This window comes from Helianthus annuus, chromosome 7 (assembly GCF_002127325.2).
Source record: "Helianthus annuus cultivar XRQ/B chromosome 7, HanXRQr2.0-SUNRISE, whole genome shotgun sequence".
Lineage (NCBI taxonomy): Eukaryota > Viridiplantae > Streptophyta > Magnoliopsida > Asterales > Asteraceae > Helianthus > Helianthus annuus.
Window position 1 is genome coordinate 13,016,548 of NC_035439.2, and position 72,089 is coordinate 13,088,636.

At 37.3% G+C, this 72,089-nt stretch overlaps 2 protein-coding genes and 1 long non-coding RNA gene across 16 annotated transcripts; 2 read left to right on the forward strand and 1 right to left on the reverse strand.

The window, feature by feature from the left end:
* The first annotated feature begins 31,955 nt into the window (after positions 1 to 31,955).
* On the forward strand, positions 31,956 to 33,930 carry LOC110866467 (protein FAR1-RELATED SEQUENCE 5-like). Its single transcript, XM_022115615.1, has 4 exons — positions 31,956 to 31,968; positions 32,462 to 33,197; positions 33,353 to 33,614; positions 33,805 to 33,930. The coding sequence occupies exons 1-4, from the start codon at positions 31,956 to 31,958 to the stop codon at positions 33,928 to 33,930; spliced, it is 1,137 nt and encodes a 378-aa protein (XP_021971307.1).
* Positions 33,931 to 35,765: 1,835 nt separating this feature from the next.
* LOC110867779 lies at positions 35,766 to 38,794 on the forward strand. Its single transcript, XM_022116781.2, has one exon. It carries the CDS (start codon positions 36,286 to 36,288, stop codon positions 38,689 to 38,691), a length of 2,406 nt encoding a protein of 801 aa, XP_021972473.1. The 5' UTR covers positions 35,766 to 36,285; the 3' UTR covers positions 38,692 to 38,794.
* A 728-nt stretch (positions 38,795 to 39,522) lies between these two features.
* Positions 39,523 to 42,440, reverse strand: LOC110867778. 14 transcript variants are annotated; one of them, XR_004862244.1, is made up of 8 exons: positions 42,079 to 42,422; positions 41,867 to 41,983; positions 41,660 to 41,758; positions 41,248 to 41,487; positions 40,806 to 40,903; positions 40,555 to 40,643; positions 40,394 to 40,418; positions 39,523 to 40,258 (listed from the first exon to the last, which is right to left on the reverse strand). It is a non-coding gene; the product is annotated as an uncharacterized LOC110867778 (long non-coding RNA). The 14 variants fall into 14 exon arrangements; XR_004862241.1 differs by having other exon boundaries at positions 40,806 to 41,487; positions 42,079 to 42,433; XR_004862250.1 differs by lacking the exon at positions 40,394 to 40,418 and having other exon boundaries at positions 39,523 to 40,393.
* Between the last annotated feature and the right edge of the window lie 29,649 nt (positions 42,441 to 72,089).

Here is a 72,089-nt window from a genome sequence, read left to right on the forward strand (position 1 = left end):
GGTTTCGGTTCATCCTGTTTTAGTTACGACTCGCAACCACAGCATTTACGGCTCGCAACCACAGTAGATTTGACTCGCAACCCCAGCTGTTACGACTCGCAACGACACTGATTTACGGACATTTGAACTGTTGACTTTTGGACTTAAAACAAAAATCAATTAATTAATTAACTGATTAATTAAACATGTCCTCAAACAACAGTGAATTGACTGCCCTTAATCAACAACAAGAATTGGATTCAAAGCTTGGTACTACAACACGCATTCCTAGGTTAACTGATGCTAATGATTTTCCCGAGTGGAAGTGGCGCTTTGAACAGATTCTGAAGGTTAAGGATTATAAGCTGTGGCGAAGCATTTTGAGAGGTCCTAGGGAAATCATGATGGAAAGCTCAACTGAACCAGGTCTTAAGGTGAAGAAACCTGGGGATCAGTACACTGAAGATGATTTGCTCATTGTTGAAGAAGATGATCGAGCTCTTTCCTACTTAACCATGGGTTTGGGTCCTGATATTGCTATTGGTTTTCGCACCTGCAAATCTGCCAAAGAATTGTGGGATTCTCTGATCGAAGTATATGAAGGAAACGAAGATATGAAAGAGAGCCGAAGAAATCTGCCGCAACAAAACTTCAATAATTTCAATCATATTTATGGTGAAACGATAGACAATCAGATTCAGAGATTTGTGAAGCTAATCACTCAAATGCAAATGGAAGAAATTCATACAACAAATGCATCCACAAACCGACAACTTCTTAATGCACTACCAAAGAGTTGGGATCATCATGTTGCTATGATCAAGAAGACTAAAGATCTCGCTAGATGCACTCTGTCAGAGATGATCCTCTCACATTAAGGCATGCGAACTGGATGATAAGCAAAGAGAAACAAATTACAAGAACAGTATGCTAGCTGCTGGTTTCTCCATTGCTCCCGCTTCCTCTAACAACAGCAACACAGCATTATTGTCTCAAGGTGGTTTTCAGATGTTTCGCAATACTTCATCCGCTACTCCAACTTCAGCAAAGGTGCACTCATCTGGATCCTCTAATCAAGTCGTCTCTCCAGCTTCTCCTGCTTCAATTCCAAATTCTGGAAATATCTCTACTGCTGCTTCTGCTTCCGCTTCAAACAACAAAATGATAGCCTTCTTTGCTAAACAATCAAAGGAAAACTTGGATATCGCAGCTTCAGTGATCAACTGTTTGAATGCTTTTATTGCAGGAAAACTTGATCCACCAAAGTGGAGTCCTGATGATCTGACACAGATTCATCCAGATGATGTTGAAGAAATGGACATCACCTGGCAGATGGCAATGGCAGCTTTCAGAGCCCAAAAGTTTGTGAAAAAAACAGGTAAAAACAGGTGGGGAAATGCATGGAATGGAGCTGCTAAAGTGCCCTTTAATCTTTGTTGCTTCAACTGTCATGAGGAAGGACACTATGCTCGAAACTGCCCGAAGCCACTTATAAACAGAGATCAAACTCCTGCAACTCCTGCCCAACCTGCAACTCCTAATCGAGAAAGAGCTCTTGTGACCACTACAAGTATAGCAGATGCTGCTGCTTCTGGAAGTCCACAGCCGCAAGGATTAGCACAAGCACTGGTGGTTCAGCCCAACCTCAATTTTGATTGGACTTCAGAAATTGAGCGTCTGAACATATCAGCTCCAGAGAATCAAACTGCTACATCCAACATTGCATTCATGACTTCAAGCGAACATAGCCCAAAGCCAGAGGAAGAGACTGCAACTGATGACTTTGCGTTCATGACTCAAATTCTTTCAGCTCCTGTTAAAGGTCTCACCAAAGAAGAGGTAATTTCCGTTTTCTGTACTCCTGAGTGTAGGGAAAGGGTTGAGGCTTATAGAATACACAACGCTGAGCTCATTCAAGATTATAATGACATAAAAAATAAGAACTTTACTTTGTCAAAAAATGAGAAACTGTATAAAGAAAAAATTGAGGCTCAGCGAAAGGACATCATCAAACTAAAGGATGATGTGAGTGTAAAAACAGCCCATTTCCTAGAAGCTCAAGAAAAGGTGTGCATTTTAACAAAGGAACTGGAAGATATTAGAAACAGATATCAAATTAATGAACTTAATATCAAGAAGTTTGATTCTTCCAGTAAATTGGTTAAAAATCTTTGTGATCAACAAATCGCTTTTAAAGAAAAGAAAGGGCGTGGCTTGGGTTACACTCAGACTCCTCCTCCGTACAATGATAATTATACTTATCTACCAATGACCGAGGAGGAGATGATAAATGAGAGTAAAATGACGTATGGTTCGAAAAACCACAAATCGTCTGTTCATGACAGACATGTTGAGCCACAAAAGTCTACTCCATTGAATTTTGTTCACAAAGGCACAATTGATCCTAATGTTTCATCTTCGTGTGCAGATGATAGCTCTGAAGTAAAGTGTGATGATGTTCATGGGAGTGAACCGGTTATTATTTCAAATGTTTCTGAACCATATTTTGAACATTATTCTAAACCAACTGAGTCTGACATTGCTTTTACTAGTTCTTTGTTTGCGTCGTTTTCAGCTTATGTTTCGTCTTGTGAGCCTGTTGTTTTAGGCAAAACTGATAATGTTTGTGTTGATGATTTGAAAAATAAGTGTGGTGATGATTGTTTTTCAGCTAATGTTTGTGATCCTAACATCTCTAATGTTTCAGCTTGTGAAAATCTTACAGGTGAGGTCCCTCAGGATGCATTCAGTGAAACCACTGAAACGACTTCTCAAAAAAATCAAGAGTATCCTGATTCTTCTTCTGAATCTGTCTCAGTGGGTGTCCCTAATGTTGAATCTAGTGGGACCCCATTGGAAACTGAATTAAACAATGAACCTGAAACTGTGTTACATGATCAATGCTCTGAGGAAATGCACATTGATGAAACTTCTTCATGTTCAGAAAAAGAACCTGATTCAGTTTCACATGACAAATGCATTGAGGAAGAGCATATTGTTGAGACTTCTTCTTGTTCGGGAAGTGAACCTGAATCAGTTTCATATGATAAATGCCTTGATAAAACGCATTTGGATGACATTTGTACATGTTCAAATTCTGAATCAAGATTAAGTGAAAATGAAAAGGATGCTGATCTAAGAGAGAAATCTTTAAAAGAAAATTTATCTAAATAAAAACCACAAGTCAAATCATCTAAATCCTCAGAGCAATCACAAGTCAAACATGTTCAGAAAATTAAAACATCAAATCACATGAAATCAAGCAAACAGAGTCAAAATGTCAAGAATATTCAAAATATGAAACGTCAAACATGTTTTAACTGTGGCATTGCTGGTCACATTGCCAGAAATTGTGGTAAACTCCCAAGGACATCGAACAAGAAAACATCAGGGCGAAATCAGAAGGTCACGTATAACCGATATCACTGTTCGGAGTCCATGATGTCTGCAAGGACTAAGACAATGAAGAACAACAATCATAGGACTAGACCTTCTGATCAGGATTGGAATGCAGCCAAACGCTATAATCAATATCAGAATAGACAAACAAATTTTCAGCGTAATCGAAGTAATTCTTTTGGTAATGCTTTTGAAAGTTTCAATTCTAACTGGTCAAGACAGTTTTGGAAACCTAAAGCTAATGGTATGCAATCCAATTCAATAAAATCATGTCATCAAAATGTCGCCAAAAGGGATGTTTCAAAATTTCTGAATAAAGATAATTTAGTGTGGCAGAGAGTGACGTACATTGATGCACAAGGAAAACCCAGATCCACTATGGGCTGGGTTCCTAAATCTAACTAATCCCGCTAATCGTGCAGGAACAGCTGTGGAGGACTACCGTGCGCCTCTGGTACATGGATAGTGGCTGTTCCAGGCACATGACAGGAGACTTATCCCAACTGGTAAATGTCAAAGAGTTTAATGGTGGATATGTCTCATTTGCGGGAGGAGAGTCAGGCAGAATCATGTTAAAAGGAACTGTTCAAAACGGCGTCTTAAGCTTTGAGAATGTTAATTATGTTCCAGAACTGAAACACAATCTGTTAAGTATTTCGCAGATCTGTGATCAAGGGAATTCAGTTCATTTCACGAAGAAGGGGTGTCATGTTCTTAAGCCTGGGATTGTTATTCCAGAAGACTGGTTCTTGATGACAGCTGAGAGAAAGGGAAATGCTTACGTTATTGATATGAACAAGAAACCGTGTGAAGAGATCACTTGTCTATTTTCAAAGATTTCGGAGCATGATGGTCTGCTGTGGCATCGTCGACTTGGGCATGTGAATATGAAAAACCTGAATCGTCTAGCTAAAGGTCAACTGGTACGTGATCTTCCAATCAAGGACTTCATGTTGGTGGAGAAATGTGTTTCTTGTGCGAAAGGGAAAGCTCATCGAAAACCTCATAAGACTAAACCAGCACCTTCGACAAAAGCTGTACTCGAACTACTTCACATGGATCTTTTTGGTCCAGTGAATGTGCTGAGCATTGGGAAGAAAGCTTACTGTCTGGTAATCGTCGATGATTACTCTCGCTACACTTGGGTGTATTTTCTCAGCCACAAAAATGAAACTGCTGTCTTGGTAAAACAATTCATTACTTTGGCTGAAAATCAAGCGAGTACTAAGGTGAAGGTTATTCGATCAGACAATGGGACAGAATTCAAGAACGTTACTTTGGATACTTTCTGTATTGATAAGGGAATCGATCGTCAGTTCAGTGCGCCTCGAACTCCACAACAAAATGGAGTGGCTGAAAGAAGGAATCGTACTCTCATTGAAGCTGCGCGTACTATGCTGGCTGATACTATGCTGGCTGATTCAAAGCTTCCTAGCTTCTTTTGGGCCGAGGCTGTTAGCACGGCTTGTTATATCCAGAATCATGCTTTAATAAACAAACGTCACATGAAAACCCCTTATGAGATTCTGGAAGGACGTAAACCTTCGGTTTCACACTTTCGTATCTTTGGTTGTCCATGTGTATTATTACTAATGGACTCCAACGGAAAGTTTGAAGTCAAAGGTGACGAATGTTACTTTGTTGGATATGCTAAAGGCTCTGCTTATAGGGTATACAACAAAGTAACTAAAAAGGTCGTCGAGTCGTGCAACATTGAATGGCTTGAAGAGAATGCTACGGACGCTAGAGTTGGTCCAGATTGATTATACGATTATTCTGCTCTGTTTAAATCATTTAACATTTTGTCGAGTGATGTTTCAGTTGCAGGTGTGTCTATTCCCAAACAACCATTGTCGTTTGAAGATACAGAAGACGAAGCACTGATGCAAGACAACGTGAGGCATCATACCATTGATCCACCGGGAATGGTGTTTACGCAACATCCTACACCAACTCCGACGGTCAATCGATCCCCTGAGGGTGCATCAACTAGTGACTCTGCATTGTTTCCTGAACCAATTCCTGAGGATTGTGTTGTCACTTCTCCTGTAGTTCACACTACTACAGCACCTAATGAGGGGGAGTCTAGCAACACCACCACTGAAGAGGAGATTGTACCTGATTTGGCCATACCTACGAGCGTTCAACGCAATCACCCAATCGAGAATGTGATTGGTCCTGTAAATGCAGGAATTTTGACCAGGAGTCAATCAGGAACCATTAACACTTGCTTATATTCTTGTTATCTTTCTCAAATCGAACCTAAAACTATTGATATAGCTTTGCAGGAACCTGGCTGGGTAGATGCTATGCACGAAGAGCTGAACCAGTTTGAAAAACTTGGAGTATGGAAGCTCGTCAAGTTGCCAACAGGAAAACGTAAGCTTGGAACTAGATGGGTATTTCGAAACAAGCAGGATTCTGCAGGAGTCATCGTTCGAAACAAAGCAAGGCTGGTGGTTCAGGGATTTAGACAAATTGAAGGACTGGATTATGATGAAGTGTATGCTCCAGTTGCACGACTTGAAGCTATCCGGATCTTTTTGGCTTACGCGTCATACATGGGATTCACTGTTTATCAGATGGATGTCAAGACCGCGTTTCTCTATGGAGATGTGAAGGAGGAAATTTTTGTCGAGCAGCCACCAGGGTTTGTGCATCCAGACCATCCTGAGTACGCTTACAAGCTAGACAAGGCGCTGTACGGGTTACACCAGGCTCCTCGAGCTTGGTATGCCACACTAACAGAGCATCTGTTGGCTCATGGGTATACGCGTGGCACCATAGACCAGACTCTGTTTATCAAGAAGGTAGGACGTGATCAAATCTTGGTTCAAATCTATGTTGATGATATCATTTTCGGATCTACAAGTGAGGATCTTTGCAAGGAATTCGAGAGAGTTATGAAGAAGAAGTTTGAAATGAGTGCTCTGGGGGAAATGACACTGTTTTTGGGTCTACAAGTCAAGCAGAGTTCACAAGGAATTCTTATTCATCAAGGGAAGTATGTGGATGATGTGCTGGCAAAATTCAAATTCACGGACGCAAAGCCTGCTGAAACACCTATGGCAGAGAGACCACTATTGACTGAAGATGAAGAAGGAGAGTCTGTCAATCAACGTCAATATAGGTCCATGATCGGGTCATTGATGTATCTCACAGCTAGCCGTCCGGACATTATGTTTGCTGTTTGCAACTGTGCACGCTATCAGGCTAATCCTAAAACTTCTCACCTTACTGCTGTTAAAAGGATCTTTCGGTATCTTAAAGGCCGACCTCGGTTTGGCCTGTGGTATCCGAGGGATTCCAATTTTGACTTGTTTGCTTTCTCTGACAGCAATTTTGGAGGTACTGACAGTGACAGGAAATCTACATCTGCGGGATGCCAATTTTTGGGTGATCGGCTCATTTCTTGGCAATGCAAGAAACAACAAACAGTGGCGATATCTACAGCTGAAGCCGAGTATGTTGCTGCTTCTGCTTCTTGCTCTCAAGTGGTGTGGATGCAACATCAATTGCAGGATTATGGTTTGACTTATCTTAACACTACTATTTACTGCGATAATGATGCTGCAATACAAATTGTTCGAAATCCTGTTTTTCACTCCAAAACCAAGCACATTGATATTAAAGTTCATTTTATTCGAGACTGTTTTGACAGAGGTCTTATTACTCTTGAACAAATCGACACAGATGCAAATGCTGCCGATTTGTTCACCAAGCCTGTCAGCAGCTCGAAATTCAGAGTGCTTGTGGATTTTCTAAAAATGATCCGTTTTACCGATTGAGCATGTTTTTGTTTTTCGTAGGTAAATTTGTTCATAAAGTTTTCTATTCTTAGGTAGTTTTTTTTATTTATGCTCAAATTTAGGGGGAGAAAAATTCGAAAAATACAAAAACATTAAAAATTGAAAAATACAAAAAGAAGTGTGGCTGGACTGGGAAATGAAATGAATTTTCACATTATGGTTGAGGGCTGACTCATGTAAGACCAGTATCGAAATAGTTTGACTCTAGTATGATGTGTTGGTAGGCTCTATCCTTAAGATTGGAAACATTAGCTGTTTCTGTTCAGAACTAAACTAGTACATGACCTCAGAAAAGAAAATCACTTGGAATTAGCTCATGTCTATTTGAATGTCTGTATGTTGTCCCGATACACACAATTTTGATCTGATTCTGAAATCTTATCTGAAAAAGTCGTGTACCTCCTCTGCTGCATCCAGATACATGCTGACCTGGAGGTGCTAGGCAACGACAGCTTCTGCTGCATCCAGATACATGCTGACCTAGCTGTACGTTGTCGCGCTATAGATCTAATACACCCGAAAGAGGCCCTCTAGTGCCCAAAAGAAACCCCAATAAACCTATATCAAATTGAGGAAAACTCATTTGATCTGTATATTATACCATCTATGCAAAAGATCTATTCTGTTCTCTTCTCAACCTACTCCCAGTTAAGATTTCAGAAATCTGGATTGGACTTGTGAAATATGTGGTAGGGAAGATACTTGCATGATAGAGTGTGCTGTTTATATTTCCGGGATTTGATTAGTATTTGTTTGGGTGTTCATGGTTAAAATATCAAAACATGATAAAATGAGGTACAGGCAGTTATATGGAAAAGGTCTAGGGAGATGAGTTTAAGAGGACAAATATACTGGCAGTTGTCTAGATCATCCTGTAGTAGATCAGTGTTGATAAGTGAAGTCAAGCCCGAAACCTTGTGATTTGATCCCTGAGTATCTATGCAAATTTCCTGATTTATTTTTTGTAAATAATATTTTATTATTTAATTTTGTTTTTTAGGTTTTTATTTTGCAAACATTGCTCAAAAGGTTTAATGGATAGTTTTTATTAAATCAGATTTTGAAATGGGTTTAAAAATTTACTGATAAATCTGTTTGAGCCCAAGTCCATAAGGTCCAAGCCCATAAGACATGGGCCCATGATAACTGTTGAGTATAAAAGGGAGGTTACGAGTCATAACCCTTGTGCACTCGCAATCAAATCTCTCTTTTTCTCTCAAGATTCCGGTGATCATCAACTGTTCCGACTTGTTTCCGGTTGCGACTCGCAATCTACCTCGTTAATCATCAAGGTATTGTGACGTCATCATTCAAGTTTTGCAGGAAATTATGAATGTTTGTTGAATATTCCGATGAAGTTTTGAAGATTCCGATGAGGATTTGAAGATTCTGATGATGTTTCCGATGAAGTTTTGAAGATGTTGACTCGCAATCAAGAACTCTTAGGACTCGAAACCAGTGGTTACGAGTCGCAACATCAAGATTGCGACTCATGGTTGCGACTCAATGTTTGTCAGTTGCGACTCATGATTGCGACTCGAAATCTGTTGGTTGCGACTCATGGTTGCGACTCGCAGACAACTGGTTTCGACTCGAGACCTTTTAGTTGCGACTCATGGTCTCGAGTGAACAGTAACAGTGTTTGTTTTGGTTTTTATTTTTATCACTGTTATATCCGAAGTTGGAAACTTATTTGATTTGTGTTGTGTGCAGAAAATGGATTTAAAGTTTATATCTTCTCATAATCAAGTTGGATATTTAGCACCTCCACCAGTGAAGCACAAGCAGCTGTATACGTCGTTGATGAAAGGCCTAAATACATGCCGGATTGTTCATGCTCTTCGTGAGAATCCAGTTGTTTATGAAAGCCTTATTCGAGACTTTTGGAAGACTGCTAAAGTTGAAATCGTTGAAGGAAAGGGAGCTATAGTTGCTGAGATTCAAGAGACGAAAGTTATAGTGACCGAGCAGATGATTAGAGATGTGTTAAGGTTTAATGATCAGGAAACAGATCCTATAGAACTTCCTGCTGGAACAGTGGAAGCAATTCTACCTCGTTTAAGTTATGAAGGAAAGTTTCCTCCCCTGGTAAAGAAGTTTGTGCATCCTTACTGGCGTCTATTACTGCACATGTTCCTTTTGTGCATGACAGAAAATAGAGGGGGAATTGATCAGTTGAATATCACCCAGTCTGCTGCTTTGATGTGTGTGATTACAAATGAGCCGTTTAATTATTCAAAATATATCTTGGAAGCAATGAAGAGAAATGCAATTGGGCTTCGAAAGGATAAGTTTCTTATGTATCCAAGGTTTGTGCAGATGATTTTGAATGAGTGTTATCCGGAATTGAAGAGATCTGGTAATACGTTGGAATTAAAGCCTATGGGTCCTTCATGTTTTGGTGCTCTTACTACGAAGAAAGGAACTGAGAAAAAGTTTGAAGGTTTGATTGAATTGGAGAAATTTGGTCAGTTCGCTGAGACGGAAGATGTTGGTGAGAATCCAGTAATGGCACGATCTGTTCCAGAGCGTAGTGTATCTGCACGTGCTATTGTTGCTGAAGAACATGATATTCCAAGGAGAGTTGAAGGTGAGCCTGAGCCAGAGCGTATTACAATTAACTCTGACGATGAAGGTGTTGAGATAATGTGTAACTCTGATGATGACATAGAACTTCCTCCTGAAGTTAATGCTGATGCTGTTCCTACGGTTGAGCCAGTGATTACTGCTGAAAGTTTGGCTATGCTAATAAAGTCAGTAACTGACAAGATGGGAAATCCTCCTTCCGATCTGTCAGTATCAACTGAAGAGCCTGTTGAAAGCCCAAGGGATTCTGATTCCATTCCATTGAAAAGGAAAAGGAGGGATCCTAGACCTGGAATGTTTGTTGAACAAGGAAAAGATCAATCCGTAAACGTTGCTAATGATGACGAAGGTTTGTATGACTTCGATTTTGAAAAGAATGTTAGCGATACTACCACCACTGCAGAGAATATCTTTGAGTTTGACGTTGGTACTCAAGGAGATGATATAGCTACAATGGATGTTGAAGTTCAAAATGAAACTGGGCCCAATGTTGAAGTTCACAATGAAGCTGGGCCCTATGGATTTGTTGATGCTGGACCTTCTGGAATTGTTCATGAAGAACCTGGCAGTTCTAGTGGTAAAAGACCTGAAGAACCACTAAGAATGCCATTTGATAGTGATTCAAGTGACGAAGATGAATTTATCAGCATGAGAGATATGAAGAAACGAATGGTTGTGCTTGAGCAAGATTCGATTCATAAAGATGCAAAGATTATTCAACTTGAAGACATTATTGTAAAGAAAGATCAACAGATTGAGCAACTTCAAGGAGATGTTAGCTTGTTGTTCAACATTGTTTATGATTTACGAGGAAAGTTGGAAAAGAAGTTTGGGCAAGAATTTTCTGATCCAACTGATGTTGAAAACAGAAGAAAAGCTATTGCTAAAGATGATGCTGAAAGAAGTGCTGCAATGGAAAAATATTTCACAAGAGTTACAGATCCAGTTGCAGATAGAGAGAAGGCAGAGAGGATGAAAAAGAAAAGAGAGTTAGTGATCTTGAAGAACAAGAATGTGAATCCAGATGATGAAGATGCTCATGCAACCCATCATTTAATGGATGTTGGTGAAACTCTCTATGATAAAGTTGGAAATCGTTCTGGTGTAGTTAGCTGGGGATATGACCATGATCGTAAGAGATGGTGGATAAAAAGAAAAGTTGGACCTGTCGAGTGGTACAAACGTTCAGGACAGTTTCAGTCTTTCACTAAGGTGGATTTGACAGACTTGTCTAATGCACCTTATGTGGATGATAAGCCTGGTGGTCCTGGATATGCATTCTTTGAGAGGTTGAAGAGGGAGGTTGCTAGAGGTTTTCCCTCAATGCGTACGGCAGATTCCATTGTTAAACCGGCTAAAGGGATTAGAGATCCTTACACAAACAAACGTATGAAGATTGTGCATTGGCCAGCTACAGATAAAGAGAAGACAATTCCGTTAGTGAGAAAGATTCCCAAAGGAGCACTGAAAACATTACACTTTTGGGCATATGATGAACGTCTTGGGCAAGCGGTGATAGTTTGTGATGGAAATGCAAGTTATTGTTTGGTAGATCAGGTTGACTTGTTGAATCTTGCAGTTGAAGATCTGGAAGTATTGGCAAGCAATCAAATCAGAGTTACAGAGAAATATGAAGAAATTGCTAAGGGTTGGACGTCTGCTGTAGCGTCTGTTCTGCATATTCATAAGAAGGGATTTGGTGGCTATAAAGACAGTACAAGTGGTGGTGATCAAGGAAATTGAAGTCAGAAGAACCTTCATGCATAAACCTAGGGGGAGATTGTTGGAACCCGAAGGTTTATTCATGTAGGTTAGCATAGTTTAAGGGTTAATTATGTACTTGTTTATTTCTTATGTTTTGGGTTGATAAATGTGGTTTGGGCTAGTCCTATATGTGTCGCATGGGCTTAGGTTAGTGGCCCAGTTGGTTTTGTATTTAAGCACACCATTACCTCATTGTTTGAGGTTGTTGATTTGGTGAACAGTGGGTGGCGACATCAAGGAAAGGAACCGAGTTCCTTTCGATTTCTTGTATCAGTCATAACAAGTCTTTGAATGCAAGATATCGGTTTGTGTTTTGATTATTGTTTTCATCTTGATTATTAGCTTATATTCTTGAATCGACTTGTGATTGATTTCCGCGCTTTCACAAGTTAAGGTTTGATATCATTGAGAGATCCTCACGGGTTTTACACCGACAATCTAGATTAATACTAAATGCCCATTGGACCTATATTAAAGCCAATCACATTTGTTTACACTAAGGATGAATGGCCAACAATTATTATCACACAAAATGAATCTGAATGAACCTCAAAATGTGCGATTGGAACTGACAAATCAAATGATGATTGTATCTTGACAATTAATGAACTGACATCATTTTAAAACATATGCTTTCATATACAAAATCTGACCTATACTATAATTTCCTTTCGTTGATTGGACCAAACTATATAGTGGGCTGACACATATTGTATCAAAAATTATAATAGGATCGCTATAATTTCACCTACACTCCACTAATCCATGCAACATGGTGCCGACAACTTGCAAAAACAAAGTCAAAACACTTTCACTAAAATGTGATATAATAGGGCCGAAATGTAATGAACTTTAATGGGCGGTGCAATTATGAGCTGGGATTGGGCCATCCATTTACACAAATCACAAATCAATGAAACATCACTTGACCTGATTATTTATTTTTTAAACTATCACATGCACATGCACATGTTGGGCTGACAATTAAAATGGATCAGTAATGTTGGGCGGCAACAAGATCAAAACAATTAATTCATCTGATTATTTTGTAGGCTTTGATTGGGCCTTTTAAAACCACTATATCGATAAACGATTTTTGCAACTTATGATCTGATATATAAGCGAACTTCAATGATCTAAAAGCGGATCCACAATTGTCACTAAGAGCGGACCTCAATTGTCTCAAAAAGCGAACCCACTATTATCACAATGAGCGGACCAAGAATGATGAAACCGCTTGAGCGAACCTGACTAATTTTTATAAGCGAACCAGAAATTTGACCAAATAAGCGAACCACAGAGTACTTATTTGGAGCGGACCTATGTGATGTCAGCAAAAAAACGAACCAATTTTCAATCGAAAGCTCAATTTGAATCAATTTTAAGCCGATTTTAGTTCTGAAATCTTCCAGGTTTTGTTAATACATGATTACGCATACACGGTGTGAGTTTAAAGCAATTCTGACCGTAAAAAGTTCTGTTTTTTCAAAAAAGAAAGGTGCAGAAGCAGAAAAAGTGATGAAAACGAGCTGTATATGCGAGATCTCCTCCTCCTTGGCTCTGATACCAATTGTAGGATCGTGTCGCGACCTAAACGAGTCGTTCGGAAGAGCTCAAATCCGTTTCAGAGGCGGAAACAAAGAAACGGACGTGTACACAACTTGAATCACACTTTAAACCTCTTGTATATTGATTTTACAGCGTTTACAGTTACAAGGAACACCGGCAATACCTCGGTATCAAATCTGGAATCGTTACAAATGAAATGCATAAACAACCTATTTATACTAATGCCGGTTCGCTCGAAATGACAGAACCAAAAAGCGAACCACATGAAAATGATTACAAGCGAACCTATACACTTCCAAATAAGCGAACCTCTCCATTTGTTGCATGAACAAGCGAACCTTCATTGCAGAATAAGCGAACCTATATAATTCTTTTGTCTTAAAAGTGAACCTTCTCATTTGACCATCAAGCCAATCTTTCTATTGGACCATCAATTGAATGGATTTAATTGGACCTTCACATGATATGCATGCCCCAACAAACGGCTATCATACTATTCTAATTTCATGACATCTTAATTTGACCAAAGCTCATTTGTCTTATGTGAGATGATGTAGTGATGAAGTCATCATATGATGTTATCATCAAAGATGATGACATCATGTTTGATCCAAAACCGCAACGAACCCGAGACTCGATATTAAGACGAAGACGACAGATGACTGCACCAACATTGATTCTGGATATGTGTTAGAAAGCCAGGTTATGATTCCTGAGGACTCTAATTGAAGATAGCCAAGTTTCGATCCTGGAAATCAATCTTGAAATCGCTGATGCTGATGAACTTAAGGAATCAAGAGATCTGATCAAGAAAATTAGATTGTTTTAAAGACAGGCAAAGATCCTGAAGATGTTACTGAAGAACAAAAGAATGCCAGTAAATCGAGAGGGGGAGTCTGAAGATTGAGAGAAGAAAAAGCCCAGAAACTGATCTAGACTGAAGATGTGAAGACACAGTTTTGCAGTCAGGGTGTATTGGCGACTCCATCAACATCTGAGGGGGAGTCTGTTAGTGCACTACATCTGTTGATTACGTCTAGGTTATCAAGGATCAGGTCTTACATTGTATTGTATAGCTTAGGGCACGAAATACGAGAAAACAGGAGTCTGTATGTGTTTCATGTACTAGGTCCGCTCATAGGGACATAGGGTTTTAGGTTCGCTTATTTGACATGTTGGTCCGCTTATGTGGACTAGTGTGGTCCGCTCTTATGGTCATGTGACACATAAGCGGACCCAACTGTCTATATATAGGGGATGTTAGAGCGGATCTGTAGTGTAGATTCTGAATTCCACGCCGAAGCTCTGCCGGTGTGAAGATTGAACTGTAAATCGTTTCAAATCAATAAAACAAGTAGTTAGGGAGAAGACTAAGCTACTTCTACTTGTGTTTCTTATTATTCCGCATCTGAAACGCAAGAGATAACCTCTGAACGACTCGTTCGGGTCCGCAAACGATCCTACAAAGTATCTAGATGCTGAGAAATCCTTGCTGCCATTTCAGCGTTCCAAGTGGCGTCGCGGCGAGAAGGCATCTTGAAAGTATAGCTATAGTGAAAACCAAATAAGTTAGATCCATCAAATTGTTATGAGTTTGTAACATCATCGTATAGTGAAAATTTTAGACTAGTAAAATCTCGTTCATAGGTCTCGTTCTTGTACTTAGAAAATACAGTGTTGTGGATTTTGTTTTGAAACAAGAATTGTTTGAAAAGTAAACTTTTGTAATATTTTTGGATGAGAGAATACAAATCAAGTTTATGGTTTGTCTTATAAATTCCTTTACTGTTTAAAAATTTATTGTTTTTAAGATAAAATGTTTTAAATATAATTTTTAAAATAAAGAAACTTTGTGTTTGAAATTTTGAAAATTCTCATCCAAATGGTAAAAATTTGAAATTTCGAAAGACAAAGGTAGTGTTTCGAAGATGAAATAGGATCTCATAGTGTCGTGAAATGAAATGAAATTCGTTTCAGTTGTCTCGAATCAAACATATCACCGAAGGCAATATGATGAAATAGTATTGTGAAAGGAAATTTGTTTCAATTGTCGTGAATAGCAAACATATTACCGAAGGTAATATGAATGAGTAGTGTCACAAAGGTCGTTTAGAAATCGTTCGGCATGGTCAAGATGAATAGGTTTTTATAATGTTTCCCGAAGACGTGCTTTAGCCTATAAGTGGACACTCACCCTAAGAGTTCCCAGGTAAGAGTGACTGGTCCGAATATGCGGATTTGTACGAACACTCTAGCCTTAGACAGAAAACTCGGGGTACATGCATCCACCCTTCCAGATTGCATGTGTTCACATTATTAAAACCCAAGATTTCGATGAAAAATGTTTGAGAAAAACATTTGAGAAATCTTTTGATACAAATCGTTTGAGATAAACATGTTGTGAAATATTTTAACGAAAAATGTTTAAGAAAACATTTTGAGAAATATTTTAATGAAAATGTTTTGAGAAAACACTTTGAGGAATACCTTAAGGCATAAAGCCTAAGGGTTTTAGGATAAATCATCTAAGGCTAGATGATTTGTAATTCATAGTGTAGTTGTGGCACGAATAAGGATGAGGATTTAGGAAGGAGTTCCTAAGTCTACTCATGTTTGGGTCCTAGGAAGGTTATAGACTAGGTTTAAGGCATGCTAATAACCTAATTCCCTATAACCAGTGCTCTGATACCAATCTGTAGCACCCCAATCGCGTAATACAACAACACGCGGCGGAAATATCGGGGAGTCACGTTACAAATTGCTCACAACTTCTGGTACTAAATTGTTTCAATATTATTAACATCGTTTTACAAACAAAGAATACATGTAATTGTCTTTTGATTAAGGAAGTCGAACGCCCGAATGCAGTCCTATGCGTCGCATGCTTGAGTAGTTGAAAACCTGAAACATATGTGAAAAATAGTCAGCATAAAAATGCCGGCGAGTACATAGGTTTCGTTAGCCAAATAAATGGCAAAACATTTGGTATTGCAATACTTTGACGACTACAAGAGCTGTCATTTGAAAATAAATCTTGAAGCCAAAGAATAGCAAAAGTTTAGTATTGCATTACATAATCTTGATTATGAAAACTTGTGGCAAATAGTTTTGTATATGGCAATATGATTATTACTAACTCATTTTTATGCCATTCGAAATCATACATTGTAACCTTGTTAAGATCATCGTAAAACTCGTGCGAGTATTATATAAATCAAGTCAATGATTCATAATAATACTTTAGACATCCTTCTAACATATAAAGATATGGGATATTCTACAAGAATTTGGGTAGGCGCTCAAATCAGGGAACCTTCAAGGTTATGCCTAAGGAAGAGGGAACATTATACTTCATGAAACGACTTTGGGTTCCGTTTCGCGACAATTTACGTACGCTTGATTTGGGACAAGGCTCATAGGTTAAGGTACTCGATCCATCCTGGATCCGACAAGATGTACCAAGACTTGAAGGATTAGTATGGATGGCCCAAGATGGAAGCTGATATAGCTACATAAGTGGGTAACTATCTTACTCGTGTCGAAGTTAAGACAGGATACCAGAAACCATCAGGGTTGCTGCAACAGCCTGAGATTCCCATGTGGAAGTGGGAACGAACCTTAATGGATTTCATTACAAGCTACCAAGAACCCAAAGAGGTCACGATATGATTGGGGTGATTATTGATCAACTCACCAGGTCTGCACACTTTCTACCAATAAGCGAGGAAGACAACACAAGGCAATTAGCAGAGATTTCCAATAGGAAATTGACACATGTTTTACATGCACCGAAAGCCATCTAAGCCAATACCTGTACCATTCCCGATAGAAAAGTATCATTATTTTATAAGTTCTTATCATTAAAATATATGACTCGGTGGTACCAATGTGCTTACTTAGGCCAGGGGGTGTGGTATACCACCCCTTGCCACCTCAGCGTCGTTAGCGCCCCAAATTGCCCCCACCCCATCCCCTGCGCACCAAAGGGGGGCGCCATTGAAGTCTCGCCAGCCTAGTAACAAGCGTTTTAGTGCATGGTTTGAGATTTTGTCAAATGTGATCACTGGCAAAGGTCATGTATAAAAAAAACTACTAAAATCTAATATATATACATATATTTACACAAACCAATCACAAACTTAAACACACACCAATCACAAAAACACACACATTCTCTCCAATCATTTTTAGAAATGTCATCCCACTCTTCATCCGATTCGTTTAGCTCTTCATCTGACGGTATTGTCAACGATATGCTTATCGCAGTGACGCAGGAGGCGATTAATTATTTGCGAGAAGAAGCTCAATCGTTTACAATGCGTACCAGACAAGCGCCTCTTGAACGAGATTAGTTGGGTGCTCATGAATGTTTAATGCGCGATTATTTTGGTGAAAATCCGTTGTACGACGATGCACAATTTAGGCGTCGGTTTCGTATGAGCCGTCGTCTTTTCTTAAGAATTTCAAATGATCTTGCGGCCGAATACCCATTTTTCACACAAAGAGAAAGTGCTAGTTGCAAAATTGGTTTCTCTAGAATACAAGTGTACTGCCGCAATTCGGCAACTTGTGTACGGCACGGCGAGTGATGCGTGGGATGAATATTTAAGGATGTCGGCCAGAAGTTGCTGTGAATGTCTTGAAATCTTCTATGAAGGTATTATTATTATTATTATTATTATTATTATTATTATTATTATTATTATTATTATTATTATTAGTATTATTATTATTTTTATTATTTATAGTTTATTAACACTATTATATTAGGTGTTAACTTTCTTTACAGGCTTGTCAAGATAGTTCATATTTCAAACAACCATTCTACTAGTTACTTACTCGTTTAACAATATATGAATTAAAATTACATATTTCACATGTTTATAACCAGTACATTAAGGTTCGAGGTATTATAGTTGTTCTCAAGCATAATGCAACTAATACACATACGATCATAAACCAGAAGTTTATGTATCATGATTATTTACTTAATTGGCATGACCGGTTAGCCACACCGAGTCAATGATGGTGTGAAACATAGTGAAGAACTAGAAGATTCTTCATGCTGATAAGTAGCATGTAATGTTTGCTCTTAAGGTAAATTTTATATTTGCCAAATAAAGGAGGGGTGCGTATCCCTAAATATTTTGGAAGTGATTAAAGAATAAGCATATCCCAACATGATGCCATTTAGTGTTTTAAGTCGATGCATCGTCTGAATGGTTATCAAATCCACAACCTGAAGTTTGTGTGATTATGGCTTAGCTAATGTGATAGCAAACATATTAATTCCGATTTGTATATTTATTTTGGTAATAACGGTGAATTCAATTCCCAAGTTATTAATGATTATTTGAATAAATGTTGAACTACGTATAGCTTATTTTATACAAGAATTGCTTTGTTGAGACTATCACTAAACGTTCACAATTGATTACAAAGCCAAGATAGCTTGTCCTGAGTTATCTGTTTAGTGAACGGGTCTGTTAGGTTTTGATCTGTGTTTATTTTGCTTATTAAGATATCTCCTCATTCCAATATTTCCCGTATATAGTGGAACTTTCTTAGAATGTGCTTAACCCTGTGATCCGGGCTCCTTGGTTTGAGCAATGATTCCTGTGTTATCACAGAATACCTAGATCGGTTTCTGAATACTTGAAACCACATCGAGGTCGTTGATGAACTACTTCATCCAAGTAGATTCTTCCGCAACATCTGATGCAACTATACATTCGGATTCGGTGGCTAAATCCACCACTATACTCTGTTTGGAGCTTTTTCCAATAGACAGCTCCTCCATTGAGAGTGAATACGAATCCTAACTGTGAGCGAGAATTATCTCGGTCACTTTGGAAGCCAGCATCAGTGTAACACCTTACAGTGAGCTCCTCTTCCACTCCTCCAAACACCAAGAACATATCTTTGGTTCTTCTCAAGTACCTCAGAATGTTCTTTACTGCAGTCCAATGGGCAATTCCAGGACTGTGCTGAAAATGACGGGTCATGCTTAAAGCATACGAGACGTTAAGTCTAGTACATAGCATACATGAGTGAACCAATCGTTGAAGCATATGGAACTGCTTCCATTTGCTTAGTTTCAATGTCCGTTGAAGGAGATTGCGATTTGTTCAACACGGTTCCTTTAGTCATAGGAACACCTCCTGTCTTGGAGTTTTCCATCTTGAAGTGTGTCATCATTTTGTCTATGTACGTTCTTTGACTTAACCCTAGAAGCCACTTAGATCTATCCCTAAAGATCTTCATTCCCAGAATGTAAGCAGCTTCTCCAAGATCTTTCATTGTGAAGCAAGATTCCAAAAAGTGTTTAACTTCGTTAAGCACAGGGATGTTATTTCCAATAATCAGTATATCATCCACATACATGATGAGGATGATATGGTGCTCCCACTAACCTTTCTGTAAACACAGCCTCATCTTAATTCTTGACAAAACCAAACTCTTTGATCTTCTGGTCAAAATGAAGATTCCAGCTACGAGATGCTTGCTTGAGTCCATAAATGGACTTATTGGGTTTGCACACCTCAATTGGATATTTAGGATCGACGAAACCTTCAGGCCAAACCTTATAGACATCTTTAGAGAGATGTCTATTAAGAAAGGCGGTTTTGACATCCATTTGCCATATTTCGTAATCACAGTACGCAATTGTGGCAAGCAATATCCTGATTTATTTAATCATAGCAACGGGCGAGAAGGCCTCATCATAGTCAATACTTTGAGTTTGAGTGAAACACTTCGCAACTAGTGGTACTTTATAGGTGTGTACATTTCCATGCATATCGGGTTTTCTCTTGAAAATCCATTTGCTCCCTACTGCCCGAGATTCAGGGGGTAGCTCAACCAAGTCCTATACTTGATTGTCATGCATAGATTGCATCTCGACGTTCATGGCTTCTTGCCATTTCTCAGATTCTGGATCCAAGATTGCAGATTTGTAGTTAGTAGGGTCGTTATTAGATTCAACTACTAATAAGACTTCGGGACCTTTTAGACGCCATAGACATCTATCAGATTCTTGCGAATTACTACTTCTGCAAACGCTTGTGTTTTTATGTCTGATTTATTGGCAACAACTACCTGTTGATCAGACAGTCCGACTATATCAGCGGTTGTTTGTGGTTCTTGCATTTCTTCAAGATCAACCACATCATTTCCAGTTTCTCGATTAAGAAGTTCTTCCTCAAGAAAGTGTCCCTACCGTTTGATGGAAATCTCGTTTGCATCAGGATGGTAGAAATAATATCCGCTTCTTTTATAGTATCCGACGAAAACAACCTTTTCGCCTTGAGGATCGAGCTTGTCCTCAGAATCACTTGTGATGTATGCATCATATCCCCATACTCTAAGGTATTCCAAATTGGGTTTACGCCCATGCCATATCTCATATGGCGGTTTTGTTTACCTTTTAGTCGGAGGTGAAGGGGTGCTTTGTGAGTTTTCCAGCTAAGCAAGATTCACAATCATCAAAGGAGTCCTGTCTAGTGGATTCAAGAATCCCCTTAGACTGGAGCCATTTTATGCGTGCCTTCTTATGTGGCCAAGTCTGCAATGCCATAAATATGTTTCATTTATGCCAGCTTTGTTACGTTTAGAAAGATGATATATGTTATTACTTATTTGAACATCAATCTCAAAAATACCATTTCGAGGTTTAGCCTCAAAATAAAGGACATCATTCAAGTAGGCTAAAATAGAAAAACCATTAAAACGTACTTGAATCCTTGTTCAAACAGTGAAGAAACTGAAATAATGTTTCTGGTCAAACCAAGTGCATATAAACGGTTATTTAAAGTAATTACAAGGCCAGGAGAACATGAAAAACAAAATGTTCCAGTTGCCAGAACTGGAACTCTCTTTCCATTACCAACTATGAGTTCCAGGTGGCCTTGTTTCAGTTTCTTCCACTTTTCAGGCTCTTGCAAGACATTAACGATGTGGTAACCACATCTGGTATCAAATACCCATGTGTTGCTAGAAACAGTGAAAAGTTTGATAACATAAATGAGAGTATTAGAAGAAGTGCCAATGTTATTGGCCTTGTTCATCTTCAGCTTAGCTAGATACTGTGGGCAGTTTCCTTTTAAGTGCCCCATTTGGTTGCATTCAAAGCACTGACGCTCCTAGGAGGGTGTGGTTTTGCAACATGCTTGTCGTTGGTGGCATTTCAGGCAGCAACAACAACTTTTCTCTTGCCTTTGCTCTTATGTTTCCTTTTCTTGTTATTGGGCTTCTTAACACCACCAGACTTGACCATTAGAACTTGGTTGGTTTTGTGGAATAACCAAGTTTTATCATCTGGTCAATGTATCCTTTCATCTTTAGCACATGTGTACTGATACATGATTCTTCCAGCATTTTATAGCTTATGAGTTGTTTCATGGTGTCATATCGCTCCTATCGGGCTTGTTTCTGGAACATGCCTTTCAGTTGCTTGGATCATGTCATAAGCATCCATATCTTCCATATTCTTCTGAAGATTAGGAGACATGGTGGCTTTCATAAGGCAGGCTACCTCAACGGCATCCTCGTTATGTTTCTCTAGTGCCTTGCAAGCAGTAGTAGAATTACTTTCAGGCTCAGTAGGGACTGGGCCATCTAAGATATACAACTTTTCCTCCATCTTGAGAACTATTCTCAGATTGCGGTGCCATTCGAGAAGGTTGGTGTTATTCAAATTTTTATTTCTTTTCCTTTTCAAGTATCGACTTGAATATGAAGGAGTTGCTTTTATTAGACATCTGTTATATAAGCAAGGTGATTTTAATTAGTATTTTCGATGTATATATCCTTATTTCATGAGGTGAGACGATAAGGAATGAGAATCCAGTGAGAAGCTCTTTCTAAAGCGGCTGGGGCACGCAACATTAGCAAGAGGTTCAAACGGACTGACAACGATTGTCAATTGTGAGAAAGGCACAACTCCCGAGGTTTATAAGGCTGCGAGGATAACCTATTGTCCTTGCATTGATACGTTTGGCCTCATCTATGCCACTTTTGTTCTCGAGACAGCTGGGGCACGTAACACAAGAAGAAAAGTAATAGTCGTCCTAAAACAGTCACATGTGGAAGGGTTAGATGTGTCGACGAAGACCTTGCACCTTGGAAGGATAAACTAGACACCAAGTCTCGTGTTGTGGCTCCAACACTGATGGTTCGCATTATGCCCCAAGTGTTACTAGTAGTAGGATGGTATAGACTATTGGTTTTAATTTTTTTACCAAATAGTGTAGGACCGGTTTTGATGCCGTTCGATTGCGTAACGTACGTTTCACGTGCGGAATCCGTGAACGTGCGTGACCGAACACACAATAACGTACTACTAACGAGAATCTATTGAAAGATGTGACAATTCCGGCACAAGATTCACGTTTACAACACTTTCTCTCTCTAGACTTTCTCTCTCTAGAAGTCTTCTCCTTCAATCTCCACTCCTAACTCTCCCAAAAATCTTTTCCACTAAATCTAACTAAAATCATGACATAACCTCCTATTTATATGGTCAAGGCAACTTAATGAAAGTTCTCATTAATTACAAGTTTGCCACCTTGCCATTTCTAACTAATTGTGACATTATGCGCTTGATTTCTTCTGGCTTTTCACTACGACTCGAATTGACGAAGGCGATAGACAATAAATGCATCAACAATCTCCCCCTTGGATATTGCCGTAGTCAATCTCGTAGTGAAACTCGTAGCAACTTGTCTTTCTCTCTCTCTAAAACTCGAACAAAGATGTAGTCGACAGACAACTGCACTAACAAACTCCCCCTTGGATGTTGACGGAATCTTTAGTGAGAGTCTTCAACTACTCTAGCTCGAACAGAATCCCGGTGGATCTGTCTTCAGCTTCCGTTGCTCTTTTTCTTCAGACTCTTCAGGCTCCCCCTTTCGTCAAGCTTCCGTGCTTTTGGGATCGACGCCTGGCTTTCCGAATACAAGCTCCTTTTGCATTAAGCTCGTCTTCAGACTCCCCCTTAGACTCGGCTGTCGGGATCGTAGTCTGGCTTTTCGTAGCAACAAATTCAAAACCTGCACATCTCAACCACTCTATTAAAAACCAATAAAGTTGTGATTCAACTTAACGAATCAACTAAACATTTGAGAATTTTCACATTTAAAAAACTTTTCAAAATTTGAAACATTCCAATTTCTGATTCAATTTACTGAATCATCTTAAACATTTCAAACCAATTAACCAACCTGACTGTTCATCATGTTTACCCTTTGAGATTTTGAATGTCAGCTTTTCAACATCAGTTGTCGAAAATCTTTTTGGATTTTTCAAAATAAGAAACATGAATGCAAAGACAGAAATTAAATGCAGAAATGAAATATGTACAAACATATTTTTGTGAGTTTGTGTAAGAGGATCATATCAGTTTTTGAGACACATCACACGCACCGTTAAGCTTTTAGACATTTTAAGTTCTAAACGATTCACGTTGATTGACGATATAGTTGTCCTCTTAAATTTTCATACAACTTTCAATCTATTCAGGATACTATTTAAGTGTTTTATGAACTTAGTTCGATTCATGTGTCCTACCTCTTGAATATACTCCCGTATCCAGAATCTCAATATTCAGTCTTACAGGAAAGAATACTACAATGATATCTGTACATAAATTAGGGGTTAAATGCGAGAACTGAGGGATCTCAGGTCGGAACTTCCGTTCAGCAGAGAGATATCAGCTTCGACTTAGCAGTGTGTCCCCTTTAGAGGATCTTTTCAGCTATAACAGATGATTATCAATTTTATTGTCTAATCAGCTGAGGGCTTTATGCTATGTTTCAAGCTTTTTGCGGAAAGTATTAGCCAAGGACTAGGTCAGAACTACCATTCAGCAGAAGTCCCGGAATAATACCCCAGACATCATAGAGTATAAACACCTAGTATATCAGAATACGAGACCTTTCAAACGAGATTTCAGGGGTTACCTATATATCCAAGTAGTGTTCCCCACGAATTTCACAAGTTTGAAATTTCAGGTTTATATCCCGAATAAATCTACTAAATGTACAAAAACCTATCGTCACATCATCAGTGAGACCGTTTATTACATTTGGCATTACATTTCTTTAGCGTGTTGTGATAGTCCACTGATTTACAATCATTTCCTCTTTTTCACAACAAAACTCATTTTTAAATTTTTCGATGTTTTTGACATTTTCAAATTTTCTAATTTTTTAAAAATTTTTCTCCCCCTAAAATCAAAATATGTTTCAATTTTGATTTTCTGGGAAAATTTGAAACAAACTGTACAAACTTGACAACTTGATGAGAATCACTTCAATTCTCCATCCACTTGGCGTAAACAATCAGAACTCCACCTCACAACAAACTATTTTTCCATTATGATTTCAAAACACTTAAGTTTGTTTTAATCAAAATGGTTTTTCCGGAAAATTAGTTTTGTGTGACATTTCATAAACTCGGGGTTTCATCACTTTGTTTTTCAAATTACCACTTGTAGGAAAGATGAATCAAGTACAACTTAATGTCCCTGATTTATCTTTTGAAAGACGAAAAATCACCAGAGTGAAATTTCTCAAGAAATGTGCCGATTCATGTTCCACGTTTACCAACCTGGGAACTCCGGCAAGTCAGGTTTTTCATTTGAAAAGTTTCACCCAAGCCTGACTGTCCTTGGGTGATTTTGAATTCTTGTTCAACAATGGTGGAAAGTTTGTATCATCCATTGTTAAACCTGAATTCTCAGATTTTACCTCAATAACCGGCTCTTCTGGCTTTACCGAACCAGAATCATTTCCTGCACATGGCTTGTCTGACTTTGACCTGTCAGATTCATCGCCTGAAGGTGGCTTGTCTGACTTCGACACGTCAGATTCATCGCCGACATGTGGCTCCTTTGTTTCCGAAGAAACAAATTCATTGCCACAGAATGTTATCTTCTTCTTTTCCTTTTTCGTCCTCAGATTTGTATCTGATGAATTCGGTTTACTTGACTTTGTTGTCGAGTGAATTGATTCATCAGCACTCTTATTCGATCTGTCGGGTGAACCCGAGGACAAAATCTTCTCCAGATATTCTCTGGCCTTCTTCCTCTTCTTTCTCAGTTTGTCTTTTTGCCCTTGAGAAGGCTTCACTTTCTTTTCTTGAACTTTAGGTTCTTGGACCTTCTGTTCTTTGACATTCTGTTCTGAAACTTTCAGTTTCTTGGGCTTGACAGTGACTGGTTTCTTTGCTGATTTCTGAGAATTAACCCTCAATCTTTCATTTGATCTCCTTGGGCAATCTCTTGCAATGTGACCTTTGATTTGGCAATTATAGCATCTCCTCGTCTCAAATCTTTGTCTCTGGCAGTTAACAGCAATGTGTCCTTGATAGCGGCAATTGTAACACACTCTGTTATCGTACCAATCACCAATTTCATACCAAACGCTCAGATCAAAGCACTGTTTGGCTTGGTGATACTCTTTCCTCTTCTTGATTGTTGGATTTGACTTTTGAGCACTGTGGTCAAACCTGCACCACTTATTACCAACAATTTTTGAGTTTTCGTTTTTCAATTTTTGTGCCTTTTGAATGCGATTGGATGATCGATCTGATGAGCTTTTATTTTCTTTTTGGACATTTTTCGACTTTTTAACAATTTGTTTTTGTTCAACAATTGTCACGGCCCCCGACCCGGTTTGATCCGTTTCCGGAGCCGCGGGACAGAAACCCCGTGATATTTGTTTAATTGAGTTTTAGCAGCGGAAAATTTTGAACATCAGGATCGTTGTAAAGCTAAATTTTTTCCCGATTATTTTTATTTCACAATTCGGGATAAAACCCCGATAATTTACAATACATAAGTTTAGTGATAAATTCTTATTTTAAAACATCTTTATTCATTTTATATTGAGCCACTATATTAAGCTTGAAATGCTCCTCAGCACTTTTCCTGATTTACAGCAGATCACCTGAAACATGTTTGAAAAAGATTTTGTCAGCGGGGAAATACTGAGTGAATCATTCATTTTACTGAAAATGACACATTTGTTATAATTTACAGTATTAAGGGTTTTTACATATGTTTATTATCAACCAACATTTCAAGAATAGGTATTTGTCACAGACCAGCTCTGTGACTGTGGTCATATCACCATTGGCTGTCCCAATGAGTGACGTATGTCACATTTAGGCTCGCCCACCTAATGTGAAGGAAACAATAATAATAATATTGTGCACAATACCCCACATACCGGCTGTAATTTGGTGATTACATAAACTTAATCACTGTAATTATAACTCTGAAAATAAATTGGAGTATTGTAAAACAGTTAATAAAAAGAGAATGACTCACATTGTAGATTTAGTACTAACAGAATATGATTTTATCCCTGTTAACCTAATTTCATAATAATGCACACAAAACAGAGTTAGTGATCAATACAGCAGTTACGATAATTTCCCGAGATCAAATATTCGCAATGAATGACCAAGTGTGATACTTCAACTCATTTATCAAAATGACAAACGACAAAGTATAGTACTTCAACTCATTATCGAATTATCGACAACGACAAAGTACAATGCTTCAACTCATTATCGAATTATCGACAACGACAAAGCATAGCCCAATATGGGCGGCACTTAGACATTCTTTGGGTATATTGATCCCGGAAACTGAATCGTAATAGCGATCGAGTAATTACCCTGTTCTGCGGCAGCGTTTTGATATTAGTGTGTGTGTTGGATTGTTTCTGTAATAACTTGATCTACGTAACTCCGATTTTCGTCGTTCAAGTGCCAAATTTCAAGTCCCAACCCCTGCTATTTATACTGAAAATTTGACACCGTCGCGTAGCGCGAGGGGGTACCCCTTTAGGCGTCGCGCTACGCGAGTGATCACCCTATTTTCATAGAGTAGCCCTTCGTGCATGTAGGCTTGCTGTGTCGACGGTTTTTAATTTTTCGAATTTTATAATTAGTTATGAAGATAATCGTTATTAGGGTTTTGCCCCCCCCCCCTGTTTTTTAGGGGCCCTGATCCTGATTCTGATTGTTCTGGAAATTTTAGGGTTAGTGCAGAATTACTTGGGTTTCTTAATTAGGGTTTCCTTCATAGCTAATTACCATCTTAATTATTAATTTTAATGAGAGTTGTTACAACAATCTTCTTAACAGGTTTTTGCTTTGAGCATTCGCCTATTTCAGTAGATCGCAAAACAGTATTTTTGAATTTTTCTTCTAATTCTAAAAACAATTTTTGTTTTTCAATTTTTCCATTTTCATCATCAGATTTCTCATCACAATCTTCAACTTTGACATTGTCAAAGTTTGTGACATTGTCACTTATTGGAACAGCATTGATCGGTTTTGGGCATGAAATATTCACATACGCTGAAGAAGTCACAAAACCTTTCAATTTATTTTCAAGCTCGTTGATTTTCTTTCGAGCTTGCTCTCCTTCCTTTTCAAGCTGAATAATCTTCTGAAGATGAGAATTTATCATTTTTTGCTTTTCGATGTTATTTTTACTAAACACATTCCTCCCATCTTCAAGAATCTTTATTTGACTTTGAAAATCTTTTTCCATTTTTAATTTTTCATTTTCTGAATTTTTTATTTGAATTTTCAAAACATTTTCTGAATTTTTAAGATTTTTGTTTTCTAATGTCAAACTCTCTAAAACCCTCAAGAGTTTGGCATTTTCAGTTTTCAGGTTTTCACAGTTTGAGCACTTCTCGATCATATTTACAGTTTCAGCTTTCTTTTCCACCTTGATAGCTGAAATTTCTTTGACCTGCTCCTCTTCCTCTCGAACATTTTCCTCAGATTTGAATTTTGCTTCATCAGCTGCTTCTGCATTACTAATCTTTTGAATTTCAAGTTCTCGCTCTTTAATCTTCTCGATGAACACGCTCAAATTCAAGTTTAAGTATATCTTCTTCAAGTCTAACAAATACGTTCTCCATTCAACACCCGGTAAAGCATTTCCCAACTTATCAACCAATTCCTCATTGGTCTTGGTTATCTGCAATCTCACCATCTCCTAATACAACTCGATATACCTATTAATCAATTCTTCAATTGATTCTCCATCGATACCTGTAAAATTATTGAACTTGTTTAGTGCAATATAAATTTCAGAATCCATGTCTTGGTAATGAGAAATACACGGCAACAGATTTTCAATCAATTAAAAAAAATTTCACACAAACAAAAAATCTGATGAATATCCGATTGATGAAAATCCGGTGACAACAAATCACTTCAAATTACCTGCAACCACACAAATAAACGATTAGTAAAAATATCAATCAATTGAATCGGCCGACTTAACCGTGATTGAGCCGAATGCAATTAATGGGTCGGTGTATTAATGTTCGTGATTGGGCCGACTTGATAGTGGGTCGGTGCACTATAGTTTAAAAACACTTTGACAGGCCTTTGTTCTAATTGGATAATGGGGCGGTACCTACAAATATATGTTTAAACAATTCACTGATAAAGCTGCCAACACAATTCAATTTATATCAAACTTTTTCAATTGTGCGCCGTAACAAAATTTGATTGTAGTGTAAGTCCACTAATTTCTCATCTGACAACTATGGGGCGGTGATTTTACGATAATTGGACCGATTTTTGTTTAATGGGTGGTGCAAGAAGACAACAACTAGCTGATACTCCACATGCAATACACCTGCCACCTTTCACGTGCAATACACTTTGGTTGAACCTTTGTTTAATTTGTTTCACGTGCACAACAACAATTAAAATGACGGTGCTTTAAGGCTGCACAATTAGTGGGTCGGTGAAACAAAGGACTTCATATTCAGACGCCGACAACAACCTGTAATGATCAGAACATCATGTGAAGACGATGACAAAAGAGCGAACCACTTTGGAACCTTATAAGCGGACCTAAATGTCAAATAAGCGAACCAAACATTGACGTTTGAGCGGACCTGTTTCTGTTACCCAATAAGCGAACCATAACAATTCATTTCGAGCGGACCTCTTTTATACAAATAAGCGGACCTGTATTACCAAATGAGCGAACCTGTCTAATCTGATCGTATGACGCGAATTCGGACCGAAAAACCGCGATTACTCCTAAACGACTTGGAGTTTCGAGCTGAAACTTGGTAGGGTTTTAGATCAGGTCTATACGCACAACATATCCAAAAATCAGACGAAACGGACCATGAAAACCTGTTCAATTTGACTAATTTCAGTGAAAAACGTGAAAAGTAGGTAGAAGATGAAGAAATAGATGAAATCGGATCTGAATCGGCTGAAATCTGGTACGAAAACGATGTGTTTGATCAAGCAATCGAGCTCCTAGCTCTGATACCAATTGTAGGACCGGTTTTGATGTCGTTCGATTGCGTAACGTACGTTTCACGTGCGGAATCCGTGAACGTGCGTGACCGAACACACAATAACGTACTACTAACGAGAATCTATTGAAAGATGTGACAATTCCGGCACAAGATTCACGTTTACAACACTTTCTCTCTCTAGAAGTCTTCTCCTTCAATCTCCACTCCTAACTCTCCCAAAAATCTTTTCCACCAAATCTAACTAAAATCATGACATAACCTCCTATTTATATGGTCAAGGCAACTTAATGAAAGTTCTCATTAATTACAAGTTTGCCACCTTGCCATTTCTAACTAATTGTGACATTATGCGCTTGATTTCTTCCGGCTTTTCACTACGACTCGAATTGACGAAGGCGATAGACAATAAATGCATCAACAAATAGGGTCGTTATAGTCGGTTCTAATTTAGGTATTAAATTTGCGACATAACCAAAAAACCCTTTCACCTCTCGAGACAATTAGTTTTAGATAACCTATAAAACTAAGTTTGTCGCGACTTGGAATAACCAATTTTAAGTTGATAGAAAACTATTAAGTTAATAGTTTTGGAAAATAAAAACTAGTTTAATTTGCAAAACTTAATTGGTTATTATTTGTTTCAAAAACAACCTTTGTTTTACAACAAAAACTTTAACAAGTTGTAAAACCAATTTAGAACTTGTTTTAATGTGATTGTTTTTTAATATTTTAAAACTTCTTTTAAAATCATATTGGTATTTAGGTTGGTTACGTTATAACAATTTATAAGATAAAAGCAACCACAATAGCAAGATAAATATGTAAATGCATATGGCCAAAATTGTTCGATCTTGCTAGAGCCTAATAGCAAGATCAAACGGGTCACGGGGTCACAACACACAAACAACCACAAGGATGGACTTGAGTGCATCTTGTTGTCTTGAGCAACTCCCACTAACTCCAAGACTCCTCTTGGCATTCGGTTTTTCTTCGGGTTTGCTTCGGGTCTTCATATCAACAATATTTAGCAAGTAAATACAACAAAGACAAAGGGCTTATCTATTACAACTTTGAACCACAAGACGGGCCAAAACCATAAACTAATCTATTACAACTTTGAACCATCTCGGTGGCCAAAAATAATAACTACAAAATCGAATAAAATATACAACTACAAAAAATAAGGTCGGGCCGGATTTACACATCGCACAACAATCACAAAATAAATCGGGCAATGTTTTGGTCAAGCAAAACAAATAAAATATTGACCAAAAATAAAGTGCCCTTAAAAAATACATAGATCAAAAACTTTAAGTAAATAAAGTTTGTGCTCTAATTCTGGTTAAAAGGACCGGTACCGACTCGTATGTTGTAACCAAGGCTCTGATACCACTGTTGGGTTTCCGTGGTGATTGGTCATAATTTTATTTATAAAAAAAGGTTCAGTAAATAATAGTTAATTAATTAAACGAGTTAATTAATAAAACGTAGCAGAAATATAAACTAATGATCAATAAAACGAAACCCGACAGGATCCGGTTACATGCAAATACGAGCACAGTGAAAAATATTTAACTACTGATGAGAAAGATATACCTCGGTTAATGACTAACCGGTCGAGACATCGAGGTTCAACGAACAAGTGCTAGTAAACGAACCAACGAAACGCGACGAGGGAGGTGGCGCCAAGCGGCCAACCGCGGCAAACAGCGGCGGCGGCCGCGACAATCAGCGGCGGCAGGGCAGAGGCGGGACGACGGAGGCGGGGGCGGCGACGGCGGCGGCGGCCCGCGGCGGTGGCCGGTTGTGTATGTGGTGTTGTTGAGAGCATTTTGTATTCTACATTTTGTTCATCCAACTCCTACCAAAATGCAAGACCCACACTTTTAAAAGACATGGACCCTTTTGCATGCAAGCCAAGTGGCACACATGCATAATGCATGTGTTGCAATTGGCCAAAAGGTAGGTGCACGACAAGTGGCGGTAGGTGGACGCATGTACGACATGTGGCGCAACAAAGGTGCATGTGCGACAAGTGGCGTAGGGTGAGTATTCTCGTGTCACCCGGTCCATGTACCCATCTCTTAGTTAATAGCCGCTTATGATCATAAATATAATTATGATCTGTCTCGTATGTTGTTCGTAATTACCAGTTAAACAGGTTAAGTGGATTTTAGTTCGTTGCCCAAGGTGTAACTCTTACGGGTTAAGACCCGGTCGGCATCATTGACTTATCGAACCGGACATAATATCTAACAAGTCCGTCCGCTTTAGCTCCTCCCCGGCATCAGCCAATGCCGACCTTAGCCCCTAGTTGTATAAACCTCGAATCCCACTCCATCTCTTTCTCTCTCGTTAACATGGTTATAGCCCTAGGTATGTATAAGATCCCAACTCCAACAATCTCAATCCCTTACCGAGTCGAAGAATAACATTGGTGTTAAAGTGGGCGATATGTGACCACGTTTAACTCAACAAAATCAATAATCACAATTCCGACGAAAACGTTGACGATAATGTTTTCGTTACAACAATGGATTGTCCAGGTGTGTATCGTATGACCACTGATTTCCATAATTCTTTTTTGTAATGAACATGTCAAGACTATTAGCATTTGTTGCCGTTATTGCAATATGTAAACTTGAGTTTGAGTCCTATTTTTTGTGTGTAATATTTTGGTTCGAGTTACACATAATGTAAGTTTAAACAAACATGTTTGCTGTAATACGTATGTGTACATACACAAGATACGCATATGTAGTGCTTGATCTATATATATCAACAAGATAGTACACATGTGTATAATGCACGGTTGTTGCACGTAAATAGCATAATTTTTGTTAATGAGCCTTTGAAGACCCTCAACATTGTTGTCCTTTTCGCAATCTTACATCTAATGATCCGCCATAATTTCCGTCAATGAACAGCTTATCCGTTCTACTTATTCACATAGCATAGTTCATGTTTTTTACTTCGATCCCCTTGTCTATATGTATATAATATTTATTTTAACGTAATTTTTGTAATAAAATTGTGCAGAGTCGGTTGCGAGTAACGTGTATGAAACTCCCAATGGGACTAGGTATTGGACACCAATTGCCCCCCCCCCCCGATTCAAACCGTTTGTGAAAGCTAGATTTAGTACGGTTGAACAAGCAATCACAATTTATGAGGAGTACGCACAGCTAGCAGGATTTGGAACCCGTTTGGGTACTTCAAAAAAAGAAAAAATAGGCGACGGGATAATTACGATTCGGCGATACGTTTTATGCTCTAGAGCGAAAGCAAACAAACCTAAACATAAAGATAGTAACCCTGATGTTGTTGACTCAACTTCACCATCACGCCGTTCCAACGTCAAAGTTACAGATTGTAAGGCATGTGTCAAGTTTGTTCGTATAAAAAATCCATCGGAGTATGAAATATATGACTTTGTTGAACAACACAATCATGGGTTTACCTCACCCGAGAATCTTGATTTATCACTAAAGCGAAGAAAGCTCGACTTATCTACTCAAGAGTTCATAGCAAAGTGCCGCAATGATAATATAGGCCCTACCAAATCCCACAAGGTACACGTTGCAATGAAAGGTGGCCACCATAATGTTCACGGGACGGTTGTGGACTATAAAAATTGCGGGCGCGACATTCGAGATTTTATTGGTGATAGAGACGCGCAAATGATAATTGACAAATTCAAAGCACACAGCGAAAACAAAGTAAATTACACATTTGATACCCATATTGATGATACGGAACTTCAGCTAATATTTTGGTGAGATGACGTTTCTAAATCAAACTACGAAGCGTTCGGTGATGTTTTGGCGTTCGATGCAATGTGTCACACAAATATGTAAGTTACAAAAACTTAATTTATAATTTTGTTATAGTTATAGTTATCAGCTATCAAAACCTTTTTTTTCCGAACAGGTACGATATGATTTTTGTCCCTTTCACTGGGGTTGACCATCATAAAAAGTGCACGATATTTGGAGCTGGGTTGCTACATAATGAGATAACTGATTCATACACATGGCTTCTACAAAAGTTTCTTGACGCACACAACGGAAAACAACCACTTTTGGTATTAACTGATCAAGATTGTGCTATGAAACAAGCTGTCGCCAATGTATTTGATAAGTCCATTCATAGACTATGTATGTGGCACATTATTCAAAAGTTGCCAGCAAAGGTATTTGTTACAAACATGTATATATTATAACGTCATTACATTGTAATAGAGTTGAAAATATGGATTTATGGCATTTTACCTAAATGTACACATGTGTATACTTGGATGTAATTCTAATGTACACATATGTATACCGAAACATTTCACATAATAGTCTAATTGAATTTTTTTGATTTTCTTTATTCTGTAGATCAAGGGTAGTGACCAGAGCAACGCAGAAATCAAACAAAAATCCACAAACTTGTATGGAACGTTTACATCAAACCAGAAACATTTGAGAAGAGGTGGCATTTACTTATTGCTGAGTACGGTTTAGAAGACCATTCATGGTTGACTAAAACGTATTCCATTCGTGAATAGTGGATCCCAGGATATTTTCGTGAAATACCCATGTGTACCTTAATGAAGACCACATCTAGGTGTGAAAGCGCTAACCATTTGTTCAAATCAAACTCCAGTTCACACGATACGTTGGTCCAGTTTATGTTGGGCTACGATACGTCTGTTGATGGGTTACGAAATGACCAACGTGAACTCTCTCATAAAACAAACACCATTAATCCAGAATTCAAAACAAATATGCCAATCAAACGTCATGCGAACGTTTTTACACTAGAAAAATATTCTTGAACGTCCAAATGGTAATTATCAAGGGTAAAGAGAACAGCTAGATTGCGGAACGATCACTGTCGGGCGGAGTAAACTGTTTCGTAATTGCTCACCAAGATCACACGTCAGAAGTTATAAATGAGTTCAAGGTTAGCAACTAATGACGTACGTCGCATATGTACACTTATAATATATTTGTTATTTTATAGATACTAACCAGATTTTTAACCTTATATTCTAGGTCACGTTTAACAAACAAGAACTATCTGTTACCTGCAACTGTATGGGATTCACACGAAACGGCTTTCAGCCCTATTTGGACATCATAACGTACATAAGATTCCAATACAATATATTCACCCAAGATGGAGGAGAGATGCTATTCCTAGAGCGTGCATAGCCTTGAGAACAGGTTATCTGTTGATCAAAGCAGAACTGGAATATTATGAGGTAACAGCTTTTACCATTTCATTCTACTCTATATTCACAATTTGGACATCTTTAAACAACATATAATTTAAAATATAGAAAATACTAAAAAAGTTTAAACATAAGCAAATATCTAATGAAATTCAAACATAAGCAGACATCTAATAAAGTTTAGATAATGTAATAGTGTTTCACAAACTTCCATTGTTACATCATAAAATGTTTATCATATCGGTGTCACGTATCCATAAATTCTCATCCACTTTTCTTCACCTCTAGTGTGTAATTCTTTAACAAGTTTTCCCTAGCCATCACTTCTTAAAATAATATATTAGTAAAATAAATTAAAATTAAAGAAGAAAAGGAAAGATGAAATCTAATTGGTTGGACAGCAGGGGCCCACTTTGCCTTGTTCTTCACAGGCGTGACGCCGCTCACGCCTACACCTCCATTTTCTTCACTAATGTCTCAAAGGACGGCGTCTAACGCCCTGCTACACCGAACTCGCCACCTCACCAGAGGCATGAGTCGATAACACTTTAGCTTGAACAATAACACAAAATTAAAAATAAGATTAATTCACATGTAAATCTAGTGGTGAATTAAAACCAATTCACATGTAAACGAATGTCATTCTGTAAAATTTTGTATAACTTAACCTTACTTGACATCTAAGGTAAACTAAATTCACAAGTCATTTACACTTTATCAATTTTAAAGTCCAATAAAAAATTTCAATAAAGCATATCAACTTTCACACATTTAATACAAGAAAAATAATTATACATAAGCTAATGGATTTTGCTGGGTGGACAAATAAACATGAAAGAAAATATATTAAATTTTTATTAAACGTATTTTACTAGCAAAATAACTCACTAATTAAAGCCCCTTAGGCTTAAACCTTACTAGCAAAATAACTCACTAATTAAAGCCCCTTAAAGGCTTAAACCATAAAATACAAAACTATAGATTATTACTTTATTCTTCATTATTATTTATGATTATCCAATAAACCATCTTCCATAAAACCATCTTTGACAATAAAATAATAGTAAACAAATAATTTAATCTTTTTGATACCCCACACCCAACAGTACCCATTTTTTCATTAAAAATGTGTCCTAAAAACTAACACCAAAAACGACTTCTATTTGACACAACCACTCACACACTAACTCTCACTACCACAGTACCCCTCACTCCGGCCACCACTCCACCACCCTATTCCATCACAAAACCACCTTGCCAACCAAAAGGTTCAATCTTTATCCATACCCACATCAAGAAACAACAGATTTTTAACAAAAATAATATCTTCTGGCTGTTAGATCACCGGAGCCACCACCGTCAACCACCAGTAATCCTTCCAATTCCGTCACACCCGCATCATAAAACCACCATGGCAACAAAAAGCTTCAATTTTTATTCATACCCACATCGTAATTTTCAACAAAAAATCAAATATTTTTGCTGTTAGATCACCGGAGCCACCATCAACCACCACTAGTTCCCCCAATTCCGGCACACCCACATCAAAAAAACAATCATGGCAACCAAAAGCTTCAATCTTTATCCATACCCACATCAAGAAACAACAAATCTTTAACACAAATCAAATCTTTTTACTACTATGATGGCGGCGGAGACTTCCACATCCACCGTACACCCACCACCGGAGTCAACGGATGAGTTGACCATAAAAAAAGTGCATAAAAGATACGAAGGGTTGATGATGATCCGAACAAAAGCTATTAAGGGTAAAGGGGCCTGGTATTGGGCTCATCTGGAGCCTCTTTTGGTTCAAAATCCGGATTCAGGTCAACCTAAAGCGGTCAAACTCCGGTGTGCCCTATGCGACGCCGTTTTCTCCGCTTCTAACCCTTCCAGAACGGCGTCGGAGCATCTAAAACGTGGAACTTGCCGGAATTTTAACTCCGGCGAGAGTCCGACACCGATTACGTCCATCTCACCGGCAGGAGTTGTCACTGTTCGTTCTCCGGCGTCGTCTTCGTCACCAAAAGGGCAACAAAACCACCGGAAACAGAGCAATTCCGGTAAGAGAGCTCGCCGGAATGATAAAACCGGCGAGTTTTCCGGCAACGGAGGTGGAAATACAAACTCCGGTACTCCATCGCCAACGTACTCTGTCCCACCGGTGGCCATGATCGGACCGGCGGGTTTTCCGGCGAGGGATTCCGTCCAACCGGCATTGCCGGAGGTGAACCACCGGCGGCACGTGCATGTGGAACAACCACACGTGATGTTATCAGGGGGAAAAGAGGATTTGGGTGCACTAGCAATGTTGGAAGATAGTGTGAAAAAACTCAAAACCCCTAAATCATTACCTTATCAAACTTTAACAAAGTCACAAATTGATTCATCACTTGAGTTATTAACAGATTGGGTGTATGAACACTGTGGGTCTGTCCCATTTTCAAGTTTAGAGGACCCAAAGTTTAATAGTTTCTTGAATAAAATCGGGCTGCCTTCGGTGGACCGAATGAATTTAGCCGGAGAACGGCTGGATTCGAAGTATAAACAGGCGAGAATCGAGTCCGAAGCGAGGATTCGTGACGCGATGTTCTTTCAAATCGCGTCGGATGGGTGGAAGTCAGGTGGGGATAATAATCATCATTATCATGACCATGGTTCGGGTGGGTTCGATAATTTGGTGAATTTATCGGTGAATTTGCCGAATGGGTCCGGAGTGTTTAGACGGGCTGTGTTTACGAGTGGGTATGTGTTTTCGAAGAATGCCGAGGATGTGTTGTTGGAGACAATTAGGGAGATATGTGGGAGTAATTTGCAGCAGTGTGTTGGGATTGTTTCGGATAGGTTTAAATCGACTGCTTTAAGGAATCTTGAAAACCAACATTGTTGGATGATCAATCTAACATGTCAGTTTCAAGGGGTTTATGGTTTGATTAAAGATTTTAGTAAACAACTTCCATTGTTTGGTAATGTGAGTGATAATTGTTTTAAAGTTGCAAACTTTATTAACAGTAAGTCTCATGTGAAGAAGTCTTTGGTTAAGTATCAGATGCAAGAATACGGTCGGGTGGGGTTGTTGCGCGTACCCATTTGTGGTGGGAATAGATTTATGTTTGCGTTCGAACCGGTGTTTAATTTGGTGGAAGATGTGTTAAGCTCAGCTCGAGCATTGCAGTTGGTTTTGCTTGATGAAGGGTATAAGATAGTTTCGTCGGAGGATCAAGTTGCGAGGGAGATCGATGAAATGTTGAGGAATCCTCGGTTTTGGAAAGAATTAGAGGCGGTTCATTCGTTGGTTAAGTTGATCAAAGGGATGGCTGAAGAGATTGAGAAAGAGAGGCCGCGAATCGGGCAGTGTTTGCCACTTTGGGAGGAGTTGAGATTGAAGATCAAGAACTGGTGTGTCGAGTTTCAAGTTAATGAAGATCGTGTAGATAAGGTTTTCGATAAAAGGTTTAAGAGAAACTATCATCCGGCTTGGTCTGCTGCGTTCATACTTGATCCGCTTTATTTGATCAGAGAGACGGGTGGGAAGTACTTGCCGCCTTTCAAATACTTAACTTCGGACCAAGAAAAGGACGTCGACAAGCTTATAACAAGGCTTGTGTCAAGAGAAGAAGCTCACATTGCTCTAATGGAGCTTATGAAGTGGAGAACCGAAGGGCTTGACCCAGTTTACGCGCAAGCAGTTCAGTTGAAACAAAGAGACCCCGTTACGGGCAAAATGAGAATCGCTAACCCACAAAGTAGCAGGCTGGTTTGGGAAACTTATTTAACCGAATTCAAACTTTTGAGGAAAGTGGCAGTGAGGTTGATCTTTCTTCATGCCACTTCTTGTGGGTTCAAATGGAATTGGTCATTCTCAAAAGGAAATCAATCGAGAAACGCGATTGAAAGGGCGCAAAAGTTGATCTTCATTGCCGCTCATTCGAAGCTCATGAGACGGGGTTTCTCTAACGACGAAGATAAAGATTCGTTCTTTGCGGTCGGGAATGGTGATGATGATGTACTTAATGATGTTTTGTTTGATGCATCTTCCTTATAAAGATGCAATCTTTTTTCTTTCTTTTGATTGTTGTTTCCTTGATCCATTAGAAGATTTTTGCACCTGTGATTCTTATAGTATAGAAAAGGGTAACTTTTTTTTTTTGGTTTGTTGATTGCTTTGGAGGTTATGTTCGGAATATAATTGTAAGCTCATCGTTGTATGAATAGAAAAGAGACAATCTTGAAATAAATCATGAAATCAGAATATTCATTTCCTAAATGGCACCTTAATTTTGGTGATAAAGTTTGTATTTGTCTATTTTGACAATGGACACAAAACATTCCACGCAATTGTTGGAGTATAAACATTTTTTTTTAATGACCAACGAATCCTTCAAATGGGTTACTGACGAAATTCACAATATCGGAATACACTCGCCTTCCGAACCAGGGAAAACCCTCACCTATGGTTGAAGGCCGTGAACCCTCGCCCGAAGGCACGACAGTGCGGTGAGGTAAAACTCGCTCAGTTCACGGATCGAACTAGTGATCACCGCCTACTCGCCTAGTCTCCCATCATCACCAGGTGCCGCAGAAACTAAATACTCAGAGCAGGAATTGAACTTGAATCACTTAGAAATCAGGTCTCTCCCTTACCACTCTACCACTAGCACAGTTGATGGTGACTCTCGGCAAGCATCATAAAAACCTATAAAATATATTGTTTGGTCATAATTCTCTTTAAATGTGTATTGAGGTTTATAATATGGATGTAAATATAATTATGATTGTTGGCTAAAAATTATAAGGTGTTAATATATTTATGCTAGAGATATTTATATAAGTGGTATATAACTATATATATGGACGAGTTCATTTTAGAACCACATAAAAAAACGTGTGAACATTTTTAGAAAAAAACTAGAAATGTAACCCGCCGCATCGCGGGAGCTAAATTTATATTTACATTTAGCATTGTCATCGAGTCACATGACAACAGCCAATCTATAAAAACTATGTAATCAAATTTTGTACGTAAACAAAGTCTAAATACCACTAGGCAAAACCAATAACAATAGCAAGCAAGTATTTTGGACGAAACATAACGGCAAACATGTTTAATTACTAATCAACTTGAAGAAGCCGATTCAATCTTCTTCATCGGAATACCATCTTCATCATGGTAAACATACGCAAAACCACCATGTCTCGTCATATCCATACCCGCGGTTTCATCTTCAGGCGAGATCCGTACAACTTAAGCTTGTGTAGAATGAAAAATAATGGACCCATGGTAGCACTCACGAACCCATATATCACCAAAATCTGGACCACATGTGCACCCGACAGTTTCCCCCCTCCTCCCATAAATAGCCCGTAAGGCCGACCCGGTTTCCCCGGGTAAACCTTGTTAGCATACTTCTCCTTAGCGAATAAGGCCGTGAATATAATCCCCCCACGCCCCGCAACCCCCATGGAGCTGAGCGGCTTCCAATGGGTCGTCGTACTTGTACTTTTCAGCCAATTTGTTACACCTTGTCAACATACACGCAGCAACGAATCCACATATGATCGCAGCCCATGGTTCCACCACCGAGCACCTTACGGTTATGGTCGCTATCCACCTAACATCACCCGCCCATCCGTCAACAAACCAGAACCAATGGACACAACCGGTTAAACAAACCCGGTTAAGAAAGCGTAGTAAATCAAATACGCAACAAACTGCGTTCGTTTAGCAATAGATCCGGATGTAATACCTGCAGCAGCGATAGCAAAAGCCCACTGGTATAAAAAATAACTATAATCAAACACAGATGAAGATATAGTGCTGATTATTAGCCTACACTCAGACAAAAAACAACAATCAACAGAAGTAAAAAAAAAAACTACCAAAATGTGAGGTCACATATAACTTTACCTCACATCATTCCTTTTATTGACTCGTTTAAGCACATGATTCAAGAGCTTTAGTCCACTTTAGTTAGTTGTGGGTGTAACTAATATTCACTGAAAGAAATCCAATAATAAATATTAATAATACCTAATATGATATATCTAGAAAATATGTATAGTGCTCTTAGGGTACGGTTTGGTTTTATACAGTCGTTTTCGGTATAAACCGCAAACCAAACCGTTCATTGTGGTTTGAAATTGTTGAAACCGACTAACCGAAAGTTAGATGTAAAAAACCGACCGCGAAGTCAAACCGATGACCGGTTTGGACGGTTTCACGGTTTGAAACCTCGAGCCACTTGCACTTACTTCACCTATTCCAGAAGAATTGGTAAGGGTAAATAGTAATTAGTTTTTTCAAACTTGTTATTGTACTAAAATCATGCTATTTTGTTGGCAGTTTATATTGAAGGGTATTGATAAAAGGGAAATTCTAAGTAGCGGGGCTCCTCAAATTACTAAAGAGGGATCGGGTGGGGTTAACGCGGTTGAAGGCCAGTCAAGAAGAAGCAAATTGGTACAGTGAATACATTTTTATCAAGGTTACACAAATGTAACAGTGAGTTTATTATACGATTATCCTTAAATGTGAACAAATGTAACAGTGAGTTTATTATACGATTATCCTTAACAGTGAGTAACAGAGAGTGGAGATAACCTGTTTCAATTGGCCAAGCTGATGCAGCTTGAAAGGCAAAAGTAAGCAAGTTAGCATAACCAAATTTTGTAAACAAAAAAATACTATAAGTACGTATGACTTGTTCACGATCCTTTGACGTTGCAGTTGAGCCCTCCAATGACCAGATTCCATGGCAACGTCACTGACAGCGCCACGTGCACCCTGAGTAGGTATCCCATTACTCATATCCATATTCCATTTGATGATTGATTTTCAATCCTGCTGTGACACTCTAAAAAATAAATTACTATACCACAAGAATTAACAAAACTAAATAGATGCAACTTTTATAATAATCATCCTCTTCTTAGTGACGGATTATCATATAATCAAAATAATATGAAGTCGGAATCATCCTGTAGTCATAACATAAAAAGTAAGATCATTTTACCTTTGTGTCAGCAACAGGAGCTGTATCAGCCTCTTCTGGGAAAGAAGCTGATCCCTCAACAGTAACACCACTTCCTTCAACTGAGAGTCTGAGACACTACTGCAAGCAATTTAACAATAAGTATGTCCTAACTTGCACAACCCATAGGGTTAATAAATTTCATTAAAAAGTGTAAAATCAATAAAACATCAAAATTAAAGAACTTACGAAACTCTGTCAGCCATCTTCATCACTCGTGTAACCACAGAACGTTTGAAAGAAAAACATTATTATTCATCTTTGTAACCGAATCTCCCTCACACGCATGAACAAATAACGAAACCTCTGAACAATTAGCAATAGCATCAGTTGATCAGTAATGATGATGAAATTGTATATGAATCTGTAAATTAGGGTTTTGGTACACGAAGATTACGAACCTACGACTTGCTACGGTGGACCTTCGTTTTTGAATGAAGTGGAGATGAGTGGATCGTTGCGTTCTTCTTTGATTCTTCTCCATAAAGCTTTGAAGGATGGTGAAATTAGGGTTTGAATATAGCCTTTTGGTTGATCCTCCTGATAATTTTCATCAATATTTCATTCTTTGGACTCACACCCACTTCATCAATATATCCAGATAGTCGCCGGGTTGTGTATTCGGTGGCCGGCGAATGCTTCTCTCCTGAACCGTCTCTCATTAACCCTAGATCTAACTTTGTGAAAAGGGAAATCCTGGGAACACGTAAGGCTATGGGGTGTGAGGGTCATGGATTGGAACATTATTTCCACATAGGACCATTAATTAAATGGTATACCACCCCCCTCCTTGATTGATGGTGGTTCCCATGGATTAAACCACGATTGCCACGACCCTCCTATTTGAAAATTTTAAGACAAAAATAAATTAAAAAAATAAAGAGGATAGTGGTTTGGCTCATGACCACACCCTTAGGGTAGTGGTTTTAAATGGTGAATTAAAGATGGATGACATGGTGCCTATGTAGAGGGTCATGGTGGTCATGAGGGTCATGACCACACCCTATAGCCTAACAAACGAAAGGACACACAACTACTAAAAAAGTATTGTACAACTAATATTACACAACATACAGGATGCATTAGCACAAAACACAATTTATGCAAATTGTACAACTCCGACAGCACAAAAATGTTGTAAGTTAGAGTATTATATAATATGAGAAGGACGATATTTAGTAGCCATACGTTAAATAAAATATAATTCACGAGTGAATAAAGTGCTAACCTTTTGTACGTGTATATCAATATGTGAATAAATTGGTGTGCGTATGCATATTAATATTTAAATGTGATTACTTAAATCTTGATCCTTAATTTTTTTTTTTAATCTAACGGTCTAGATTAACTATCTTGTTTTCAAGTGTGGTGAACAAATGTATAAAAAATCTAGCATTTAATTGTATCAGTTGAGATAGATTTGGTGGAAAAATTATAACTAATTGCAAGTTAAATATAAAAAAAGGGAGGAGAGAAGATAAATTAGACAAAAAGAATTTTTTCCTTTTGTCTAATTCATCTTATGTTCTTTTATACATATTTATCTTGCAATAAATTAAAGTAAATGGGTTTCTTTTTCCTTTTGTCTAATTCATCTTATGTTCTTTTATACATATTTATTATCTTGCAAATAAATATATAGTTTATTCAAATTTCAAGCCTCAAATACCGTTAATATCTTAGTGTGTTTATTAAAGAAATTAAATCGATATGAATCTTGTTTATATTATTTTTAAAAGTAAAATTATGTTTATTGAGGCTTAATTTATATTAGTGCATTAACATGTATACTTTGATGATGGAGTTGGTACACCATAATTTATGCTTTTTAATTTGATTTCAGTCTTAATATATTATTAAAAGTGATGTTTTAATGGAATTGATCAGAATCATTAATTACAAAGGCTCATAATGTTATAATGTAGCTTGATGCATAGGTGCTATGAAATTTCCAAATCGTTTTACTAAGAATAAATTAGATTATTACTGAAATATTATAGTTTTTATAATTATATTTTACTTCTTAATTATATTTAAAAAAATAATTTTGGAAAAAAGAAACGTTGTTTCTGGCCATCAAATCTGGCATGTTTCGACTCTCACCAAAAATCCAAATCAATACTTCAATACGACCATTTCATGTTTTATTTCAATATTTTCATTTAATGGATATTTTTTAATATTTGCAGGTCACAGTTGATATAACACCAGATTTAATTGTTACCTATTTAGTGCACAAAAATTAACACCATTATTTGTCTGTCATCGTTTTGGGTTTGCCAATGACTTTATTCACTATTTGGTTATATTTCATATTTTTAAGCTAAATAGGCTTGTTAGATTAAAGGTCTGGTACAAGAAATCTGATCTATTACAATTGCTGGTATCACAAGTTCAGGTCTTTGATGCTGCTGGGTCTCGGAGCTTGTTCAGGCTGCATTGCTATGGCCGCTGAGAGCTGGACGCATCAGACTTTCGTATGGACCTGGTTGCATTATTGGAACAAGCTTGTTCTGTACAGTCTGCAGACTGCAAGTATAAAGCTCCTGCTGCATTGGACGGGGGCTTCAGGCTGCTTTTATATGGATGTTAGAAGCTGGTCGCATCAAACTTTACTCCGGACCTGCATTGGTAGGATTTTTACTGGAAAAGGTCCTGGTTTATACGTTTGGGCTGGTCATCTTTTAAAGGCCCAGTTCTGGTTTATTAGTCAGACTCAAAGGGACTGGGATTGGGCTGTTATACTTCGCCGTAAAGTGCTGAAATACAGGGATGTGTTGCTGTGTCTGGGATGTTACGGGGGAATTCCCCCTTGATGGTGTAATTTTTTCATTGTGTGTTATATAGTTTGCCGGGCGATGCCCTTTATCAAAAAAAAAAAAATGTTTATATTAAAAACCAACTCCTTCCCTCTCATTATTCATCCTAGTCAATGACGCGCCGTCATGTGGTCGCGTAGCGCCTCTCTGTTTTATTTTCCTTTTACATTTTTTGTGTTTTAGTTTTCCTTCCCTTAACAAGTACACTGCATGCCAATACAGTAGTGATACTCTTGCAACACGTGAATGTATGGAATATTAGTTGTGGTTCGTAATGACATCATAATTGAATCTGATTTCAATCGGGACACCCGCCGCAACGCGCGGGCATTCCCACTTATATTATTAAAAGTGATGTTTTAATGGAATTGATCAGAATCATTAATTACAAAGGCTCATAATGTTATAACGTAGCTTGATGCATAGGTGCTATGAAATTTAGTGCACATTTTTAGAATAATGCATCAAAATGCATTAGGGTGTCGGCAGCACCCTCGGGGAATCATTGCGGGGACCATGGTTGCCGTGCGGGATGGGTGCCGCCATCCATGCGGGTAGCCAAATCGGGGAATGAAATCGGTAGAGAGTCACCGATGAAAGGAGAGGAGAGAGGGAAATGATGGACCAATGAAATTTTTTTTTTTTTTTGAATAAAAAAACAATTCCCCTAAGAGGGGTGCACCCCGTACGTTTTTGGACAAGAGGGAAGTTATAGAGGGGAAATGACATGGCAAGTTATGATTGGGTTAAAAAAAGTTTTCACTCACCTCATTAGGGGGTGCCCCCTTCACCCTTACAACGGTGAATCTAATTAAAATGCAGCGATCAAGATTTCTATCGATGAGTTGGTGCCAAAGTTGACGTAGACTGGCGGGCTTGAGTCGAGAAGACCTTTTGTAGCATCTCCATGATCACTTTGCCATTATTCACAGTAGGCCGGCACATAATCTTTGATTCCATATGCCTCTGACCGGGGAGCAACAAAATTGTTAGACAATTTGTATAGTCTAGTCGTAGTTTCAAAATTATTTCCCTATGCAAACTCAATTGCTTCATTAGGAGTCTCGTTTATAGCAATTGTAGATGTAATTAAGTTTCATCACCTCTAGTCCGGTGGAAGTGGTTTTCTTAGCTCATGGTAGCACCTTCATCACAAATTACCATTGCATGGGTCTTAGTGCCGAAAGCCCCTCCTTTGCCATTGTTGATGGTGACAAAGTAGGGTCGTCCTAGGGTGTTCCAAGTTCTTTATGTCAAATTGAGATTAGAAACCTATGATAGATGACGTTTTGCTTACCAACCTAATTTCATCAACCAATTTTGCTAAGTCCTCTAACACTTTAACCAAATGACTTTGAATTCTTTAAAACCTGATCCTTATCATTGGTTGTGCGGGTTATACGTATTAAAATTATTGCTATAATAAAACACCATGTAGGTAAGAACCATTTTCTTTACTAAGGTTCTAGTTTGGAAAGCCCCCAGCGTAACCAATGTCAATCAAGGTTTGCTTGATCTCAATGCAAGGAAAGGCTTACTTACCTCTATAGTTATTGAATTGTTGCGTCAATCAAATGACCTTGGCATTGTATGTTGATTATATCTTTAAACATGGGTTAAAAACATAGAACCCTAATCATGTTTATTCAAGCCTTACATAATTATGAACATGAAATTATAGGCACTTACTTGTGGGAATGATTACCTTCGCAGACGATGATGATGAAACCATGATTCCCGTTATGATGCCTTGGGTTGATGGATCACCTTAGAGAGAATTTTAGTATGTTTATTCGTATTGGTGTTCTTAAAAGAGTTCTTTATATAACTATTTATAAACCATGACTACTATCACTAATGATCTATAATTATGATCATAAATCATGGTTGGTTATAAACTCTTGGTATTCTCTGTATTAAAGGCATCTAAAGGGAAATCGTAAAGTCCCGTTAACTTATAACAATTACTTCCATCAAGTAAATGTTAGGAACTTGTAATTGTGTCATATTGGCAACGTTACTCAAATGATCCGTTAGGCCACATGAACGGGTTATTTCTAACATTCTCCCACTTGGCCGAGTGATCATTTGTGATAAGCATAAGTAAGTTTGGCCAAGTTATAACATTAATTAATGTTTCAAATTGAAACTGTAACAGAAAAATACAGTCATTGAGTTATTTTCAACTCAAGACCCCCATTAATCATGTTACAACCCCAAATCAAAACATACGTAAATTTAAGACCAAAATGACTGAGGTAAGCCCTTTGAAATTAATTTGTATAATTATTGTCTATACGTCATTAGGTGCACATACGTATTTATAGACAAACAAATTGTATAATTGAGGAAAAATAACTAATCATTCATATGTACGATATGTTATTATGTAAGGCCTTTAGTAAAACCCGTCTTTATTATGAGCTCTTAAAAGGACTTTGGGTGTAGACCTTAGTTATCGGATCCGCAAACATATCGTGAATGTAAATGCATTCGATACAAATATTTAGTTTCCTCTTCTTATTTATAAACGATCAACAATTTTGTATCAAAGTTTAATGCAGCACCACTCGAACTGTTACTGTTTGAGGAAATAAGGTAGCTGATTTTTCACAGTAAGTCTTCAATATAGTATTTATATGGAGTTAATAAGTTTATGAGCCCACTGATAAAATTTTAACAACATTTAGTGGACAATTGCGTTGTTAATTAATAACATATTATGTCACTATAATTTAGGTTGTTGTTAACAGTTTCTTATGACTCCTCCATGAGATAGATTTGTCCGCAGACATAAGGATTACCCCAAATTGACTTTTAGTTTCTTTTGAATATTACAAAATCAAAGTAAGAATAATCAACCTCTTCTTATAGTCTTTCTCATTTCTTAAAGATATTGTAAGATGCTTCACAATAATCTAGAGTGGTCTAATGTTCATCAATGCGAGCAATATCTAAACGAGTATAGACTTGAACCTTCGTAAGGCTTCTAATTAATGAAGCATAAGGAAGTAATCTCATTTATCATTTTATCCTCTTAATGAGAGCAATATTGTTTGTTACATATGTAAGGACCCACTTTAGAGTAAAGCTTATGGCACGAAACTAATGCCCCAATGGGTCTATCTTGGTATATTTTGATATCTCTCACGTAAGTGGTATTTCCGAGATTCATTATATCAAAATATGTGTGAGAAATTATTTGACTTATGTAACATATACTTATCAAAAAAGTGTCATCTATATAAGGACAAGTTAACATTAGTTGCTCTCACTCATCCTGAGGTTGGTACACATAAATCCACTTAATTTGTGATGAAACGAATCGCATTAAGATTTCGTCACATTTTGATGTTTGCTTCAACCCATATATGGATTTCATCGACTTAGAAACTAAGTGTTCTTGACCTTTCAGTTTAGAACTTTCAGGTTGTTTTGAACATGTAAGTCTTTGTTTAGGGAAAATTGTTTTAATATCCATTTAATGGTAGCTACAAAAGATTATAAGCTACTAGAACAACAATGATCCTCAAAGAAACCTTTTGTAAGAAAGGTAAGATGATTCTTTGATAAATAATTCCCTTCTGAGCATAACCATTAACAATCAATCTTGCTTTTAGTGTCTTAACATTTGCATTTGGATTTAGGTAATTCAACCAAATCCCAAACGTTATTTTGACACATAAAATCAAATTTGCTAATAACAATTTTATTACATTTAGAAATTTGATTGATGCTAATGGCTTAATTAGAAGAGGTAGGATCAGTAAACTTTCTAAAATCCATTTCAACTTCAGTCAAGGAGGATACATAATCATCAAAGTTAGTAGGCTTTTAAACCTAGATGGCCTCCTTAGTTGATTATTAGGTTTATTAAGAGTTTCAGTTTTATGGATTAACTCTTGATTAAGTTGCTATCACTTTCAAGATTCTAAGTGTGTAAGAGTTGGTGCAGTATGGTGTGCAAGAGGTGTAATCGGAGTAAAATTTAATAGGTCTCTTCCCCCCGTCTCTTGCACTTCTGGCAAATCCTGATAAGGACTTTTACTGCTCCCACTGACTTAGAAATCTTTAACAATTTAGCATGCTTATGGTCAACATTAGAAGACCAATAAATTCTAATAGAGAAACAAATTAAAGAAGTTACTCATTGTAGTTTCTCTGTTTGAGGATTACAATTTTGGCAAGAAATCTGAGTGTGCCCACGTTTAAGCAACAATGAAACTTTTGTTAGAGTAGCAGTATATTCTTAAAGAGAAAAGTTGTGAAGGAGCAATGTCTTGTACAAGAGGTGCAAATTGAGGTAATAACAAGTTTTCACTCCCCCACCTCTTGCAACTTTCGTAAATTAATATTAAGACACTTAATACTCCCACTAACTTTTTAGATCTATAGGAATGCTACAAGATAAGTTTCAATGATGTATGTGCTGTGGGAACATGTCATATATGTTAGACTTGATTTCCTTAATGTCCATATGTTATAAAAATTTTGGGGACATATCTAGAAGGAATCATAGTATATATGAATTAATTTCTTTAATACCTTAATTCATATAAGACAATACAAGTAAATATTATGATAAATGAATTACGTCTGAATATTCCATTTTGGGATAAGTTCCAATGAAATATAACTTCTAATGGAACTTAATTTATTCCCTTAGCCATTTAATTATTAAGGCTTATAACACATGCTCATAAGTCACTAAGAATGAGATTTGATAATATTTCATCCTTCATTAACCTAGTCATGATTTCTCATGAAATTTGGTCTTAATGGATGGAATTTGTAAGCCTCATTTTTCTTTTGTTAAATTTTCATTTTCATGATAACAAAGGTTGTGAAAAATGTAGCATCATCAAGTTCTATCGTATAAGGTTTCTATCCAGATTGAGATAACAAATAATATGAGAGTTTAAGGTAAAAGTGACTTTGTTTTAACCATGCAAACCTCACAACTGTCATAATGCAGCTTTTATATTGATACTAAATTCTGAATAATCTACAGAATATATAAGGTATCATTAAGCCCAATTATAAAACAGTTTATTATGGTTCTTATAGTCTTAACATAAAATTTTGCCACTAACTCTCATATTAATTATTTGTTGATTTCTAGTAAGGAAACACATAGAACTAGAGTCAACCGGTCATGTGTTGGTTAGAATATTACCATTAGCAGACTTAAATATCATAAATATCTTACTACTTATATTAGCCAGCTGTTCCATTGAATTATGGATAGTCTCGATGCTCATGCCTAGTTTAATGGCATAAACCTGTAGTGAGACTTTCCTTTGAAGAAACTTATAGCTGGAAGTAGTACTTGTACACTATCTCTGAATCTTAAAAGTATCATCCTTTCAGGTTTAGTGGCGATGAGATGAACAACATCTAATTTTCCAGTTTCATGCATTCCTTTTCCTGTACATATGCTGCTAATCAACACACTCATTTTCCTTTGGTACTCTTGAGTGTAATAGTTGATTCTTAAGGCAACTTATGATATTAGTGGAAAAGTTATATGTAATGCACCAGAAAAGTGTACTGATTTTCATGTGTAAACCTTTAAATTATGGGTCATGGTATTGTACATCATGATGTATTCACATATGCCACTAATCTTTATAGTAAGAATATAGAGTAATGCATGCGTCTTAAGAGTTATTTTGATTCTTCCAAAGAAAATAAATTAGTCTTAGGAAATTTAGAATCTAGAATGGCTCACATGATAGCGATAATTAAGTGGGTTCTTGATTATCATAAGAGATATAATGTTTGACTTATCCCACTAGTCATGCTCTAGTTTTCTTCTGTAAAACTCTTATCAGAAAAGAGCAGTAAGATTATCATATCTTAAGAAATAATCAACAATCTAACAAGAGCAAATTTTGTAGAAACTCTTTAGTAAGCAAAACATTTTAGTTTTTGAAATTAGATTGGATGAAATAGATGAGATACAAACTTAAGAAAAAGTTTGGAGTGATTTACATTATGGGGTAATCAAGTAAGGCAGACACAAATTATTATATTGAATATATAGTCTACTATAACACCAAAATAACAGACTAATTTAAGGTTCTACCTGAATTTTGGCTTCGCTTTGGCTTTGACCAAAATTCAGACATTATAAACGTACATAAATAACAGATTGTCTTGATGTTCTAAATAAATTTGGCTTCGCTTTGGCTTTGACCAAAATTTATGCATTATGAACATACATAATAGACTGACTTATTGTTCTACATGAAATTTGGCTTCGCTTTGGCTTTGACCAAATTACATGTATTATGAACATAAATAAATAAAACCAACTTAATGTTCTGCCTGAATTTTGGCTTCGCTTTGGCTTTGACCAAAATTCACGCATTATGAACCATATAAAATAATAAACCTCGGCTTAATGTTCTACCTAAATTTTGGCTTCGCTTTGGCTTTGACCAAAATTCAGCATTATGAACGATATAAATAATAGACCGTCTTTAGTGTTCTACATGAACTCTGGCTTCGCTTTGGCTTTGACCATAATTCACATATTATGAACACACATAAATATAGACTGTCTCAATGTTCTACATGAACTCTAGCTTCGCTTTGGCTTTGACCAAAATTCATGTATTATGAACACACATAAATAATAAAGTAAAGCACATAAATATAACATAACACCTTTGGGCCAGAAATGAAATATTTATGTAAATTAGGCTGATAATTTATTATGTGCATCATCAAACAATTCGTTGTTGGTTTCATTATCCAACAATACACATAATCACATAAAATGGTATAAATTAAAGTTGGGCCATTCGCAAAATAAGAATTTCACATAAAAGTTGCATATAAAGGGCTTTAAGTGTACAAACATTTAGGCACAAAATCAACTATTCAGTTTGGATTATAGTCTAGAATTTCTATAATCAATTCATTAATTGCAATCATTAAATTCAAACATTAATTCATGAGGACTTTGTAACCGATTAATTCAAGAATGCATGAATACATAATCAAGTTTGTAACTGATTGCAAAATCATGTATTATAAATTCATCCATTAATCATCATAATAAATTCTAAATAGCATTCACAAATTGTATTAAATACAACTCTAAAATATTCATGAATACATAATCAAATTTGTAACTGATGGAACCTATATTTGAATACATAATCAAATTTGTAACTGATGGAACCTATACTTGAAATAAAATATTCATGAATGGATAAATTGATAGAAAGAATTCAGCAAACTAGATTGTTCCATCCAAGTTTACCAAACATAATATTAAAATAATTTCTTATGAGCAAAGCTTTAAATTGTAAGTACAATTTATGGAAAAACTTGGATAAATATCACCGGAAACAAAAATTAATTTACGATGATGTCAAAATCATTTGCTAAAAAACAATTTGAATTGATTATCATATTAAAATGTTTTTAGTTGATTTTTTTTTTTACGACTAAGGAACTCAACTCCATCATCAACAGCGAATCATCAATATCGGATTTCATGATCGAATTTGATATAATCAACATTGCTCTGATACCACATGTTGATTATATCTTTAAACATGGGTTAAAAACATAGAACCCTAATCATGTTTATTCAAGCGTTACATAATTATGAACATGAAATTCTAGGCACTTACTTGTGGGAATGATTATCTTCGCAGACGATGATGATGAAACCATGATTCCCGTTATGATGTCTTGGGTTGATGGATCACCTTAGAGAGAATTTTAGTATGTTTATTCGTATTGGTGTTCTTAAAAGAGTTCTTTATATAACTATTTATAAACCATGACTACTATCACTAATGATCTATAATTATGATCATAAATCATGGTTGGTTATAAACTCTTGGTATTCTCTGTATTAAAGGCATCTAAAGGGAAATCGTAAAGTCCCGTTAACTTATAACAATTACTTCCATCAAGTAAATGTTAGGAACTTGTAATTGTGTCATATTGGCAACGTTACTCAAATGATCCGTTAGGCCACATGAACGGGTTATTTCTAACATTGTAACCTTACTTGTGTTTACCATGGCATGCATAGCGGCGTCCACAACCCCAACAGTCACCCATAACCCCTCAAAAGAAACTTTTACCATGTTAAAAATGTTATTGTTTTACTTAGTTTGTTTGGTAACTCTAAGCAACATACCACACCCCTAGTTCAAGCTACGATCGCAAATGGACCAATAAGCTGTGGACTCAATTTGCCACTAAACACCTCATGTTGCGTACGTTAGTTTAGTTTGAGGGAGGAAAATTGAAACAGCTATATTAGTTTACTATTGTAGTTATATTTAGTTAGCATTGTAACACCTCATTGAGAGGCTTATGCTCTAATTTTGGTAACTGAGGAAATACAACACAAACACCAACACTTGACAATTTTCTTTTCATTTTCATTTCATCAAATCCTTTTTTTGAATCTTACGTATAAACTCACCCTATTTGGGGCTATGTCCAAGGTCGACTATTCGACCGCCATCAGACCATGTCCCCCGATGCGCGAGAACCAGATGAAATCCATAAACCCTCGCCTCCCATCAGGTTCGAACCTGGGATTAACGCCCCGATTCATCCCTTAACCCATATGTCCATTGAAAATGCCCCAAGCGGGAATCGAACCTGCGTCTTCGGTAGGAAGGGCAAGCCAATTTACCACTAGACAACACAACCAATGATCTCCTGGCCTAATGGTCAAGGGGGATGTGGAAAGTTTTGTTTCTCTTGAAGGTCATGGGTTCAAATCCAGGCAAAGAGGAATTTTAATACTAACTTGGTGATACTAACTATTAACCCGGTTAGCAACATTCTAACGTATGCCGTTCAAAAAAAAATAATTAATCAAATCCTAAATTGTTTTTATTACATTTGTTAGCATTACGTGTATTACTTTTTTTTTCTACTTATTTTTTTAAATCCTGTAAATTAAGCTTTTTATAATTGTGTACATAAAAGTTTCTCTCTGAATTGTACTAATGAAGCTTCACTTTTTTATTAGTTTAAGTAATACAATATAGTTCAGTATTTTTTTATTTGTTTCCTATTATTTATAGAAATGAACTTTATTGTATACTTAACTATATATTTTATACATAGTAAACAAATAAAAAAAACGTTATAAAGTGAAAATATGTTATAAAGTGAAAAGCAAATATAATAATTAAGTATTATACTACTAAAATAATAAAATTACTTTTCACTTTATAACATATTTTCATTTTTTTCTTTTCTTAAACCATATTTCCCCTATTACTTATTTTCTATTTCTAATAATTATTTTTTTTTCCTTTTCTAAATCATATTTCCTTTTTTTAGTTAATTAGATATTTTATTAATAACTTATATTCATTTTTTTCCTTGACATTCCCATATAAGTTTTGGTAAAAACAAACATGTATTCAAAATAGAGTATTTATTTGGTATCATAAAACGGTACGATGATAAACTGAATCGATTTTCTGACGGTTTGGCTTTCTAAACAAGATGCTTCTTTTTCATATAGAGTTTGTTTTACCTTACCATTTGCTCCGTTTCGCTGTAACGCACGACGTCAACAAATCTAGTATAATATTAAACTTCATTTCTATAAATATAGGAAACAAATAAAAAAACGAACTATATTTTATTACTTAAACTAATAAAAAAGTGAAGCTTCATTAGTACAATTCAGAGATAAACTTTTATGTACACAATTATAAAAAACTCAATTTACAGGATTTAAATAAATAAGAAGAAAAAAAATAATACATTCGATTCCCACAATACGGGTTTTCCCTGATTTATTGGGGTTCCTTCTGAATTGGTGTATAGGCATTATAGCCTAGTAGAGATGGATATGATCGGGTGGTTCTGCTGGTGTCACGATGTATTACCATAGTTATAAAACTTCCCCTTTTTTGTCATTCAATATATATATAGGAACATGATCAGGTGAGAACGCCTCAAAGTGTGAGCACGGTGAGAACGATTCTCAGCCACAAGATCTTAGTGGTTTGTGGCTGAGATTGATGCGGTGGCATTTTTGTAAATAATAGGGGCCTTGGAACTACCAGGAGGGCTAAAATAGGAAAATCCAAACAAAGGTGCACATGCTAATCACATGTCATTTTCCCCCATCATATTTAAACGACAATAACTTTTTTATACGTGATTATTTTTCAAAAAAAAATTACACCATAAAACTCAGCGTTTTTTTATCTTTCTAACGAGTATACTATTGATATACTTTTCGAAAAAAATTAACTGGGTTTATGGTGTTTTTCTGAACTGTGTGTTTTATGGAGTTTTAGACTAGGTATTTTTCATGGCGTTTTTCTGAACTAGGTGTTTTATGGCGTTTTAAATATGTATTTTTATGGGGTTTTTCTGAACTTAGTGTTTTATGGTGTATTCAACTAAGTTTTTTCATGGCGTTTTTCTGAACTGGGTGTTTTATTGCGTTTTTACAGTACAAATTATAATTTTTCTGAGCTCAAAAAATATTAATTTAGGCGGTTAGACACATTTTTGAGCTATATGGCTAAAAAAAATGGTTTTTTTAGCTGTTGTAAATTATAGCTCAAAAAATAGCTTTTAAAAAATGGTTTTTTAGCTGTTGTAAATTATAGCTCAAAAATACAGCTTTTTTGTTATGGCGTTTTAACTGGGAGCTGCTAAAAAAATGGTTTTTTTGAGCTGTTGTAAATTATAGCTCAAAAAAATATTTTTTTTGTTATGGCGTTTTAACTGGGAGCTATATGGCTAAAAAAATGGTTTTTGAGCTGTTGTAAATTATAGCTCAAAAAATAGCTGGCTCAAAAAAATGGTTTTTTTGAGCTGTTGTAAATTATAGCTCAAAAATAGCTTATGACGTTTCATTTGAACACCCAGTTCATGTGAGTGGGTTTTTTTGCCAAAAAAAGAAAAAAAATTTTACTACTAAAAGTAGCGATTTTTTGATAAAAAATATTAAAAAAATTTATGTTTTTAGGTATTTTTTGTTGTGTTCACATTGGTTCTCGCGGTTCTCACAATAAAGGAATTTTGTACGAAGTATAAGAAAGAATAATGACCACACATTTGTTTTGCTCAATTTAAGGAAGGAAGCGTATGATGGTCTTTTATCTTTTCAACTAGTTTCCTTCTTGATTTTCAAACGGTTATAACTTTTTCATACGTTAATATTTTTTTTAAATTACATCATATTAACGAGCATTTCATTCTCTTTAATTCGAGCAGCCTATTGCTATGGTGTTCTTAAAAATAATTTATAGGACTTTAAACCCATTACGTGATTACGTGATTTTGAATACTCAGTACCCATTACGTGATTTTGAATACCTGGTAAATGACTACGTGATTTTTGAATTCCCTTTACGTGATTACACATTCAATATGATTTGTTATAATTAATGTTAATACAATTATGCTTATTACGTGATTACACATTCAATTATAAGAACTTGATTGTTTATGCTTTATTACGTTGTTAAATATCTAATATACGACATTATGTTGTTATTATAGGTTGGTTTGGCTAATGTTTTGTATATAATGTATCCTTAATACGTGATTATATTTGAAATATTAGATATTCCATATGAAATATTATGTATTACATGTTTTGTTTTTACGTAATCACTCATTAGGGTTTCACATAAATACTATAATGAAATCACATAATCACGAAATGAGTATTTAAAATCATGTAGTCACGTAATAATACATAGTCAACTATTGTTACGTAATTACATAATCACTTACTGGGATTTCACATAAAATAATATAATGAGAGTAGGGTTCGCACGGAAAGTGTGTTTTTCCTAGAAAGTCTAGGAAGCGATCTGGTCCATCCGATTGGTGTGTTTAAGGGTTAAGATTAAATCAATGGCAATCTTGTAATATTTGAGTTTAATTAATTGATTGTTTTAAATGAATAGGGGCAATTTTGTCAAATGCCCGTTTTTTTAAATCAATTAGATAACTGCAATCCCTACTTTCATGGGATTTTCCATCTCTCTCTCCATTATTAATTTGATTTTCTCTCTTTCTCTCTCCAATCCAACCCTAAACATAATAAAACCTACGATCTCTACTCCCACTTGCTGTTGGCGACGCAAAACAGGACCCCAAAAGCATTCAAATTTCGGTTCCAAGGCTTGTTGATACCCATTTTCTTCACTAGGTATTCATATCTTGTGTTGTGATTAACGTTCTTGAAGTGCATATACGTTTTCGGTCTTAATCTACTTGTAACTTGGCTGTGTTTTTTCTGTTTTAATTGATGATTGTAGAGAGGCATGTAAAACACAGCGTCAAGAATCTGCTTGCTGTTAAAACACAGCGTCAAGAATTTGCTTGCTGTTAAAACACAGCTGTATGAATCTGAAGGATAAAACACATTTGTATGAATCTGCTTGCTGTTAAAACACAACTGTATGAATCTGAATTGCTGTTAAAACACAGTTGTATGAATCTGAATGATAAAACACATTTGTATGAATCTGCTTGCTGTTAAAACACAGTTGTATGAATCTGAATGCTAAAACACAACTGTATGAATCTGCTTGCTGTTAAAACACAACTGTATGAATCTGAATGCTAAAACACAACTGTATGCATCTGCTTGTTGTTAAAACACAATTGTTTGAATCTGAATGCTAAAACACAACTGTATGAATCTGCTTGCTGTTAAAACACAGTTGTATGAATCTGAATGTTAAAACACAGTACCAAGAACATGCTGATAGATTCCAGCAAGAAAACGAAGGAACGATTGATATTAAGTGAGATCAAAAATCGAAAACAAAAAATTCCGAAATTTATGGATAGTTAGTTATTGAAGATAATTTCCTAAAATAAAAATAGATTGTGAAAGTACATAAATGCCCTTTTAGATAAAATCCTTCAATGCCACATGTCGCGTTCTTATTGCTTCCTAGACTTTCTAGGAAAAACACACTTTTCACCCAACTCCTACTCATATAATGAAATCAAGTAATCGGGTAATGGGTATTCAAAATCACGTAGTCACTTACTGGGTATTTAAAATCACGTAATTACGTAATGGGTATTTAAAATCCTCCAATTTTTTTTAAATATAGCAATATGTTGCTCGAATTAAAGAGAATGAAATGCTCATCAATACGGTGTAATTTTCATAAAAAAAATATTAACGTACGAAAAAGTTATAGCCGTTTGAAAATCAAGGGGAAGTGGGTTTATGAGTCAACAATATTGGATTTTCCTATTTTACCCTTTTCCCCACTTGTTTCCCTTGCTTTTAGTTATGTGAATTCTATATTTGGGGACCACTTAATCTCAACTACTGATCTGGTAAATCAAGGGACAAACTTGTCTCCTACACTTCGTACAATTCTTTCCTCTTGTACAATAACCTTTATATATATATATATATATATATGGGGAGGTTCATTTGAGAATAAAATTAAATTGAGAAAAAAAAAGAACAAAGGGTACAATTGTAAAACATTAAATAGTTTTTCTTATCCCATTTATTATTATGTTTGACTAATTAATTAGGCATAAAGACTATCAACCTCCATCCTAAAATTTTTGCTTACACACATCAAAATTTATCCTACACATTTTGAAATTTATCCTACACATATTGAAAATTTCTCCTACACATCTCGTAATTTATCCTACATTTTAAATTAATTTTTTTTCTTCTTTGAAAAAAATATATTTTTTGAAAATAAGTTACAAATTTAATGTAGTTACTATTAAAAAGGAAGACTAATAATTAATGATCCATCTAAATTTACTAATATACCCTTACACTAATATTAAATACAAAAATTAAATGGAGTAAAATAATGGATTCTTATTGGTTGAAATTTCTTCTTTTTTATTCTTACAAAAAAATTCTTCTCATTTGAACCCTCCACTATATATATATATATATATATATATATATAGAGAGAGAGAGAGAGAGAGAGAGGCGGAGAGTAAATTACACTTTGTGCTCTTTATGTATTACCAGAATTATGAAACTTCCCATTTTAAAAAAATAATTACAGATTGTGTTCAAAATCTTGGGTTTTTTTAACAGGTTTTGTCCTTTAAATCAAAACCCGTTAATTTGCTCAGTTAACTTCAATTAAAGAAGAGCCATAATAGGTATTTCATACCCCATTTCATCATATACCCATTTATAAACTCTTTCTCACTACCTCCATCCCCCCTCTCTCTAAGGTCTCTCTCTTCATCTTTCTGCCACAAACAAACCGACCACCACGCCACCATCACGCATCATCTGTCATTATTTAACCTCGCCGATCTACCACCTCCAACAATCGCCACCGCCCTTGTCACCATCACCCACTCCCATCACGCACCACCATTCACCTGTAAAACCTTTAAAACCAACAATGGCGTCCAACTAACAATCACTGTCCCCAACCACCTCCACTGTAGAAGTATACTCGTATTTGTATGCGTCAACCTCACCAATTTCATCTCTGTCAAGCTCTCCAGCCAAAACAACTATACACTATGGCAACACAGTTGCTCTGCCTCATCGAAGGCCACGATATGCTCGGCTTCATTGATGACACATCTGATCCACCACAGTCGCCGCTGGAAAATTTTCTAGTGGTGGAGGTCCGACACGTTAGTCTATGGCTGGTAGGGCTATTCATTTTTATCCAAAACCCGAAACCCGACCCGAATTCAAAGCCACTCGAATTAGCGAGTACCCGAAAAACCTGAACCCGGCCAACCCGAACTTTAAGTAGTTTGGTTACCGGGTCACTTTTTCCCGGCCAAAAACCCAGAAAACCCGAAACACAAAAATCAAACATTTATTGTTTTTTCTTATAGAAGTATTTAGATTTAGAGTCTTTAATAGATGGAACATTAAGTTTTGGAACTTTTAAATATTATAATAGCATATTGTCAACTAATCTTTTAACTTTGATGATATTTTTAAAATAGCAATATGAGTTTTGATGATATTTTGTAAAAAAAAACATTTATTTTTATTTTACATCTAATCCCGAAAACAGAATACCTGACGCGAACTAACCCAAACCCGACTAACCCGAACTTTAAAATGGTCGGCTATTGGGTTAATTTTTCCCAGAGAAAAACCCGAACAACCCGACCTGAAATCCGAAAAAATAACTGGTTGAACACCCCAAAATTGGCTGGAGGCTAGGGATTCTAACCGAAGAAATCGTCACCGGAACAATCGGCCTTAAAACCGCTAGAAACATCTTGCAATTGATAGTCGGCATAAGACTCGATCTCAGGGGTTGGAGAGGTCGGTGTTCCCGATGAGAGCTGGACGAAGATTTTGCCATCAGTTCTGCCGTTAGATTTAACGAAAATTAATGATTTCCTTGTTTTGTTTGAAGTGGATCTAAAGTGTCTATGATAGGATAGATTATGCAGTTGAAATGTGTAACTGATTTATATGTTTTAACTTATTGTGTTTGAATTAAATCTGAAATGTATTTAAGAACATGTTATGCAGGTGAAATTGCAATTGATTTATCTGTTTTGACGTTTTTCTGGTCAAATGGAGTTATAAAGTTGTTTTTGAGTCAAAGACATGTGAATGGACCATTTGTCCCTTCTCTAATTGAAGTTTGTCACACCCTCAAATTACCACCTAGGGAGTGTCCCTGTTAGGCGTGTGACGACTAGCAATGAGCCACCAATTACATTGAATCACAAGATTAAAATGAAGTTCCATTGTTTAATAATACTGAAATCCCAAACATGAATTATCCAAAACCATAAGTTCAGCGGAAGCGTAAAGATACCATAAAGTAAATACTAAATGAGCGTAATAATTAAGTCTTTGATAAACAAGTTCATCAGCATGACCATGACCACTCCTGCTCTCCAGCCAACAAGCTCCTGTTTCAATCACCTAACGACCTGCGAGCATGTAACAAGTGTATCAGACAAAGCTGGCGAGTTCACAGTTTTAGAAAACGTTTGTTACCAGTTGTATGTAAAACAGTTCAATAACCAATGCAAGTAATATTGTTAATATCTCAATTCCGAACAAGACGGCTCCTGATGTAAATGACTGCCCTTCCCACGTACTCCTATCCAGTACTGGGCCACGACTGGGTCATTAGTTCACATCCGTCCTATCTAGGAGCGGTGTGAGGGTGCCAAACCTAAGTAGCGCTACCAACTAATACCCGTTACCCTCCAGGTAACATAATAAGGGACTTACAAGAATGATAGGTGAGAATATTAACCAATATACCCGTTTTTACCCAAAAGACTTATCCCTCCACGAGATACCCACTGACTGTCCCTAACCACTGGGACGCATGCTCGAATGTAGTGAACTCACCTTGGTTTTGCTCGGTTAGACTGTTTCTCTCGTTTTAACTAGTCAAGCCGACCATGCCCTATATTATAATTCCGTTTAACATTAGGCTCGTTATACAAGTATGATCACTTTCACAATCATATAATACATAGCAGCTAGAAGTTGTGTGTTACCACTACGTATTTAAATGTTGTCAATCTAGTACATGAGTCATTATACACATCAAACACACCATATTCTACGAGTAGCACCGATATAATTCCATACCATTCATCGCAGATTACTAATCTATACATGCATCCTGTACTGACTTGCTTACCTAGAACATGAATTATTAACACATCCATATTCACACGATGTATTACTCGGCCCAGCTAGCCTTGACCATGTAGCCCACTAGTCATCGGCCCAACAATTAGTTACATAAAATTATTCCATTGTTCCACCCACTTAGTCTAATCGATTACCCCAACCAATTGTACGGCCACGTGACCCAATGTTAGCTAGAGGTGTGCCGCCCACTAGAACAACCAACCAAATGTCTCCAACAACTCATTTCTCATAAATCACTTATTCAACATGCAATATTTACAATTTTATATCATGGTCGGCAAGTATAGTTTAGTCAAAATCTCATTGGACCCCTAATACTCAACATGACAACAACTCATCATTAACAACATTAGTGGCTACTCGATTTGACCAAACAATAATTCGTCTGTTTCAGTTAGTTATTCAGCATGCCACCATTTTATGACACATAACAATTCTTACATCATCAAGCACTAACATAGGTCACATTCATAATCTCAACCAAAGTCCATTAGTTATTTTTATGAAAACAATTTCAATATGCACAGTATTAAATATTAATAATCTAGTCAATTCTAACAAGTATCACAAATGATTGCTAACCTGTCGATGTCGATATATGACACAAATGCCAGGAACGATTTTCAAGATAAAAGGGCTTCGAAGAAAGGGGTGTCTGCCGCACGTACACTCTGGGGAGAAGTAGGGTTTGTGTTTGTGTGTATTACCGGTTACGTATACACGAAATATATGGATAAAGGATTTGGGCCGGTAGTCTACTAACAAAGTAATGGGTTTGGGCCGGTTCTATTCACTGAACACAACAGTGGACTGAATCTTGATTTTAAAACAATGCGGCCTTATCTTATGAGGGGTTACAGGCCCACTTCCTGGACCCGTTACAATGTCCGTACACATATACGATCTAATTAGTCGGATACATAAGACCCATTGGACGATTTCAAATATATAACTTGCACACACACAAACATATAATAGACGAACGTAAGAGCACATGTTAGAGGTTGTGGGATTTAAGAAATGCTAACCTTGGAAGTCGGGTTGTCACATCATCCCCAACTTGAAAGAAATTTCGTCTCGAAATTTGACAGGTAAGCACAAAAGGGTGAAATGAGGAGATCAAGATCATTGCGGATTTTGCTCAGGTGTGACATCATCCCCAACTTGAAGGGGAATCTCGCCCCGAGATTCACCAGTTTTGCTTGACTCTGCTTTGTCTTTGGGAAAGAGGTAAGGGTACTTTAGTTTCATCTGATTCTCTGTCACAGCCCCCGATCCCTATTTCCCGGGAACGGGCGGCCGTGAACCAGTTTTGGTGGTATCACATTTATTTATTCAATTTGGCAGCGGAAATTTTTCATCAGGATCGTAGTTAGGAAATATTTTAATCAGAGTAAACCACCATGTTTTATAACATTAAACATATGGGTAAAAACCCAAGTTTTCAATACACACGTTTCATAGGAATACATCCTATTTATTTGAATAAAAACATCCATTTTATTCTTAGGTAACTTTATTGCCACTTTTCCAAGCCTTCAGTGCTGTCCAGCTGGCTTCTATTTGGCTTTCACATATTGTTACCTGAAACGCGTTTTAAAAATATTTTGTCAGTGGGAAATACTGGTGAGTGAATCCCAGTTTAATCAGGTTTAAATAAAAATTCACAGTGAACAGTATTGAGGGCGCATCCGCAATTACATTTGTTTCCAAGTTATATCAATTACCACCACACGGTAATGTCGTTCCGACTTATGGTCATGTTACTCCTTTACCAGGTGGTAACAAATTTTGTATACAAAACCCCAAATTTACCGACTGTAATTGTATTCTTACAAATACTCAATAACTGTCATTCGCATGGAAAGATATTCAAGGTTTTTGTAAAAACAGTTTTCAAAAAGAAGATTACTCACATTGCTGTTTTAGGTTTTTCGTAATGGTTTCCTGGAGATAATCTATAAATTACACAAATGCACGTGTGTTAGTATAATAACCCATTTTAACATTAGTAATACCCTCCCCGAGACGGCATTCCAACGACTACGTCGGGCAGAACCACGACAGCCGTTACGGAACCCTAGATCAATCGGGCAGCGTATCTAATACGTCTCCAGGGGTTATAATACTTACATCGTAGCAGAACCTCGCTATTTTAGGGGGTATAATGCCCGGCTATAGTGTATACTACTTCAGAATTTAAGAAAGAAAGAAAAGATTTGAGCGATCAGACTGAAGGCCCGATGCCCTCTATTTATAGTTGTGAAATCGCGTCCCCACGCGGCCCGCGTGGAGTTTGGGCCTGGTTCTACGCGGCCCGCCTGGCCTAGGGCCTAGGCTTAGCTGATCCGGGTCATCTAATAGGTTCGACACGACTTGGACACGTGGCCGCTCCGGGTCACGCCACAATTCCGGACACTCGCGGCCCGCATGGACTTAATCCACCATGTACGCGGCCCGCTTGGGCTTAGGGTTTTAGCAAATCCTGGTTACTACTCGCGCGGCCCGCGTTAGGTTGAGGTGAGGTCTATGCGGCCCGCCTCAACTTAACTATTATTGTTTTTTATTTATTTTATATAATATACTCTATTTCGAGGGCTCGGTTTTCACATAAGGGGTACATATAAAAACACATAGATATATTTAGAGATATATTAGGGTATCAGAATTATTATGAGGACGTCGGTTTTACCGAGGGTTGTTATATTCTCCCCACCTTGTTTTAGAGCTCGTCCTCGAGATCTACTGGAACAAGTGTGGATATTTCTTTTTCATTTCTGACTCAAGCTCCCATGTATACTCGGGTCCTCTTTTGGAGTCCCATCTCACTTTGACCAAAACTAGTCTTTTATGCTTGAGATTCTTAATTTTCCTATCTTCAATTTGCAAAGGCTTTTCTACAAACTTGAGGTGTTCATTAACCTTTATATCCTTAAGAGGTACTATGAGTGATTCGTCGGCTAGACACTTTTTAAGATTAGATACATGAAACACATCATGTATTCCTGCCATTTCCTCTGGCAGTCGTAGCTGATAGGCTACAGGTCCTATTCTTCTGATGATTTTAAAAGGTCCAATATACCTGGGACTTAGCTTTCCTCTTTTGATAAATCTTACCACTCCTTTCCAGGGAGAGACTTTCAATAATACTCTGTCTCCTACTTGAAATTCTAAGGGTTTACGCCTGTTGTCAGCGTAGCTCTTCTGGCGATCACGTGCAGTTTTCAGTCGTTCCTTGACTTGAATAATTTTGTCAGTTGTTTCTTGTACTATCTCAGGTCCAGATAATTGTTTTTCCCCAATTTCTGCCCAACAGACTGGGGTTCTGCATTTTCTTCCATAAAGTGCTTCGAATGGTGCAGCATTGATACTTGTGTGATAACTGTTATTATAAGAAAATTCTATCAAAGGTAAGTGTTCATCCCAATTACCTCCAAAATCAATTACACAAGCTCTAAGCATGTCTTCCATTGTCTGAATTGTCCTTTCACTTTGTCCGTCTGTTTGAGGATGATACGCGGTGCTTAGATTTAGCCTGGTTCCCATTGCTCTTTGGAAACTTGACCAAAAATGAGAAGTAAAACGGCTATCTCTATCAGAAACAATTGATAAAGGAATGCCATGTAATGAAACGATTTCATTTACATATAATTTGGCTAATTGTTCCATACTAAAAGTTTCTTTCATTGGTAAGAAATGAGCTGATTTGGTTAACCTATCTACAATCACCCAGATTGTATCGTTACCTTTTCTTGTTTTGGGTAATTTAGTAACAAAATCCATTGTTATCAATTCCCATTTCCAAACTGGTATTTCTAATTGCTGTAACAAACCTGAGGGTTTCTGATGTTCAGCTTTAACTTGTGAGCAAGTTAAACATTTAGAAACATAAGCTGCTACATCCTTTTTCATTCCTATCCACCAGAAATTTTTCCTTAAATCCTGGTACATTTTATCACTTCCTGGGTGCATCGTATATTTAGACTTATGGGCTTCTTCTAATATACGGTGACGTAAATTTCCTAATTTAGGTATCCACATTCTCTTTTTATGGAACCTCCAAATTCCATCCGTTCCTTGTTCTAATTCCTTAATCATTCCCTTTAACTTTTCAGTATCCTCCTTGATTACTGTTTCTTGTGCTTTTCTAATTTGATTGTTTAAATCTACTTGTAGATTTAATTTAAGAGAATGTACCCTTTTTGGCTTTTCGTGATATTTTCGACTTAAAGCATCAGCCACCACATTTGCTTTTCCTGCATGATACTGGATATCACAATCATAATCACTAAGCAATTCCATCCAGCGTCTTTGTCTCATATTCAATTCTTTTTGCCCGAAGACATATCTTAAACTCTTATGATCTGTGAATATGGTAAACTTACTACCATAAAGATAATGTCTCCAAATCTTAAGGGCAAAAATTATAGCTCCTAATTCCAAATCATGGGTTGAATAATTTCCTTCATGACTCTTAAGCTGTCTAGATGCATAAGCTATAACCTTTTGGCGTTGCATTAATACGCATCCATAACCTAATTTAGAAGCGTCACAAAAGACTACAAAGTCTTCAGTTCCTTCTGGTAATGCTAGTATGGGTGCATGGGTTAATCTTTGCTTAAGGATTCTAAAAGCTTCTTCTTGTTTTGGTCCCCATTCAAACTTAACAGATTTACAGGTTAACTTAGTCAAAGGAATGGCTATTCTAGAAAAATCTCGAATAAATCTTCTATAATAACCGGCCAATCCTAAGAAACTTCTAACTTCAGTTGGTGATTCTGGGTTTTTCCATTTGGTAATTGCTTCGATTTTCGTTGGATCTACATGAATTCCTTCATGATTCACTAAATGTCCGAGAAATTGTACCTGTTCTAACCAAAATTCACACTTTGAAAACTTAGCATAAAGCTTCTCTTTTCTCAATAAACTTAAAAGTAAATGCAAGTGCTTAGCATGCTCTTCTCTACTTTTAGAATAAATGAGAATATCATCTATAAAGACAATTATGAATTTATCCAAATATGGCTTACATATTCGGTTCATCATGTCCATAAATGCGGCTGGGGCATTGGTTAAACCAAATGGCATGACAGTAAATTCATAATGACCATACCTTGTTCTGAATGCGGTTTTAGGAATATCCTCTTCCTGTACCTTTAATTGATGATATCCTGATCTTAAATCGATTTTAGAGAAAAATCGAGCTCCTTGAAGTTGATCAAACAAATCATCGATCCTTGGTAATGGGTACCGATTCTTAATCGTGACTTTGTTCAATTCGCGGTAGTCAATGCACATACGCATTGATCCGTCCTTCTTTTTAACAAATAAAATCGGCGCTCCCCATGGCGATGAGCTTGGCTGTATGAATCCTTTTTCCAACAATTCGTCTAATTGTTTCTTCAGTTCTTGCATTTCTGCGGGTGCCAAACGGTAAGGTGCTTTGGCAATCGGTGCTGTTCCTGGTAACAGATGAATTCTGAATTCAACTTCCCTGTCTGGCGGTAGTCCTGGCAATTCTTCTGGAAAGACGTCTGAAAATTGGGATACCACTGGGATATCTTTTACTTCTTTTCCTTTAGTGTTAGTGATTATAGAAATCAAATACACTATAGATCCTTTTCTTATATAACTTGCAGTTTTCATCACAGAGATAAATTTAGTGGATCTAAATGGTCTATCTCCTTTAATTGAGATCTTTTCACCTCTTGGTGATTTTAATTGAATTGTCTTTTGATCACATAAAATACTGGCTTTATTGGCTATTAACCAATCCATTCCTAATACTACATCAAATCCAACCAGATTCATTGGGTAAAGGTTTGCCATAAATTTTTGATTTAAAATTTCTATTCTTGCCCCTTGCAAGATTTCAGAAATCCTAACAGTTTCTCCATTTGCGGTTTCCACTAGACATTTTTGTGGTAGTTTAGTTAATGATTGATTTAGGAGTTTGCAAAATGAAGTATTAATAAAACTTTGGTTGGCACCAGAGTCAAATAATACTTTAGCAAAAATATCATTAACTAAAAACGTACCAGCAATGACGTCTGGGATCATCTTGGCTTCGTCTGCAGTCAAAACAAATGCTCTAGCATTTCTAGGGTTCTTGTTATTTGCAGCTGGGGTCACTTTTGGGCAGTTTGGCTTGATATGACCTTTTTCTCCACAATTGAAGCACATCCCATTAGTTGGTTTTCTTCTGCATGTCTCCTCTTTATGTCCTGGTGCTTTGCAGAAATTACAGTAAGTAGAGCATCTTCCAGAATGCTTCTTTTTGCAGGCCTTACAGTATGGTGCAGAGGTAGAACCTACATTCCTACGATTGGAATTCCCAGAACGGAATTCTTGAGTAAGCCTTTGGGTTAGGTTTCTCCTCTGGTCTTCTTCTCTAGTACGGATTAACTCATCTGTCAAGGTATTGGCTAGTTCTACAGCTTCCTCTATGGTTTGGGGTCTAGCGGCCTTGACTACATGTCTAATTTCTCCAATTAATCCCCAGATGTAACGGGAGATTAATACCGGTTCAGGTGATGCAAGGGTAGGTACTATCCTAGCATATTCAAAGAATGTGGTAGTGTAACCCTTACTATCTACCCCGGTCATTCTTAGATTCAGAAACTTATTTGCTATCTGTTCTTTTTCATTGGGAGGGCAGAATTTCCTTTCTACCATGTTCTTGAATTCTTCCCATTCCATATTATAAATCCTATCACTTCCTCTGGATTGGAGGATAGTGTTCCACCATTCTAAGGCTGCATTTTTAAACAGATTTGAAGCAAACATTATTTTATCTTCTTCAGCACACTTGCTTATTTTCAGAACTGCCTCAGTTTTCTCTATCCAGCGTAAAGCTGCAATGGGTCCTTCATTGCCCGAGAATTCTATTGGTTTGCAGGACCAGAATTCTTTGTAAGAACAACCATGTGGCATGGTTCTTCTTCTTTTGGGAATGGGCGCTTGAAGTATGGGTCCATTGTTTACGCTGTTTTCTGGTTCAGTTGGTCGCTTACTGCTATGCTTACTTTTATTATTCGCTTCCTGAACTGTTTGAATAATAAATGGCATCGCATCTATAATTCCTTGTGCCACAATATGCTGAACGGCACTATTATCCATTTGGTTTCCGTTATTATTATTGTCCGAATTCTCATTAACCACGTTAATGTTACTCGGGTTATCGTTATTCAGATTTTCTTGATTTCCCGCGTCGGCCATCTGAATTTTAGACATTTACCAAATATTAATATCACAATTAATATTTGAATATATCCAATCACATAACACGCACGTTTACCCAAAAACGTCGAGCATTGCGACTTTTACTCTATTTATATAGTATGCATCAATACACACTAGTATAGAAATAAAAATTTACAGTACCGACTGAATTGTAAAGCTACAATACTAATAGTATGCATCCGTAGTGTTTTTTTTTTTTTTTTTTCTAACACATACACACATATATTATTTTATTATTATTATTATTATTACTGTTTCTACCATCACCTTCACTGATATGGATTCATCCAAAAATCCATATTACGCTCATCGTATTTCCATACGAGGCGTTCTCCCACCTGTCGCATACGATCACTGCTTTCTAAAATTTCCTCCCCAAAAGTCCTAAGTTCCTGGACATTTTCTGCACTCATTGGGGGTGCAGGTTCTAGGACTGGGTTTGGAAACTGAGGTACGGGTTCCTGATACGGAGGCATAGGGGCTTGGTACGGGTATGGATTTTCTAAAATTTCCCTAACATATGCGTCACTAATGTTGTAGGGATCTTGAGGATCTAACCCTGGGTAAGCTCCTAAGTTGGGTATTGACACATTTTCCTGAATTGGGTTTTGTTGCACGTAGTCCCTAACATCGTCCCACCAGGGGTCGTAATTGTTTGGGTCTAAAGGATCAGGTGCAGGTACCCTAGGTATCTCCTCCGGGTTGAAATCAGGCATTTCTATCTGGTTTTCTATTTCCATGGGTTGATCAGGATTTTGTGGTTGTGGTGCTAGCATTTGTTCCAGGTTTGGGTCAGCAGCAGTGGTTGCTAAAATATGGATATTAGCGATACCCCTATTGAGCATATCCTGATTATAAGCATCAGTTTCTCTTTTTGCTGCGGCTAACACTCGCTGTTCCTGCAACTTTTTCATTCTTTTCCTACGTTCATGCGCTCCCCTACTGAACCATCCCCTCTTTTTCTGAGGAAATGGCTCTTCAGACTGAGCCTTAAACACAAAGATTCCTTCTTCTGTGTCAGCAGAATACCCTGAGAGGGCAGGCTGAGAAGAGGAGGTGCCTTCGCTCCTAGGCGAACCAGACAGTTGACGATAGGCGTCAGAAGGTCCTTGGTCACTCATACTGTAAACTAACAAATAGTCAGATAACACAGAGCAAGAAATACAATTATACACGTATTTCCATAATTTATTTCCTAACACTTTGAATTTTGATGTCAGCAGAACACTTCTGTGGCTGAATCAGTGGCATAGCTCTGATACCACCTTCTGTCACAGCCCCCGGTCCCTATTTCCCGGGAACGGGCGGCCGTGAACCAGTTTTGGTGGTATCACATTTATTTATTCAATTTGGCAGCGGAAATTTTTCATCAGGATCGTAGTTAGGAAATATTTTAATCAGAGTAAACCACCATGTTTTATAACATTAAACATATGGGTAAAAACCCAAGTTTTCAATACACACGTTTCATAGGAATACATCCTATTTATTTGAATAAAAACATCCATTTTATTCTTAGGTAACTTTATTGCCACTTTTCCAAGCCTTCAGTGCTGTCCAGCTGGCTTCTATTTGGCTTTCACATATTGTTACCTGAAACGCGTTTTAAAAATATTTTGTCAGTGGGAAATACTGGTGAGTGAATCCCAGTTTAATCAGGTTTAAATAAAAATTCACAGTGAACAGTATTGAGGGCGCATCCGCAATTACATTTGTTTCCAAGTTATATCAATTACCACCACACGGTAATGTCGTTCCGACTTATGGTCATGTTACTCCTTTACCAGGTGGTAACAAATTTTGTATACAAAACCCCAAATTTACCGACTGTAATTGTATTCTTACAAATACTCAATAACTGTCATTCGCATGGAAAGATATTCAAGGTTTTTGTAAAAACAGTTTTCAAAAAGAAGATTACTCACATTGCTGTTTTAGGTTTTTCGTAATGGTTTCCTGGAGATAATCTATAAATTACACAAATGCACGTGTGTTAGTATAATAACCCATTTTAACATTAGTAATACCCTCCCCGAGACGGCATTCCAACGACTACGTCGGGCAGAACCACGACAGCCGTTACGGAACCCTAGATCAATCGGGCAGCGTATCTAATACGTCTCCAGGGGTTATAATACTTACATCGTAGCAGAACCTCGCTATTTTAGGGGGTATAATGCCCGGCTATAGTGTATACTACTTCAGAATTTAAGAAAGAAAGAAAAGATTTGAGCGATCAGACTGAAGGCCCGATGCCCTCTATTTATAGTTGTGAAATCGCGTCCCCACGCGGCCCGCGTGGAGTTTGGGCCTGGTTCTACGCGGCCCGCCTGGCCTAGGGCCTAGGCTTAGCTGATCCGGGTCATCTAATAGGTTCGACACGACTTGGACACGTGGCCGCTCCGGGTCACGCCACAATTCCGGACACTCGCGGCCCGCATGGACTTAATCCACCATGTACGCGGCCCGCTTGGGCTTAGGGTTTTAGCAAATCCTGGTTACTACTCGCGCGGCCCGCGTTAGGTTGAGGTGAGGTCTATGCGGCCCGCCTCAACTTAACTATTATTGTTTTTTATTTATTTTATATAATATACTCTATTTCGAGGGCTCGGTTTTCACATAAGGGGTACATATAAAAACACATAGATATATTTAGAGATATATTAGGGTATCAGAATTATTATGAGGACGTCGGTTTTACCGAGGGTTGTTATATTCTCGCGCTCCCACGTGAACTCCGGTCCACGTCTTGAGTTCCAACGAACCCTAACGATGGGAATACGACTGTGTTTACGCACTTTGACCTCACGGTCCATGATCTCGATGGGTTCTTCAACAAACTGTAGCTTGTCGTCGATCTTTAACTCTTGAAAAGGTACCGCTAATGGGTCGTCAGCATAACACTTCTTTAACTGTGATACATGAAATACGTCGTGAACATTACCCAGCTCAGTAGGTAACTCCAACCTATAAGCCACCTTACCGATACGCTCCAGAACCTTAAACGGTCCAACATAACGTGGGTTCAGCATGCCACGCTTCCCAAAGCGTACAACCCCTTTCCACGGTGAGACTTTCAGCATAACTCGGTCATTCACTTCAAACACTACCTCTTTGGCACGCTTGTCCGCATAGGCCTTCTGGCGGTCACGAGCAGCTGCCATACGTTCTCTGATTTTCACGATCATATCTGAAGTTTCGAGTACCATCTCAGGACCTGTGATCTGACTATCACCCACCTCAGCCCAGCAGAGAGGTGAACGACACTTCCTCCCATACAGTGCCTCAAATGGTGCCGCTTTGATACTGGTGTGGTAGCTGTTATTGTAGGAAAACTCTACCAACGGCAAGTGCTTCTCCCATCCTTTCCCAAAATCAATAACGCATGCCCGCAGCATATCCTCTAGCGTCTGAATAGTGCGTTCACTCTGACCATCCGTTTGTGGGTGATAGGCCGTGCTCATATCGAGACGTGAGCCGAATGACTTATGCATAGCCTGCCATAACTCCGAAGTAAAACGAGGATCTCGATCAGAGATAATAGAAGTCGGCACCTCGTGCCTAGAAACCACCTCTTTAAGGTACACTGCTGCGAGCTGCGAATACTTATCTGTCTCCTTGATCGCTAGGAAGTGTGCTGACTTTGTGAGACGGTCGACAATCACCCATATAGTATCGTTCCCAGCCTGTGTTCTAGGTAACC

Bases quoted from the DNA above. Each gene is read 5' to 3' on its own strand.
- LOC110867779 (XM_022116781.2), top strand. From the start codon at position 36,286: ATGATGGCGGCGGAGACTTCCACATCCACCGTACACCCACCACCGGAG.
- LOC110866467 (XM_022115615.1), top strand. The intron at 33,198-33,352 runs GTGAGATGACGT...TTTTCCGAACAG, and splicing joins GAACTTCAGCTAATATTTTG to GTACGATATGATTTTTGTCC. The intron at 33,615-33,804 runs GTATTTGTTACA...TTTATTCTGTAG, and splicing joins TTCAAAAGTTGCCAGCAAAG to ATCAAGGGTAGTGACCAGAG.